The sequence below is a fragment of the Arachis ipaensis genome, chromosome B6 (assembly GCF_059453495.1).
Source record: "Arachis ipaensis isolate K30076 ecotype BB chromosome B6, ASM5945349v1, whole genome shotgun sequence".
Lineage (NCBI taxonomy): Eukaryota > Viridiplantae > Streptophyta > Magnoliopsida > Fabales > Fabaceae > Arachis > Arachis ipaensis.
Genome location: NC_142441.1, coordinates 19,816,506 through 19,888,594, shown reverse-complemented (window position 1 = coordinate 19,888,594; position 72,089 = coordinate 19,816,506). Strand labels below are relative to the sequence as shown.

At 35.6% G+C, this 72,089-nt stretch overlaps 4 protein-coding genes and 1 pseudogene across 4 annotated transcripts; 2 read left to right on the top strand and 3 right to left on the bottom strand.

Moving 5' to 3' along the window:
- Positions 1-8,975: 8,975 nt before the first annotated feature.
- Positions 8,976-13,449, bottom strand: LOC107645687 (cellular apoptosis susceptibility protein, putative / importin-alpha re-exporter). The gene is made up of 2 exons (XM_016349761.3): positions 10,292-13,449; positions 8,976-9,367 (listed from the first exon to the last, which is right to left on the bottom strand). The coding sequence occupies exon 1, from the start codon at positions 13,223-13,225 to the stop codon at positions 10,292-10,294; it is 2,934 nt and encodes a 977-aa protein (XP_016205247.1). The 5' UTR covers positions 13,226-13,449; the 3' UTR covers positions 8,976-9,367.
- Positions 13,450-21,766: 8,317 nt separating this feature from the next.
- LOC148554809 (uncharacterized) lies at positions 21,767-36,609 on the bottom strand (annotated as a pseudogene).
- Positions 36,610-56,358: 19,749 nt separating this feature from the next.
- On the top strand, positions 56,359-58,680 carry LOC107646377 (uncharacterized). Its single transcript, XM_088490507.1, has 5 exons — positions 56,359-56,674; positions 57,259-57,329; positions 57,414-57,647; positions 57,747-58,236; positions 58,337-58,680. Exons 1-5 carry the CDS (start codon positions 56,359-56,361, stop codon positions 58,678-58,680), a joined length of 1,455 nt encoding a protein of 484 aa, XP_088346633.1.
- Positions 58,681-58,737: 57 nt separating this feature from the next.
- On the top strand, positions 58,738-59,160 carry LOC148554808 (uncharacterized). Its single transcript, XM_088490506.1, has one exon. The coding sequence runs from the start codon at positions 58,738-58,740 to the stop codon at positions 59,158-59,160; it is 423 nt and encodes a 140-aa protein (XP_088346632.1).
- A 659-nt stretch (positions 59,161-59,819) lies between these two features.
- Positions 59,820-60,519, bottom strand: LOC148554807 (uncharacterized). Its single transcript, XM_088489673.1, has 2 exons — positions 60,139-60,519; positions 59,820-59,978 (listed from the first exon to the last, which is right to left on the bottom strand). The coding sequence occupies exons 1-2, from the start codon at positions 60,517-60,519 to the stop codon at positions 59,820-59,822; spliced, it is 540 nt and encodes a 179-aa protein (XP_088345799.1).
- Positions 60,520-72,089: the final 11,570 nt, after the last annotated feature.

Below are 72,089 nucleotides of genomic sequence, written 5' to 3'. Positions count from 1 at the left end.
ATAAAATTTTTTAAAGTTAGTTTAAATTTATCAAAATTAAAAAGTTTATTAATATAATTTTATATATCAATTTATTTTTAAATTTAATTCTTATATTTATATCTTTAAAAGTTATTTTATTAAATTCAATTGTTATTATTTGAATTTTTTAAAAATTATTTTTAATTTAATTTATCAAAAACATAGATATTACAAATTTTAAAAAAATATATTTTAAAAAGTTAATTTTTATAAATTACTTCCAACCAAACTTAAAGTTGTTTCTTTTCTCAGTGAATAAGTTATAATGAAATTATTTAGTGTCTATGAAAATTTTGCTTAATTAATTTATGTTTCACTTTATTTTTGGTAATCTTGACAGGGTGTTGAATCAAGCTTGAATCAAAATATTAATTTAGGGAGCAGATACGACTCCTTTAAAAAAGAATAGATTCGACTCCGAAATTACTTAGTGTTTATGTTGAAACAGTAATGTAAGGGACAAAAAAAAACAGCCAGAATTTACCTTATTTAGCATTCATTAATTGTTGCAACAATTAATGAATGCTAAATAAAGTAAATTATGCCTATTTTTGTCTAATTTTTTTTGTTATAAAATATTTCTGGTGTTAAAAATGCAAAATATATAAAATGCTTGAATGTGGCAAATAATAAAGAATTGTAATAAAAAGAAATAAATAAAACAGATGAAAGTTTTAAATAATTGAAAGAGTAAAATCGAAATTAAAAAAAAACAATAAAATATTAAAAACAAAGAAATGAAAAGCACAAAATAAATGAAAATTTTAAATAAATGAAAGCGTAAAAATTGAAATTGAAAGAAAGCAAAATATTTGAAGAAAAGAAATACAAATAAAATGCGTAAAGTAAATAAATGAAAAGAAAACAAATAAATGAAAAGAAACAGAAAAAAAAAAAAACAAAAGAGAATAAAGCGGAGTTTAGACACTCTTATGTACTTGTATTCCGTTAGCTTTCGTTGCGTTGTGGAGATTAGAAATTCTGGTGGAGTTTTAGTGTGATGATCTAGTATTTTTTTATTGAAATTCGAGAACTTTTCTAAGTTTCTCCTATTTATAGACCATGAAGATAGTCTTGTCATGGAAAATCTGCTCTACGATCTCACTTCCTCTTTTTTGTCAGGTCATGATCTTGTTGTGATCATAAAGAATCTTGACTCACAAGTTTTGATACTCGTGTCTTTTTTGGTTTTCAAGTTTTACGTTTTCTTTAACTTGCTTTTCAAATTTTACACTCATATTCTCTATTAAGTTTAAAGGTCGAATAACAAATTTTGATATTCAAGAAAAGATAATAACTGTCTTTCGACTTCGACGTTATTTACACTATCTTTTTTTGACTTCAGTTTATCTGTTCCTGTTTCTATAGCCGAAACACTGTTTCTATAGTTCAAATTATTAATAATCGAAATAGTCCTTTTATAAAAAAAGAAGAAGCTATTTTTTGTACCAACAGTCTAAAAATAAAAATAGAATAAAATAAATTTATTTTTTTATTTTGAATTTTATAAATAAAATTGAAGTAATGTAGAAGATATCTAAGTAGTAAGTAATATTTCTAAGTTGAGTATATTAAATATATCTAAAAAAGACATTCCAATATTCAAAAGTCAATAAGTGTATATTTTAGGTTGTATATTCCATTCAATGAAAAATACCTTCCTTCGAAATTCTAAAGTCTTTTATAGGTAAATTGATAAATGGATTATCATTGTTGTAAATAGTGGGTTACGAAATCACATTTTATAGGTAAATTGATAAATGGATTATCATTGTTGTAAAAAGTGGGTTACGAAATCGAAAGTAATAAAGATAAATAGTCACATTCATCTTTAAAAAGATTATTTATCTTTTAAATTAGTTTTTAAATTTTTTTTTAATCAAATTCGTTTTTTAAATATTTTAAATTAATTGCGTTTGTTTTTTTGTCATTTTTGGTTGATGGTATCAAAATTTGTTAATGTGATATGCTAAGTGATATTACAACACACATATTAGTATTAATTGACTATTAGCACGATAAGTTTATAAAATTAAATCAAATCAAAATCTAATTGAGAAGAGAATTTGAGGCATTGGAATCTCTCAATATGGGATTGATTTGATCTAACTTCGTAAACTTATCATGTTAGCCTCTAATTAGGATTACTAAATGTGTGTTGTGGTGTCACTTAATGTGTCACATCAACAAATTTTGACACCTTTAGCAATGGAAGTGACGAAAGAACTAAAATGACTAACTTAAAATCTTTTAAGGACGAATTTAGTTGAAAACTTTCAAAAACTAATTTAAAAATTGTGTCTTTTTTTGAGACTAATTTGACAATTTACTCAAAATAATAACCAAAATGAGAATGATGATTTTATCAATAATCGAGTTTTAACATAAAATATTCATTTATATTCGAATTGTTAATATCCGAAATTGTATTAAAATCTAAGCAAGATCAAATTGACTATCTAGAGATAATACTCAATTCGGTCACTCAACTTGCACGCGAGTTTCAATTTAGTTCCTGGGATTTTAATTGCTTCTATTTAGTCCTCACACTTTGCGAATGTGACTCATGTTAGTCTTTCAAATAATTTTCGACGCACAAATATTAACAGAACGCTGACGTAGATAGCCGACACTACAAGAAATACGCCAATTACCATCGGATTTACCATCAAATTTAGCATCACGAGTTACCGGCGGCTTTACCGACGGATTTATGGAGGATTTGTGATAGAATTTGTTATGTCAAATAGTTACCAGCGGATTAACTTTTTCGATGGTAAATTCGTGGGTAATACTTGGCGGAAAATGGGAGGAAATATGGGCGAACTTTAGCATCGGATTTACCGTTGGTAAAATCCGATGATAAGCCATTTTAGTTAAATATTACGTTTTAGTAACACACAAGGAGTTCCCGTCGAATTTACGGTAAATTCAACGGTAATCAATCCTAAAATTGAGAGCACTCTCCCCCTTTATTTTGAAAAGCCTCTCTCTCTCTCTCTAAACCCCTCTTCTCCATTTCTCTCTCTACCCATTCCCGCCGCTGCCACTCCAGCCTCGGTCTCTCACTGTAGCTCTGACGAAAACCAGCCAATTCTCCGTCGCTGCACCACATTGCACTGTCCAGCACTGCCGCCGTTGCATCTCCCTCCATCGCTATCAGGTTCTATGCATCTCCCTCTTATATAAATTATAATTTAAAATTTATTTACATGTTAATTTAGGGATTACTAATATGTTAATTTAGGAATTTAGGATTTGATTATTATATGCTAATATAGGGTTTAGGATTAACTTAATGTAGAGGATTTGCATTTTGGTTAGCATATGGTAATTTAGGTTTTATTCATATTTGTTATTAGTTATTATAAAATAGGATTTGATTTGATGATGAAGAAATTAAAATAAATTATATGATTTAGTGTTTGTTTATTTTACAAAGTTAGATTGCTTTGAATATCTATTAAATATTCTTTGCATTTGAGTTCATTAGTAAAAATGATTAAAGTCTCTTAGTGGATGGATTAGGATTTCAACCCTTTTATATTGGTTTGGATGGAATCCTTGAGGGGTGAAGAAATCCGAATTTTAGAGGAGATTCTGTCGAAATTTTTATAAGATTTCGAGTGAAATTGAAAAATTAAAATTATGTTTTCAAAAGTCTTATAATTATGTTTAGGGTTGATAAATATTTGTATTAATTGTGACATGAATTAGTTCCTCCTTAAAATTCTTATTTTAAGTGTTTTGGGTTATTTGTTATAATTATTTGTTATTCAAACATTTCTCATATTTGTTATAGTTATTTGTTATTTCTTGAGTTTCTTCTTATACTATTATTTATGAGTGTTTGTTATGTGATTAATATGTTTACTATATTAAGTGTATTAATATGTTTAGAGTTGGTGAATTTAATTGTGTTTTGATTAGTGTTAGTAATATATTCGAGTGGGTTACGTGGTCGTGGTAGAGGGCGGACTTCCAACGAATCCCCATAGACTATCCAGTCATCACCCGCTACCCTGACTATCCCGTTGACCCCTGTGACGTCACAGGTGGGTCCAGCAGACCAGCAATTCATCATGGTCTCAACCCTGAACTACGTGCCTCATTCTGCTACACCCCCGCAGATCCAGCGACGACAGAACCCGCAATGGGTGATTCCTTCAGTGCCCCCCAGCAAGATGCCCCTCCTCCACCGCCTGTCATCTGGCTAAGAATTTGGCCTGATGGCATGCAGTCGTGAGTACATACAATTTTTTAATCTTACGTTTGTTAATCTTAAGTTTATGTGTTTCTATGTATTTGTTAATGTTATGTTTTTTCTCTTCTAGATTTGCACCAAATCCAATGCTTGTACACAGGAGATCTCTGACGTCATTAAGTCGATGTACGAACACCCGCGTCCAACCTACACAGAGATCCCGAATGAGACCAAAGATCGATGGTTTCAGAAGTAGGCGGTAAGAACCCAATAATGTTGAATTAATTAACTATATTTGAACTGTATTTTATTTCAAATAACTACTGTTGGTGAATCACTTTGTGAAGTTAAAATTCATATGGGATGTGGAGTATAATCTCATGATCAGGAAAGTCTACAATCACCAGGCAGCTAAACGTTTTCAGCAGATGATAAGCAACATTCGTAAGAGGCGCGACTACCTCACGTCGTTGATCTGTCTAGCCATCAAGAAGGATCTGGAGGTCTATTTTAATCATGATGAGGGGTTCAAGCGTCGACTTCTGACAAACGTTGGTAACAGGGCTTCGCTTGGGTCGTCAAAATATACGGGTGGTCGGCAACTTTCATAAAGATAAAGAGCAGGCTAGTAAGAATTTTGTCATTGTTTACTGTTTTAGTAGTTACTTGAATTAGTTGTTTAATTTTTTCATTTATTTTATTGGTTGATATATTAATTTGTAGTCTAAGTCATTGGATCATAAGGTGACACTAGCGAAGACCTTCAAGTATACCTATACTTTGAAGGCTAACAAGGAGAGATTTGCTGACGAGCGGTCAATGGCCCATCATGTGAGTTTAAATTAATCCTAAATTTCAAATTTATTTGGTTTAAAGGCAATTATTTAATTGTTATCCTAATCATGACATGTTTGACACAAGAGGATTACATGCAGAGGTTGGAGGCTGCGATCCAGCAATCTCATCCGCCTAGTGAGAACGATGAAGCCGGCTCCGAGACCTCAGTGGTAGATCCTGACAGAATTTGGTGCAAGATCGCCTTTGAGCCCCACAATAATCGCCGCTTTGGGTTGGGTCGTTCTTCACCAGTGGCCTCCGCTCCTCCACGTTGGCAGCTTCCTCTGCCTCTGTCACCACTCCTGCCGATATCCAGGAAGTTGTCGACTTGAGGGAGGAGGTGCATAAGTTGACATAGGAGATTTACCAGCAAGCGGAGCAGTCTGAGCAGAGGTACAACGACCTTCTTACACGCGTGGGAGGAGCTGTTGCCATCAGCTCAGACCTGACAGAGAAGCTGGAACAACTTGATTGGTTGTGAGAGCAGATTGAGGAGTACAAGCAGCATATGCGCGTTGGAACCAGCGGCGCTGGAGGCAGCGGCACTGCTGGTTCCAGCAACAATACTGCTGGTGGGGCACCAACGTCAGCACCTACTCCGCCGCCTCAGCATGGGTACCACAATGACGACGATTACCGGGATCTTTAGGGGTTTCATTTTTTTGTTTGCCTATTTCATTGTATTCTACTTTTGTGATATTTTATTGTATTCAAACCATTTATTTTTAATAAAATAATTTGTTAATTTCTGCTAATTTTAGATTTTTGCTAACAATTTTGTTAATAAGAGTTTTAATTTGACTACTAATTGTGGCTTAACTATACCAAAATAAAAAATAAAAAATATTATCGTAAGATTTACCGTCGAATAAATCTGACAATAACTTGGCGCCTAAACACGTGAAATGGCAGCAAAGTTATCGTTGGATTAATTCGATGGTAATCATCAAATCAATCTCAACATATCCATTGAAAATACCGATGAAAAATCCGCCGGTAATTAGCATCGGACGAAAAAAATTCGTTGGTAAGTGGTTTCCAGCGATGTTTATACCGTCAACTGCAAAAGGATGGTAAATCCGACGGTACTCAGCGTTTTTCTTGTAGTGCGACATCGTTTTTGTTTTGACACTCAAATAGTCCAAAAAAATATCATAGGTGATATTTATTAGAACTTTTCATCCCAAAGCAAGTAATCCAGCATCGTTTTTGAGCTATTTGAGCACCAAAACCAAAACGACATCATTTTACAAGTTTTAGGGTGGGATTTGGTTGTCTGTGCTTCATTAATATTTCTATACCGGAAATTATTCTATGGACTAATGTGAGTCACATTTATAAAGTTTGGAGACTAAAGAGAGACAATTGAAACTTTAGAGACTAAATTGAGACTCACGTACCAGTTCAAAATCAAATTGAGTATTAACTCATATATATTATCATACTTGAAAAAAGAAGGATGAAGTATTTATAGCCCATGTAAAAGTGGAAACATATGTCAATAATAATGGTAATATTAGAAACCAATTTAGGATATTCTAGTAGTTAAATTACTAATTTGCTTAAATGTTGGAGATTTAAATTCTGTCTTATGTATAGAGTAATTTATTGGCCAATGATAAACTCTTAAATAGAATTTCGATCTACCACAAATTACTCATTGACCTGTGAAACTGAGGGATACCGAAAAAAAAAAAAAAATAGTGATAATAACATATGGATTGCATTTAAGTCTCAATATAATCTCTTGACTTGCACAGCTTAGCGACAATAACTATTTTTTTAGCTGACGACGAACAACCCACTATGCTCAGCATTATTGTTCCTTTTAGTACGCTAGTTGATTAATTCTCCTTAAAAAAACAATTTTCTAGTTTAGACTTTAGAAATTTACGACGAGGATGTAAAAAATCAATCAAGTTAAAGGGCAAATAACGTAAGAACATAATGACAATTGAATTCAACATATTGCCGTTAGTATGAGATTTGTTTCCATTATTGAATGGTGATTATGGGTTTTATTAGAATATTGGGAACCACTTTATTTTTGAGAAAGGGGAGGAAGATATGCATCTATGATCTATTCACTAACACACGCTTATATTTATTGGCTTTCACATCAAATGTGAAGCCCGACAGAATAGAATTTCTATTTTGTTTCTTTCTTGTGTTCTTTCCCATTCCCCTCCTTAATTAAAAGAAAAAAAATTGGTAGGGCGATCCTAGCAAGTTGTTTTTCTTTTGTGTACGGACATTGGTCAAATTGACGTACCTAATTATGAAATTCATAACATAAGGTGCATGTTCATCAAAGTGCGCCAGCATCAATCAATAATCCTCAGATTGGTTCTTCCACTCTTTTAAGTGTTCTTTCTCATTGGAGAAACTTGAATATATGTAGGGGGACCAGAGCAGAATATTAAAAAGGTGTGTAGCCCAAAGGCGTGTGGTGTAGGGGGGTCCTATAAGACAATGAAAACATGATTGTCATCTCAGCTCAGCAACAATAAGATGATGTGGAATGTGGAGTGGGAGAAGGTATTCACATACAACAACCATGATTCACCGCAACAATTATTGTTGTGTCTACTTGTATAATCAAATTATTAAGCTAAAGAATGCTTTAGTGGAAGCCGTTTAGGTTGTCAAGAGAGTTTTGTGGATGTACTTTAATATTAAATATTAATTAATTAATGCTAGCATTATAGCTTAGCTTAGCCCGCAGGCCAGTGGCCTTCTCTCACATAACTTTTTTTTTTTTTAAGTTCCCATCCGTCGCGGATCGGAGCTCCATTTAAGGATTTGTCGTTGGCCAATAGGTTGCTGCATGCATAAGGCGGGATTCGAACCCCGACACTTGCTTTATTACTTAAATGGACTAATGAGTTAACCACTATACCAATCCAACTTGATTTCTCTCACATAACTTCATCTCTGTTTGTTGCCATTTTCTCTCCACTTTTTCTTCTCATATGATTAACTCTTTCCCTTAGTGTTCTTGGTGGATGCCATTTTATTTGTTGAGTTACAACAATCTGATTCAGCCCATTGAACAGGTGAAAAGAAATTAATCTTGAATAGTAATCCATGGTTGCTAGATAGTAGGTACAAAATTTAAAATATTTTCATTGGTACGATGATATATAATATGATAGTTTGACCATATAAATAACATTTAATTTGTTTGTAAAACATACTAATATCATTCACTTATTATGGTTAGAATAGCATTATAAGTATTTTTGAATAAAGAATCGGGATGATTCGTTTTATAAGAGTAAAAGTATATATATATATATATATAGAGAGAGAGAGAGAGAGATGTTACACATATCCTTTATAAATATAGTGAGACTTCGTTCACTAAAGAAATTCCCTAGTTATAATAGTGAAAAAAGTTAGAAATAAATAAAAAGAAACGTATCGCAGAATTCGACCTTCAACAACCTTTTTTCGAGAGGTTGGGGAGCTAGGATGGATTGAGGGGTGGGTGAAGGGTTCACAAACTCCAATTCGAAATTCAAACCATGAAGATGTGGTCCAATCATTCTTACATTTACCGACTTATTACAATCAATACACTGGGAAAGGCAGAAGAGGTGGAAAAAAGAAGTCTTTTTTTTTTTTGGTCAGGAGAAGAACAGGTTTATTAGTCTAATGGGTGGAATAAGTTCTATGATTCTCAACAGACCACAATACCCAAAATAGATGGAACTTATAAAGTTTTAATATTGTCTATTCCACTCGATTCATTTTTAACCAACTACGTAATGCAAACTTTAATGAACCCAGGCCAGTTCACAATTCGGGAAGTGTTGTCGTTGGAACCCCGGAAACGATTGTTGATTCAACAGAAATCGCATTTCACAAATGAGTAAGAGATATCAAAGATGCGTAACGAATTGAAGAATAATTATAAAAATACCTACACAAAATTTGCTTTAACATTAAGGTTTACACAAAAATGACCGCAATAATTTGTCCCAATTTGCTCACATGCAGCAGAACAATATAACTGCAAGAAAAAAAAAAGGGAGCATTCATTGTTGTACACCACAAACCCAAAACACCGATACAGCACATGTTACTACAAGGACATTCTTAATGCTCATGAATTCACCCTAGGACTGTATTAGAAAAAGCCTGGTAGACTACCGCATATGATCATTGGTGCGGCAAAAACGGATGCTGATAAATTCATCAAAACCTATGTAGCAATTTCCCCTAGCTACTCCACAAATATAGCAGTAGACTCTCGGTAACCAGATAGTACTTGCGCACATCATTCCGGCATAGAATAAGATCCTGAGTAGTAGAAGGAATGCATTGTTAGTTAGACCTAGTACTTGTAGAGTTTGTAGTTATTACGACTACTTATCAACCAAATTGGAAACTGAAGAACAAAAAGTACAATAAAGTTGAGGAAAATGATGCGTCACTAGTTGTTACATACAGATTATGACATGTTTTAGTTTATAGCAACAGAAAATGAAGAATGAAAATTATTTACTTATTTTGCAAATTGATACTCACTTAGCCATTACACGGCAACCTGGACTCAACCCCATAGCATAAATGTCAGTTCAAAAATGGTTTTCCACCTTCCATAAAACAAGTGAACAAATAAAAAGCTCCATCCATCCAACACCATTTTGACTTCTATCCATGCGTTCACTTTCAATTAAGAGGGTATAAGACCATCCTGTTTTTATTATTTTGCTTTAGAAATAAATTCTCTACTGCTAGTACAAGAGGTCATGAGAGTTTCCAAGTCATTTGTTTGATCTTTGACCTAACTTTAACTTATGAAAATGAGTTATGTTTTTAACTTTTAAATAAACATCTCCTATATTATTATAGTTTAAGGATTCCCTACACCTATACTGTATCACACTCATTCAAGTAGACTTCAAGATACTACGTTAGAATAACATGTAAATGAGAGTAAATTTTGTCTGAATACCCATCATTCTTACCAACAAAAATTCATGTTATTATGACACAAGTGAACTACCAATATCCACCAAACCAAAGGACAAAGATATCTACTGTAATACACAGACAAAATGAATCAAGAAGAATAACAAATATAACAAGTATCACAAGCATTTCTTTAAACTAAACAATATTAGTCATCAGGGATATTTTTTTTTTAATTCTATTTGCAGAAAATTCACCAAAAGCAAACACCGCATATCATAATAAAGGGAAGGTAACTCAAGTACATACTCAAACTATTGTGAGATTGTAGCTGTTGCAAAGCTGAAGTAGAGCTGCTTGATTTGTTGGATCAACAGTTTCATTTATGACCTTGGGGTACCTCCCAGGAGAAAGTGCAGAAAGTCGAGATATTGAAGCAACAAAAAATTCTCTAGGATCTCTTATATCTTTTAGTGGATCCTCTTCCTTCTTCCCAGCATTGTAAAGACGAACAAATGTGGCAGTATAACCCACATTTTCTGTAATATCTGGCATATCAGGTTCCTCCTCAGCCCTATCTTGTTCTGGTCGTGAGAGAAGAGTGACAATGCTGTCCACCATTTTACCCCATGATTCAGCAGCAGCAGGATCCAACAGGACTGGAGACTCACAAATGAGCCTTGTTGAAGCAACAGCAGTCAACTTGAGCTCAATAGAACCAGTGATTAACTTGAGATTAGGTATCCAGAACTGGCTCAAAATCACATTAAATATATTAGGCTGGACAAGATTCATGGTTTCAACAAGATTTGAGGGCCCGTGTTTTATCAGGAAAAGTGACATGAATATTAAAAGGGACTTGATAAGTTTTACTGTCCGCCTTCGTTGGAGCTCTCTGAAAAGAGCAGCCCAAACATGGGAAATATAAGGCTGTATAACATTATACTCAAGACTCTCAATGACAGTATTGAGCACATAAAATCCTTGCTCAGATGTGCTAGAAGATTGTATAAGTGTATCAAATATGCCAAGAACTTTAGTCAGTCTATCACCTTGATTGATTTCATTTGGTGCCTTTTGAAGGAAGGCCTGGAGTAGACGCACAAGGGCAGGAACATTCGGAGCTCTCTTCCAAGAATCAGGTGACAAAAGGATCTCAAATATCTGCATGTAGATTGGTGGAATTGGAGGCCTGTTTAACTCAACAAGCTGAGCAAGCAATTGGAATGTGTATGGGAAAAACTCAGTTACATCATTGGATAAAATTATTTCAAGCCTAGGGAAAAGGCTCGCCTCAAAGACAGATACAAGAGATGGGTCTCTCTCGCTAGCCCGCTTCACAAGAATAGCAACTGATTCAAAGAGATAATGGTTAAAGATGGGGTTTTTAGGATTTTTGCAAACTTCACCAAGAATAAAAGCTAACCCCTCAATGCAAACTCGAGCAACCTCAGCAGATATATCTGCAACCCCAAGAACCCGCATAATGCATTTCATTACATATTGATTCTCCTCAGACTCTGGTAGCTTCAATGCACTGAAAAGATTGTTCATCAGCATTGGGAAAATCGGATTGATATCTCCGGCTGTATAGCGTGGTCTACTCACCTCATCCTTTACCAACAAGAGTTTTTCAATACAACTTGCAGCATAAGAATGAACAACATTTGACTCTGAAGCAAGAAAACGAACCAAATCTGGGAAAAACTTCAATGCTACTTGCTTTGATATTTGACTGCGGAACATAGTAAAAAATTTGAGTGCACCTGCCTTAAGCATAGGAAACCCATTCACGTCTGGACTCTGCAGCTCAGGGACAATAACGGATTCAAAAAAGCTCTGAACATCAACAAGGTCAGTGGACACATAACTAGTTCCAGCCTTCTTGGTTGCAAGAGAAACTACCAAGTATATAGCACAATCCTTATCCTTCCAATTTTCTGTGGGGTTAGCAGCAAAGGAACTTAATAAATTTTGTATTTGCGCAGAGACAATGCTTCTGACAACATCCCCATAATGTGTGGCAATCCCCTTAAGTAGCTCACAAGCAATCCTCCTCCTGGTATCAAGATCACTACCTTCCATATCTCTCCTAATAAACTCAATGTAATTCATCTCAAACAGTTCCTCGTCATCATCCCTCAATCTTACATTCGGGATCACAATACACTGGCAAATCTGCGGCACAACTCCTTCACTGGCAAACAAGGTGTGATGAACACTGGTGCTAACAGTGGTCAAAAACTTGATTGCAGTGATGGCAAGCTGATCGCGGCTAGACGACTGGGACACATTTCCCAGCAAAGTCCACACAGCAAGAGCAAACTCATTCAAGTATCCTTGGAACTCCTCCTCATTCTTCTCCATATAAAGATTAATGTTCTCACAAACAGCAGCCCTAAGTTCATCAACAACCGCAACACCATCATTGCCACTACCCTCAAGAGCAGGATAACTAGTGGTAAGATATTTCCTAAACTCAGTCATCCACTCCTTCATATGATCCTCGAAAAATTCAGGGAGCTCCTGGAAATTTAAAGAAAAAAATATCCTACAACACAACCTCTGCGACTCAAAGAGGGGTCGCAGGGTCGCAGCATTTCCTCCAGAACTCGCAGCAGCATCAATCAGAGAAGCAGTTTTGAGGAAAATCTCAAGTAAAGGGGCAGCAAAATTATCGAGACAATACTTCAAATCAAGCAAGAGATCATTGGTCTTATACTGAAAACGAAACTTCTTGAAAATAGAATTGGCAGTGCCGAGAATACCGTTAATGGAGGTGTAATCAGAAGCCTGCGAAGCTTTCTGAAGATTGGACACGAGCTCAGGTAGCAGCGCGGGCCACGATTTGGGAAAATCATGCTTCCCGATTACAGCGAGGGCTTCGCTGAGCTGGCTCTGAATCTTCGGTGTGGCGGAGAGCATCAGCGGGACGATTAGGGATTTGATCTGCTCCTTCTCGGGGTCGAGTATTGGGGTGACAGCGGGGGCCCCTCCGTCGTCGGAAGGGGAGGGGGACCACCGACCGCGGAGGTGGTTCTTGAAGTTGACGGCGGCAGCTTGGCGGATCTGTTCATCGATGGAGGACTCAGCAACGAGGCGGAGGACAGCGAGTCCGTAGTTAGGGCGGTTAGAAGCCTCATCAAGTGAGGATTCTGCGTGGCGGCGAGGCTCGGGCGCCGGAGATAGAGTGTGGAGGAAGCACTCCGATAGGAACTGGAGAGTTTGAGGGTTCCACTCCATTAGGGTTTTTGAGCTGGATGAAGAGTGAGGAGTGAATTTGAAGGTGAAAATCAAAAGTGAGAGAGGGAAACCGAGAAAAGAGAGGGACTTTTGAAGACAATCAATAATCTGCTCTCGCTCTCGCTCTCGCTCGCGCTCTCCCTCCCCCACTCACTCGCATCATAACCTAAGTGCCTCTAACTTCCAAAAACAAGAGCAAAAGCGAGACAGAGTGCGCATGCTTTCTTCCATGGTAATGGGTTTTAGGAGGCCCAAATAGTTATTCTTAAATTGCCAGTGTCCGATAGCTGATTGCAGGCCCATTGGGCCCAGTATTCTTTCCTTTATTAGTTGGGATCGTCCTATAGTTACAGCTTCAAATGGATCCATTGCCACTTCCGAAAAGAAAAAGAAAATGGATCCACTGCCCATTGGGTGAATTTAGCGCTTCTCACTTGTCAGTCAGCATATGGAGATTTCATGGAATCATGGGTTAATATATGTGGAGAGTGGAGACTTCACGGATTTCATAAAAAAAAATTGGTTTTTGCAGGCTAAAATATATCTTATTATATAAAAATTCGGTTTTTTAGATAGAATTGACATAGCATATCAAAATATTTTTTAATTTATTTTTTTAATTCATTAAATATAATTTATTACGATAAATTAATTATATTAATTAATTAATTTAATTAAATATTTAAGTATTATATAATTTAAAATTATATAAATTAATTAATTGATTTAATTTTTATGATATGTAAATTTATAGACTAAATAAAATAAGATATTTATTACTTATTTAAATTGAATACAATAAATATAAATTAATTTCGTTAAAAGTTTATTATTTTTTAGTCTTTTTATATATAAAGATGATTGAATAAAATTGTAAAAATAATCTTTAATTATTTTTGTTATTTAAATTTTTTTATTTTTTCTCTTTTGATGTTATTTGGTTTTATGTTAACTTTGTTTATTTAATTATAAAATATATTTAAATTAATTCTATTATATATTAGTCTATTTTTTTTCCATGTATTTTGATTTTTATAATTATTACTAGTCTCGTTATTTTCGTTTTCTTGAATTATTTTTTTTTATGATTTGACAATTAAAAATAAAAAAGTAAAGAGAGGAAAAAAAACGCACAGGCGGAGGCTAGGAGGCTAAAACACACAAATATAAAATTACCGATTTATTCTATATATATATATATATATATTTGAATTTAGCAACCATAATTCTTGCCTCCAATTCGAATATTTTTTTTCTTCTAAACTCATCCTTAGTCTCAATTTCGCATCTCTCTTTTTATAACTCATTTTCTCTACCTCTTAAGTCTGTCATGGCATCGCTCAATTTTGTTCTAAAAAATTATGTTATGTAATTTGTTGAAATATATTTTTATATTTTTTTTTGAAATATTATTCTTTATAATGAATATATTATGAATTGTGTTGAATTACATTGAATTAATTATTTTATGATTATTATATTATGACTTTTTTATTAATTTTTTTAAAAATATTTTAAAGATATCCATAGATAACTGTGTGTATCTACATTCTCTAAGGAGATAATTAAATAGGGACTTGCGACGAAGATAGAGAGGAGATGGAGGGTATTTTTTTTAAACAGGAGTAAAGGATGCAAAAGAAAATCTGCTGATGTGGGTCAAATATTGGTTCAGAATTTTCTCAATAAAGAATTGCTTCGTCAGTAATATAGTTCCAAACCAACAAATAACCTAAATCAAAGTTTAATTTGTTTATCATGAATGCAAACTAATAAAAACCGAGAGTATTAGATCTCGGGTCGTCTCTCAAAGGAATTGCAGTGAGGTGTGCATATTATCGGTTATAAGAAAACAGGGAGTTTTGAAGACAAAAAGGCAAGAAATTAAATTGTAAGAAAGTAAATCTAACAATGAACTAAAGGAAATGTAAATACTAAAAGACACTCATGGCAAGGATTGAGAATCAAGACTTTTTATCTAAGTCTTTAACCACAAACATGGTGATTACCTAGAGTTAATCCTATTTCGTCATCTCCAACATAGGGAGAAAGTCAAATAGGCATAGTCAGTCTTAATCCATAGGTCTTACTTGTTAATGAAAACAAGAACAACTAACAACATTAAATCACCAATCAATATTGTACAACAATTACTCTTGTGTCACTAATCATGATATGATAATTACAATAGCTAACCCAATTAGTCAACCTCTAATGGCGAAATAAGTCAACCGGACTTAATCAATCTCAATCCATAGGTCTTACTCGTTAATGGAAACGAGATTAATTAAAATCTCCAAATTATCAATCAATTCGGACATTAGTAACTCAAGGTCACCTCAATTACTTAATTTCAATTCCAAGAGCGCAAAAATCTACCCTAAAACTAAGAAAAGTGTTTTCACAAATATTTGGAAGGTATAAAAGTAAAACATGGTAAAATTATAATAATAATAAAATCTAAAACTACCAAATGTAAGAAAACAATAACCGTAACTCAATTAAGCATCAAGAAAACATAAAATATCATATTGCATTAAAGAAAACCAAAATTAACAAGAGTTCATGAAACTAAAAGAAACAAAATCAAGAAATTAACAAGTAAAACTAAGAATTAAGATGTTAGAACAATAAAAAGTAAGGAAAACTAAATTAAAACAAGATCATCAAAACTTAAATCTAGGGAGAAATTAAGCTAAAAACTCTAAAATTCTAGAAAGAAGAGAGAGCTTCTCTTCCTAGAAATCTAACCTAAAACATGGCCTAAAACTATCCTAATGCTCTCCCCCTTGATCCTCCTTGAAAATTGCATCAAATACTGCAGGAATGAGTTGGATTGGGTCAAAAAAAGCCTTGAAATCATGTCCCCCATGTTTACTTAAGTAAATCACGTGCTAACAGTCATGCGTATGTGTGAGGAATGTGTACGCACAAATTGGCGAACTTCCAAAACATGCATACGCATGAGGCATGCATACAGGCAATTTGAGATTTATGCGTACCATAAGACATGCGTACGCACGATCCTAAGAATCTCCAAATTTCATTTCTTCAAAAATTCTCTACTTTTGCATACATTTTCTTCACTTCTAAGCGTTAAATCACTCAACAAACACATCAAGACATCGAATGGACTTAAAGTGAATTAAATTTAGCAATTTAAGAGCCTAAAAAGTATGTTTTTAATCATTAAGCATAATTAGAAAGAATTCATACAACTATGCTATTTCAGTGAATAAATACAAAATAAGTTGATAAAATCCACCCAATTTGATCCAAAATTTATCGTAAAATTGTGGTTTACTAACCTTCCCACACTTAAACAATAGCATGTCCTCATGCTAAACATCAAGAAAGACAAGAAAAGGGGTATCAACATTTATTCTATGCAAGTATCTAAATGCAATCTATCTAAATGCATGCAACTACTCTACCTAATACTACCTACCTCTATCTACTTTATTTACTTGGTCAAAATAATTCAATTTCCAAGAAAGCATGTGAACAATCAAGGTTAAAGACAATAGCAACAAATTCAAATCCAACAATTTATTAGAGTCATTGAAAAGAATTGAGAACTTACAAGATAAGAGATAATACTAGGTAAAAACATAGAATTGAGCAATCAAACACCTCATCAGATGTGTATATTCTCTAATCACTCAAGTGTATAGAGTTCATTCACTCAATTTTCTTCTAATCTTACTTTCTAAGATTTGTTTTTCATCTAACAGTCAACAATTATTTAATGTGTGCATACAAGTATCATGAAGACTTTTTCAAAGGTTGTAACAGGGCTAGGGTAAAGGTAAGGATGTATATGGCTAAGTGAGCAAGCTAAAATTTGAATCTTTTGTTAACTTAAACTCTCACCTAACATATAACAACCTATGCAATTCTAATACCACATAACTACCCATTATTTCACTTTTCACATACTCATGCATTCTTTTCAATTTACATTATATGCATTGTTATTATTACTTTTCATTGGGCCTTTATCCCATTTTGATTCTTTTTCTTTCTTTTCTTTTCTCTATTTTTTTTTTAATTTTTTTCAAAGTGAAATATATATACAAGTGTCAATGCATATGATTTACACAATTAATACATGAGTATGTACTCACTTTTTAATATTTTCAATAAAAATATAAAACACACTTTTATCAATCAATGTTCCCAAATTTCTCCACACTTATATATTACACACTCTCACTAGCCTAAGTTAATCAAAGATCTAAATAAATGACATTTATTATTTTTTACTTAAGGCTAGTAATGTGCTGAAATTAAGAACAAATGGGGAATTAATAAGGTTTAAAGTTGGCTAACAAAGGTAGATGAAAGGGTAAGGCTCTAAATGAAACAACGGCCTTAATCATGTAAATGCATATATACACAGAATAATAGACATTGAAGGAATTACCATGTGTTCATAACACGCAGCGGAAGAAAAGAAAGTAATCCTTAAAGATCTATTTTTGTGCTTAAATTTTATTCCAATAATTTAATATATAGATCAGATCTAAATACTTGAGTACGCTAGTAAAAATCTTTTTCTCCTTCGATGGTACGAAGGCGCTATGCGTATCCACACCGAGACCAACCTTTGCTGTCAACTCTTTGACCAATGGATATCTGATCTAAATTGAGAAACCACTTGCAACTCTTTGTACACCATAAAATTCTTCTCCAAGAATTAGGCTCACATACATTTATGTGCGTAGAGGTAAAGGAATAAAACTCTTGTTATTCTCTTCTCATTCTGTGATTCCTCTATTCTTGGCATACACATATATATAGTATGAGATTTGTTAATGATTTTAAATTTGAATCTCAATTCAAATTTGAATCATATCTTGAAATTCTAAATCTGAATCCTTCAAATTTATGAATCATATCATAATTTAATTTGAAACAGAATCAGTTAGGATCTCATCCAAATTTAGAAATAGAATAACTAATTATTCTCAAATCTCATTTAATATTCTCAATTATCATACTATTATTATATTCTTGGTGCTAGTAAAGAATATAATAATATTCTATTTGAATTAATATAATTATTTATTTGATCAAATCAAATTAATAATTAAATAATTCTATAGCAAAGATTAGAACACTCGTTAGTGTGTAACCCATAGGTTAAATACTAAGCGGGTAGTAAATTAGTCATACTAAATTTACTAATCAAGGTTGGCGTCTAGCAACACTCCTCAACGACCCGATAGTATGAAGTAATATATTTTTACTAAGAACTTCAGAAGAACAAAGTATAATTCCTTTCATCTTTCCAGCTCTTGGTTAACCTTTAGAGTATGGTTTAATTGTCAAACTCTAACTTGTTACCATTATAATAATGAACTGTGAATGACCTAAGAAACTCATTTCTTCATTCATTCAATCCCCTTGACCAAGGTTTTATTCATCTCAATCATTATAATCAGAGTTCAAACTCTTTACCGAGAGTTGACGGATTCCTTATTGACTAATCATTAATTCTACAAGTATTTAAATCATACCCAATATCCATTCAACTAGCACCCTAGGGTATTAGGTGTCCGGAATCAAAGTATAATAAATACATTGTTAATTACTATGATAGTCGCAGGTCAAAGGAAACTCTATTACTATGTTCATCTTGAGAATATCCTATTGACAAATATACGGTAATTATAACCATTAGGAATTCCCAAAGTGAGTCAGTTCAATGGTCATATCTCTATATGCACCATCTATATATATAATTTAATAAATGAGATCTATTAATCTTCATCCAATGAAGACCATTATATATATATTGATCTTTCCAGATTATTAATGTCTTTTTTAATAATCCTATGACCAAGAACAATTTAGATTAAATTATAAAAGATTCATCTCTTAATATTGTGATCACTATCACAATGATAAATCTCTAAATTTAATCAAGGACGTTATCATATTAGCATTTTAATATAATAACAATAACAAATTATTTGACACGTGATTGATTGGATTGTAGTCATACTACTTATTTCCAACAGACATAAAGAACCAAACAAGGTAAATATTACAATCATAGAAAGAGAATAACACACAAGATTAAAAATAGTGGTTAATATGATGTAACCACACATTAATTAAGGCTCAAAACTCACAAACTTGTGTGTTCTAACTCAAAAACTATGTTCCACAATATATTTCAAGTAAATTTCAATGAAAAATATCAACTCAAATCAATTGGAATGCCAATGCCCTATATAAAAAGAAATTGTCTTAAAAATTTTATTATTTTGACTAAACTTATTCTACATGTATGTAATGTGATTGGATGAAAAATCAAAATCCTAAGTTCATTTTCTAATTTCAATCAAACCAAATCATTATGTATATAAAAAATTAAACTAGGTTCAATTATTGCATTATTCCATCACAACCAACAACTAAAGACTAAAGGTATATATACATGCCAAAATAAAAGTGCAGCAAACTATAAAGATACTAGTTATGTACAAACCAAACTAATAAAAGTGCAATAAACTAAAATATATCCAAAATATCAAAATACTAACAAAATATCTAAAAAGCATAATAAAAACTAAAACTGAAGTGGTTGGAACAGAATAGATATCACCAAAATTCACCGATCCGATTAGACGACCTTCCCACACTTAAAATAAGCACCATATACTAGAAATAGGATTTTTTTGAATGAAAATTTCAGACGAAATTTATTCCATCTGAATGACTTTTTAATTTCGGACAAATTTGAGACAAAAATTGAATAACTTTTGGTGGAGGCATTGGAATAATATATTCTGTCCCAAATTTGTCTAAATTTTGTCCCAAATTTTGGTGCCAAATTTTTTTTATAGCGCCAAATTTTTCCTACAGATTAACAACACATTTTGGATAAAAACTATAATTCGTCTGTATTTCATCTGAATATGCGCAATAACTTCAGACGGATTTGAGATGCATTTTGAAAAATGTTAATTCTATTCCAAATTTGTCTATAATTAGTCTTAAATGCTTTTACTATAACTAACCCTTCGAAGTAGATAAAATTTTTGCCCACAAATTTGGGATGAAAATAACATCATTTGTAAATTCTGTTTGAAAGTTCATCAATTTTCAAACAGATTTCAAATGTTTATTGAAAAAATTTAAAATTTAGTATAAAAATATTATTTATATTTTAAAAATTAGTCTATGATTTGTCCCAAATATTTTTACTATTCCAAAATAATTTTTTTTTCTAAAATAACCTTAATTATATATAATTTATAAAAAGGTACATTTTTTGTTTGCACCTTTCAATTCCAAAATCTCTTGATCAAAATATGAAATAATCATCATACCAATTAACATCTTATTTATTATTATACATATTTTTAAAAATTGGATTAATAGGTACGTTAGTGCTTATTTATGCAGGCTTTTTTATATAAATAAGTAAATAAAATATATTAATTCCCATAATACGCATGCAGAGAAATCTTTACAAAAATGCGTAGGGCCATTGTTTGCAAAGCACCCGCGAAATGAATTTAGTCGTCATCTCAGGAGGGGCGCACGCGAATTGGAACTGACAGGAGCAGAGCCATGTCTGGCCCACGCCAGCGAAATGGGGGAAGCCATTTTGTGCTTGGCGCCAACGAAATAGGTACTTCTGGTAGGGTTACCACGAAATTTAGCTGGTTTATTTTTAAAATGTATGCTTTTGATTATTTAAATTTTTATTAAGTTAATAATTTATTTTTGTATAATATCAAATATGAAATAAATTACAATCTTAAAATAATTAATTGAATCATTATAGATCAACCATTAAAAAAAGACTAGTAAGTTAATCTATTATTCACCGTAACTCTTTTAATTCAGGTAGTACGTACTCAGTACTAAATAAAAAAAATTAACAAATATACTTATTCAATCCTAAATTTTAGAACTATAAATTTTAGAACTAAATTGACTATATTTTTGTTAGTTTTTTTTCTATCATTGTATATTATATTTGACTTTTTTTTAGTTAAACTTGGGAGCCTCTATCTTTTTTTTTATATACTCTATCTTCTTATTTTTTTATTCTTTTATTTTTATTATATTTAATATTAAATTTCTTATACAAATTGTTATATGCCATCTTATATTTAATTTTGATTTTTTTAGTTACCTCATATTATTTTTTAATTTATTTTTTTAATTATTTACGTTATAATAATTCAAAATGAGGAGTGCTAGGAGCCAGCAGATTTTGTGATTTGTAGCCATCAATTAGCCATCAGTAGTATTTTTAATAGTGTGAAATTACATCTAATAGTGGAGAATTACTCATTTTTCTTTTGATGGTTAAATACTGGCCAAATTTTAATAAAAGTGCTGGCCCCTAAACTTTCTCAATAAATTATATCTAATCTTCTAAAAAAATAGTAAAAATAAAATATAATAAAAAAATCACGTAAAATAAAAAAGTCATATACTTTTTCATAAGATTAAGGTATATCAAAAATTTAAAAAAAATACAAATGAATACATTTCTTAGTGGACTTTTTCATACTATTTATTTTGATCTTCATCCTCATTGTTCTCGTCGTCGTCCTCGTCCTCGTTCTCATCCTCATCCATGTCTTCGTCCTCTTCCCCAAGTGGCTCATCATCATCATCATCATCCTCCTCTTCCTCCTCCTTCTTCATATATTGTACTATTGGTATCCAGTAAATCAACAATAATGTCCATATCATTTGAGATATGATTGTTAGATTAATTTGTGACATCTTCTTGATATGCGAAATCCTCCGTTGTTTCAATCTCAATCTCACCTCTTGCTTTAGTCTTGAATACAAACCACCATTCTGCTTTTTCCCTGGTGTTGCTTATTGGATAAGGTGAAAAATATACTTGAATTACTTTATGTGCAATGATAAATGGATTATATTTACCATATCGTCGATTCTTTCGAATCTGTATGATTCCATACTCTTTGTTTACCTTTGTTCCTTTGCCAATCGTGAGTTCAAACCATTCACATTTAAATAGTACAACTCTTTTTAGTGGTAGCCCAATATACTCAACTTGAATAATTTCATCAAGCTGGCCGTAGAAATCATTTTCATATTCACCATAACCTGTGCCTTTGACACATATTCCATAATTCTGAGTTGCCTTTCCACTCGAGTGAGATCTTGTGTAAAACTTGAAGCCATTGACTTTGTAGATAGGCCAACATTTAATAATTCTCAAAGGACCCCATGCCAAGGAATGAATATTCAAATCTGTCACATTATTTAAAGGATCATAAACCTGTATTAAATAAGAACTAATAAGTTAGAATATAATATGTCATCTACCAAAAAATATGTGTACAATAAGATTATCATATCATGTTGACTTACATAATTTTTAAATCACTTTGCAAAATTCGCTTCAATAAATTGATCAACTTGTTCATCACTTAAAGTAATATGATCTTGGCGTATGAAGTCCACAAAGATCCTATAGTACATGAATTTCAAAGAAATTAAAATTATTAATATAAGAAAATATTATTAATAGTAAGAATATATATAGGAAGATAAATACTCACTCAATATATGGATTAATTTCATCACAGTTTATTAGTATATGATTCATGGCTGCACTGAATTCTTTGTCATCTAAATAATAAGTTTTGCATTCACCAACCAAACAACTAGGCAAATTAAAAATAGATAAAGTTTGCTCAATTGAATCATCACCCTCATCATTTTGCTTTGCATCGATGCTAGTTTGGTTAAAATAGTACTCACAAAAATGAGAAATCTCTTCAATTAGGTATGCTTCAATGATAGATCCTTCAATATGTGCTTTGTTCTTGACCTTTTTCTTAAGATGATGCAGAAATCTGTCATGAAAAAAATTCATAACAAAAATCAAATAACAAACTGTTGACTTAATAAAACAGTAAAAATAAATTTGAGAATAAATATAGAGGTGTGAATAAGGTACCTCTCAAAAGGATACATCCATCTATATTGCACAGGACCACCAAGCAATGCTTCAAATGGCAAATGAATAGGTAGATGTTCCATTGAGTCAAAAACTCTATGAGGAAAAATACGTTCCAATTTGCATAGCACAATTAAAATATTTTCTTCTAGCTTATTGAAAACATCTTTTTGTAACGATGTTGAGCATAAATCTCGAAAGAATTGAATTAACTCTGTTATTGGCTTCCATATCTGCTCTGGCAATGAACTACAAGCAATTGAAAGTAAACATTCCATAAATATATGACAATCATGACTTTTCATTCCATATAACTTGCCCTCCTTCATGTCAACACATCTCCCTAAATTTGAAACATATCCATCAAGCATCCTTAACTCTTTCACCCATTCACATATTGCCCTCTTTTGATGAAGGGTAAATGTGTAGTTTGCTTTGGGTTTTATAATTTTACCTCTACTTTGTTCTGGGAGTTCTAAACTTTTTCGCTTGCAGTATAATGACAGATCCATTCTAGCCTTTGCATTATCTTTAGTCTTCTCTTTGATGTCCATGACAGTATTAAATATATTATCAAATATATTTTTCTCAATATGCATTACATCAAGGTTATGACGGATTAAATTATGACGCCAATAAGGCAAATCCCAAAATATGCTTCTTTTGGTCCAATTATGCGTACTTTCATATCCTTTTATCTCAAGTTGCTCAACATCACTTATCTTATCATAATTCTAAACTATATCCCATATTTGCTCTCCAGTTAATCTTGGCAGAGGTTCTGATCTCTCAATTCTATTCTTATAGAATGCATCTTTATTTCTTCTAAACATGTGATTATCTGGCAAGAATTGTCTGTGGCAGTCAAACCATGATGAATGTTGGTGCGGTATTTTATAACCACACTTACTAACCGGCAAGTGCACCGGGTCGTACCAAGTAATACCTTACGTGACTAAGGGTCGATCCCACGAGGATTGATGGATTAAGCAACAATAGTGTTTGATAGGATTAGTTAGACAAACAAAAGAGTATTTGGATATTCAATTGTGCAGAAATTAAAATAGTAAAGTAAATAAATTGGGAAAAAAATATGGAGAAAATAGTTAAGGTTTCAGAGTTATCTATTTTTCCGGATTAACTTTTCTTACTACTAATTTAATTATGCATGATTTAATTTATGGCAAACTGTATGTGACTAGACCTTAATTCCTTAGACCTTTCTAGTCTCCTCTAAAATTTATTAACTGCCAATTCCTTGGTCAATTAATTCCAATTAGAGGGTGATAATCAATTTCTAGTTTATATGCCACAAAAACTCTAATTACCCAAAAACAAAAGGATTATATGTCACGTATCCTATTAAATCTAGATAATTAAAATTTAGGAGAAATTGTTTTCAAACTGTTGTTCAAATAAGGAGCTTTTCCAAGTTTTACAAGAACTCAAATAGAAAGAGGGTCATACTTCCGTTCCACCCAAATTCATAAAATAAAGAGCGAAAATAATTCTTAAATATAAATCCATACATAAATTAAAATAGAAAAAGTAATAAAATCAATCCATACAAATAGACAGAGCTCCTAACCTTAACAGTGGAGGTTTAGTTACTCATAGAAAAGAGGAAAAATTAGGATTGTCAATTATGTTTCCCTGATGGGATGAGGTGGAATCTCCCCCAAGACCTCCCTAAAAGAAGGAAAGTTTCTCCCTTTTTATAACTAACCTAATAAATTTAAAATCTAATATCTAAAACTAAAAATTAAAATAATATCTTTTCCTAGAATTAAAATTTGAATTAATTTAAATAATCAAATCTTCAATGGATGGATGGGACCACTTGAATTGTCTATGCTGCAGCTTCTAATATGTGTTTTCTGTGCTGGAAACTGGGTCAAAATAGCCCAGAAATCACCCCAGCGTTTTCTGTCAATTCTGCAGATCGCTCATGTGACGCGTCCGCGTCGTCCACGCGTTCATGTCATTTGTGCAGATTCTAGTCCACGCGATCGCGTCAGGCACGCGATCGCGTCATTGCGATTTCCTCCATTCCGCGCGGTCGCGTGAGCCATGTGTCCGCATCGGTATTCGCTGGTCATCTCCTTGGCTTCTTCTCTTTCTCTGCAGAAACTCCATCAAATTCTGCCAAATGCTATCTAAAATAAACAGTATTGTACAAAACTCAAAATGGCATCCATAGTGGCTAAAATATAATTAATTCTTAATTAAACTCAACAAATTAGATGCAAATTCACTAGGAAAAGATAGACAAGATGCTCACACATCACAACACCAAACTTAAACTGTTGCTTGTCCTCAAGCAACCAAAACTAATATAAGCTTAGGATGTGAATTTGCATGAGAATGAGAGTTCGATTAAGCCCATGTCTTCTCTTGTAGTGGGGTTTATAACTGCAATCATGAACAGTTTTGGCATCTCACTTTATCCTTTGAAGTTCATAATGATTGGCATCCATAGGAACTCAGAATTCAGATAGTGTTATTGATTTTCCTAGTTCAGTATGTTGATTCTTGAACACAGCTACTTTATGAGTCTTGGCTGTGACCCTAAGCATTTTGTTTTCCAATATTACCACCGGATATATAAATGCCACAGACACATAACTGGGTGAACCTTTTCAGATTGTGACTCAGCTTTGCTAGAGTCCCCAGTTAGAGGTGCCCAGAGTTCTTAAGCACACTCTTTTTGCTTTGGACCACGACTTTAACCGCTCAGTCTCAAGCTTTTCACTTGACACCTTCACGCCACAAGCACATGGTTAGGGACAGCTTGATTTAGCCGCTTAGTCCAGTATTTTATTCCTTAGGGCCCTCCTATCCATTAATGCTCAAAGTCTTGGATCCTTTTTTACCCTTTGCCTTTTAGTTTAAAGGGTTATTGGCTTTTTCTGCTTGCTTTTTCTTTTTCTTTTTTTTCTTTATTTTATTAATTTTTTTCGCAAGCTTTGTATTTTTCACTGCTTTTTCTTGCTTCAAAAATCAATTTTATGATTTTTCAGATTATCAATAACATTTTTCTTTTTTCATCATTCTTTCAAGAGCCAACAATTTTAACATTCATAAACTTCACTATCAAAAATATGCACTGTTCATGTCATGCATTCAGAATCACAGAAAACACCACCACATTTAAGTAAATAAGATTATTCTTCAATATAGACCCAATTTCTCATGCAATATATCACTCCTGTATTTTTTATTTGAAATTAAGCTCAGTGAGTAATACATGAGACATTTTTTTATTTTTTTTTAGAATTAAAGCAATAGAGAGAACTAAACTAGTCCTAGGATTCTAACTAATAAAGGATCATGCAACAAATAAAGTAAAATAACAGAAAACCGGAACATAACATAGAAAAAGAGGGGAGGAATAAAAAATGAAAGGAACTCAACCACCTTAATTATCCTAGCGGTCGCTTTATTCTTCAGGTTGTGCTCCTTCGCGAAGATGATTCACCTCCCTTTTGTACTAGAAAACCTATAAGCACAGCGTCAACACCAAACTTAAAGGTTTGCTTGTCCTCAAGCAAAGAAGAACTGAAAATAGAAGAGACAAATATTAAAAGGATAAGAGAATAAGAGAGAATGAGGATTGGGAGAGAGAGAAAGAAACTGGGCGGCGCAAGCGACACGTTCGCGTCAATGACGCGATCGCGTACGTCGCGCATCCTTCATAATGACGCATTAGCGTCATGCACGCGTCCGCGTGGATGGCCATGTATGCAATTGACGCGGACGCGTCAGGCACGCGTCCGCGTGACCAAATTTGTGCTTTTAGCACACTTCTTGCCTCAAGCCAGCTTAACTCTCTGTCCAGACACCTTTTACGTCGATTTTTCGGGTCATGCGTCCGCGTGGATGACGCGGTCGGGTGAAGTGGCAAAAATCATGAATAACGCGATCGCGTGAGCCATGCGTCTGCATGGGCTTGTTTGTGCTAGAGGCATCATTCTTGCGCCACTCCTGCGCAACTCTCTGTTCAAATTTATTTTTCACGCACACATGATTGACGCAATCGCGTCGTGTGCCTCTCTTGTTTTTTTTTTTTTTTAGCCTGAGGTGTTCGGTTCCTATGATAAAATAGCTGCATGATCAGAAAATTAGTAAGAACTTAATAAAAATTAACTAAGTAAAAACTACTACTACGAAAAATAACTAAGAATGAAAAAGAACGATCATACCACGGTGGGTTGTCTCCCACCAAGCACTTTTAGTTAAAGTCCTTAAGTTGGACATGTTGTGAGCTTCTTGTTATGGTGGCTTGTGCTTGTACTGATCTAGGAATCTCCACCAATATTTGTAATTCCAATGGCTACCGGGATCCCAAACGAGATGCATAACGCCTTTGAGCAAGTGGAAACAAGTGACAGGGCCCCAAGAGTGTTGATTGTGGGAATGAATTCAGGGTCCCAAACCTTGCTTTTACACCCGTCTTCTTGTGTATCACCATTGTTCCCACCGGGTGGCAAGCAATCTGAATTCTCACAGAGGCATCCAAACAACCTTCTGGACCCATTCAATTGAGATCTACACTATTCCTTGCACTTCGATTTGGAGCATGCAACCATATTGAACCTTGCTTGACAACTCTTACCACTAACCATCTTCCTCTTACTCTTAATGCCACAAAGAGCTCTAAGTTGACCATCCGTCTCCAGTAGCCCATATTCAAGTGGGAAAGTAAGGATTAAGGATATGAATTTTACCCACTTGAATGTTGTATTGGATGGTGATGGCTTTGGAAGAGGTCTTGCAAGCTTTACTCCCTTGTGTTCTTCTTTGAATTTTACCACCTCTTTGCAAGCTTCCTTTATTTCAACATCTTCCTCTTGGTAGCTTTCTTTTAATTCAATCTCTTCTTCATTGCTTACCAAGGGCATGGGAGGTTGTGTATCTTCCTCCTTTGTAGGTGCATCTTCCTCCTTTGTTTTTGCATCTTCCTCTTCTTCTATGTGTGAGGATGGAAAGTTCTCTAGTTCACTGGAGTATGAACTCCTTTGATTGATTTCCTCACTTTCTTCCATAGGATCTTGCATTGTATCTTTTAGAAAGGAATTTGCTTGTTCCTCTTTCTGGTACTTGATAATCGACTGCATATGCTTCTCTATATTTTTGACACTTGTCTTTATATCATGTAAGCATTCTTTTATGAGAAGCTCAAGATCTGATGGTATTTGAGATGAATAAGAAGGAGGTGATGGTTCTTGATAAGTGTAAAAAGAGGATGGTTCTTGGTATGGATAGGGAGATAGTGGCTCTTGATATGGGTAGAAAGATGATGGTTCATAATACGGATAGAGAGGTGGTGGTTCTTGATATGAATATGGAGGTGGTGGCTCTTGATAGTTGGAACATGGAGCACTGAGGTTTCTTTGGTTTTGACCTTGCCAACCAAAATTTGGGTAGTTTCCCCATTCATAAGGATATGAATCACTACTCGGGTGTGAGTAGTAACACATATGATCTCTCTCCATTATTTTTCCTTAGCACAACACACCAAAAAGAATTAAACGCATCATGTGGTAAAAAGAAAAAAGAACAAAATTCTAAAAATTAAAATAAAAAAAATTAAAATAAAACTAACTAGAAAACACCAAACTTAATTTCAGAAATTAAAAAAAAATATTAATACTATTTTATTTAATTATTAAAATTTTTTTTGTTAAAAATAGAAATAAAATAAAACTAATAAATATTGAAAAATAAAACAATGTAAAAAAAAACAGAATGAAAATAAAAGGAAAAAAAATAAAATAAAATAAAAAAGATAAAAAATAAAATAAAAAAAACTGACACGTTTTGAAAACAAAATTCAAATGTTAAATGAAGTAAAAAAAATAAAACGGGGGACGGGGGGTTGCTAACGCAAAACAAGAATTTTTTTATTTTTTATTATTTTTTTTGAAAAATAATAAAACAATATTTAAATAAAATTAAATTTAAAACGCCTAATCTAAACAATCAAATAACTAATAGTTGTTAATCACAGTCAATCCCCGGCAACGGTGCCAAAAACTTGGTGCGGTATTTTATAACTACACTTACTAACCGACAAGTGCACCGGGTTGTACCAAGTAATACCTTACGTGAGTAAGGGTCGATCCCACGAGGATTGATGAATTAAGCAACAATAGTGTTTGATAGGATTAGTTAGACAAACAGAAAAGAGTATTTGGATATTCAATCGTGCAGAAATTAAAATAGTAAAGTAAATAAATTGGGAAGAAAATATGGAGAAAATAGTTAAGGTTTTAGAGTTATCTATTTTTCCGGATTAACTTTTCTTACTACTAATTTAATTATGCATGATTTAATTTATGGCAAACTGTATGTGACTAGACCCTAATTCCTTAGACCTTTCTAATCTCCTCTAAAATTCATTAATTGCCAATTCCTTGGTCAATTAATTCCAATTAGAGGGTGATAATCAATTTCTAGTTTATATGCCACAAAAACTTTAATTACCCAAAAACAAAAGGATTATATGTCACGTATCCCGTTAAATCCAGATAATTAAAATTTAGGAGAAATTGTTTTCAAGCTGTTGTTCAAATAAAGAGCTTTTCCAAGTTTTACAAGAACTCAAATAGAAAGAGGGTCATACTTCCGTTCCACCCAAATTCATAAAATAAAGAGCGAAAACAATTCTTAAATATAAATCCATACATAAATTAAAATAGAAAAAGTAATAAAATCAATCCATACAAATAGACAGAGCTCCTAACCTTAACAGTGGAGGTTTAGTTACTCATAGAAAAGAGGAAAAATTAGGATTGTCAATTATGTTTCCCTGATGGGATGAGGTGGAATCTCCCTCAGGACCTCCCTAAAGGAAGGAAAGTTTCTCCCTTTTTATAACTAACCTAATAAATTTAAAATCTAATATCTAAAACTAAAAATTAAAATAATATCTTTTCCTAGAATTAAAATTTGAATTAATTTAAATAATCAAATCTTCAATGGATGGATGGGGACCACTTGAATTGTCCATGCTGCAGCTTCTAATCTGTGTTTTCTACTGGAAACTGGGTCAAAATAGCCCAGAAATCGCCCCCAGCATTTTCTGTCAATTCTGCAGATTGCTCATGTGACGCGTCCGCGTCGTCCACGCGTTCGCGTCATTTGTGCAGATTCCAGTCCACGCGATCGCGTCATTGCGATTTCCTCCATTCCGTGCGGTCGCGTGAGCCATGCGTCTGCGTCGGTATTCGCTGGTCATCTCCTTGGCTTCTCCTCTTTCTCTGTAGAAACTCCATCAAATTCTGCCAAATACTACCTAAAATAAACAGTATTGTACAAAACTCAAAATAGCATCCATAGTGGCTAAAATATAATTAATTCTTAATTAAACTCAACAAATTAGATGCAAATTCACTAGGAAAAGATAGACAAGATGCTCACGCATCAACTGTCCCCCCCATTTTTTAATTGGAATGCCTTGGTTTGTTCCATACAGTATGGACATGCTAGCTTACCTGCTGTCATCCATCCAAACAACATTCCATATGCAGAAAAATTATTAATAGTCCACAACAAGGCAGCTCGCTGATAGAGTGAAAGAAGATATTGAAAGTGAACAAAGAGGGCCAGTTAGTTAATCAGGTTTATCTAGTTGTTAAGTTTGTTAGGAGGTTAGTTAAGTCTGCTAAGTTGGCACAAGTGGTCTAATTCTTTAGAAGCTTTTAGTGTATATTATATAAGCCTTGTACATCTGTAAGTCTCATTTAGTGTAATGAAATTTCCCACTGTTCAAATCACTCTTCTCTGAACTCTCTCTTTTTTTACTCATCTTCTTTGTTCTCACTCACCAGTCTCTGATTCCTTCATAGTATCAGAGTTGGTCTTCTAATGAAAAACGAAACCCAAGCCATGGCAGATTCAGGAAGCACCCACAGCGCCCACAGCTCAGCACAAACGGCGAGCTCACTAGGATTTGCTCAACCCCGATCTACATGAAGCTCGACAGCGATAACTTTTTGCAGTGGAAGGATCAGATAGAGGCAATGATTGAAGGAAATGAACTCTTGAATCACATCAATGGAGTTTGTCAATTTCTTGAAAATGGCGATATTAATCCAGAATTTCAGAAATGAAAAAGGCAAGATGCTTTGCTTAAATCTTGGCTTCTAGCGGCAAGATGAAACCCTACACTACTCGGATGGTTGGTTTTGTATTCACCTATCAGATCTGAAACAGGTTAGAGACTCACTTTGCCTCTCAAATTAAGGCTAGGATTACACAATTAAGGAACAAATTGAGCAACACTCGAACAAGATCCTCCGTAAATGAGTATGTACTATCAATAAAAGGCACAATTGATGCGTTAGTGTCAGTAGGAGAGACAGTGAGTGAGAGCAACCATGTTAATGCACTTCTTCATGACTTAACCAAAGAGTATGCACCTTTGCTCACCTCACTGCTAACAAGATCGTAAGGTATTACAGTCGGAGAGTTAGAGGCTGTGCTTTTTGCCAATGAAAGCATGTTAGAAAGATTTAGAAAATCTGAGCTGAATCAAGTAGCATATGCACATGTAGCACAATCCAGTTATGCAAATCAAGAAAGCTTGCAAGAAAGCCCTCAGTATCAAGCAAACTGGACTCAGACAAGAAATTTTCGAGGAGTCTTCTGAGGTAGGGGGAGATTCGATAGAGGAGGAAGGCATCCCTCTGGTTTCAGAAATCAGCAGCATTTTATTGGAAAAACAGCAGCAACATGATGATAGGTTGAGAAATCAGAATTATGAAAGAACACAGAGTCAAAACTATGAAAGATCAGACTATGAGAGGCCTTAATGTTAGCTATGCAACAAGATTGGCCACACAGCCAAAACTTGTTGGTACAGGTATGAAGAAGACTTACAGCCGCATGGAAGAAGCACCAACAGATCACACCAACTTGAACAACCAGGGGCTAATTACAGTACTGTGATAGCAAATCCAGCAACTCTCACTGATTCCGTTTGGTATCCGAACTCAGGTGCAACACATCACATGACTCCCGACCCTCATAATGTAGCTGAAAAAGAGAATTATGATGGTGCAGAACAAGTTGGTGTTGGCAATGGAACAGGTTTAAGTATTAATTCTGTTGGAAAAGCCTATTTTAAAACTGAATTGAGCTCTAAACATCTTATTATACAGAAATTGTTGCTAGTACCTGATATAACTAAGAACCTATTAAGTGTGTATCAATTTTGTTGTGACAACAATGTTCTCTTTGAATTTTATTCTCATGGTTGCTGTGTCAAATCCTAGGATTCTAAAGAATTGTTTTTGAATGGAATCGTTGAAAAAGGCATGTATAAGCTGTTGAATTTTCATCCTGTTCAAGCACCTGCTGCACTGCTCAATTTAGTGGAGTCACATTTACAGTCAAATTCAGATCAATTCATGTTGCGGCATTCTCACCTTGGACATGCCTTACATAATATAGTCTCAAAAGTTTTACAGCATTGTAATCTTTCTTTTCCTACAAATATGCCACTTTGTACCTCTTGTTGCATTGGCAAATCTCACTATTTACCCTTCCCTGACTCTCAAACAGTGTATAATGCTCCTTTAGAGCTTGTGTACTCTGACATTTGGGGCCCAGCTCCAATGTCTGATTGCAATGGAAACAATTACTTTGTGAACTTTATTGATGCATATTCCAGATTTACTTGGCTGTATCTAATCAAGAGTAGAGCTCAATTAAAAACAGTTTTTGTGTATTTCCAACATATGGCTGAGCTTCAGCTTAATGCCAAACTTAAGATTTTTCAGAGTGATAATGCTGCAGAGTATGTTAGTTTGTCCTAATTATTGAAAGAACAGGGTGTTATTCACAGGTTTTCATGTCCGCATGTCCACCAGCAGAATGGCACAGCTGAGAGGAAGCATAGGCACGTTGTGGAAATGGGGCTAACCATGCTCGCAGCAGCGTCTATGCCACTCAAGTTCTGGGGAGAGGCCTTCACTACAGCAGTCCAACTGATCAATATCTTCCCAACTCCAGTGCTGAATGGAGTATCCCCAACTGAAAAACTGTTCAACAAGAAGCCATCCTATGAAAACCTCAAGGTCTTTGGTTGCTTGTGTTTCCCTCACCTGAGGCCCTACAACCGAAATAAGCTTGACTTTAGATCCTCACCAATTGTATTTCTTGGTTATGGCACCTCTCACAAGGGCTACAAATGTCTCACAAATTCTGGAAAAGTGATCATTACAAGGCATGTTGTGTTTTATAAAGCCACATTCCCTTTCAAAGATCCTTCCTTCGATTTCTATTCCCTACCCAGTCTCGAATCTTCACCGCTATTCCACAGCCACTGCCATGTATTCCTATTATCCCTCACCAGGCCAAGTAACTCTCCTCACAACCAACCTCAACTTCAACCTTACCCATAACAACAGCCTCACCTACCATCCCCTCTTCAGCCCTAACACAAATCCCTCCAAATTCTACTGTACCTTCTTCTCCTCTGCCTTTTCATAGGGCCCCATCAGATGTCCCGATTCCAATTCCAATCGCTGATTTGGAAATAGTTTTACCTTCTATTCCTGTTGTTAACACTCATCCAATGGTGACTAAAAGCAAGGCAGGTATTGTTAAGCCTCGTGTTTTTGTTGCAAGTTTGGACCCTAGGCCTGTCAAGCAAGCATTAGATGACCCAAAGTGGAAGAGTGCCATGGAGTCTGAATTTGCAGCTCTCCTAAGGAATAATACCTGGTCCCTGGTTCCTCTCCCAACTGGCAGGGAAGCTATTGGGAGCAAGTGGGTGTTTCGCCTCAAGTACAATGCTGATGGCAGTTTACAAAAGCACAAAGCCAGACTTGTTGCTCAGGGTTTCTCCCAAAGACCTGGGTTTGATTTTACAGAGACATATAGCCCTGTTGTCAAGCCAACATCCATCCGAGTTATGCTGACCATCGCACTGGCAAATTCGTGGCCTATACGTCAATTAGACGTGAATAATGCCTTCCTCCATGGGGAATTGCATGAAGATGTTTATATGAGACAGCCACAGGGATTCACTATTGGTGATGGTTCATTGGTGTGCAAGCTTACCAAGGCTCTCTATGGGTTGAAGCAAGCCCCAAGAGCCTGGTATTTCAAGATCTCCACTACTCTTCAAGATCTGGGGTTCACCGCCACCAAGTCTGATGTTTTGGTCTTTGTTCGGCACACTTCATCCTCTCTTGCTTATGTTCTGATTTATGTTGATGATATACTCATTACTGGCAGCTCAAAAGGACATGGGTCCTTTACATGATTTTCTGAGAATTTAGGTCACTAAAACCAGTGATGGAGGACTGCTCATGACACAGAGTAAATATGTCCAAGATCTGCTGCTCAAAGCAGGGATGTCAAGGTGCAAACCGTGCCATACACCCTTGCCCTTCACCTTGAAGATTCAGGCCACAGGGGGAGCTGAGTTTGCAAACCCTCATATGTATCGATCAGTGGTGGGGAGTCTGCAATACCTCACCATTACCAGACCTGAACTAGCTTACAGTGTGAACAAAGTAGCACAGTTTATGCAGCATCCACTAGAGATACACTGAAAGCTGGTCAAACGAATCTTGAGATATGTTGGTGGCACTGCAACCTATGGCTTGAAGCTTGACAAAGCTTCACCCACTTTCTTGCTGACACTAAAAGCCTATTGTGATTCTGACTGGGCAGGGGATCCTAATGATCACAAATCAGTTGGAGGGTTCTGTGTCTATTTGGGCAGGAATTTAATATCATGGTAGTCTAAGAAACAAGGGGCAGTAGCTAGATCCAGCTCAGAGGCTGAGTACAGGACATTAGCAGATTTAGTTGCTGAAATGATCTGGATAAAAGGTTTGTTAAGTGAGCTAAAGTGGAGTGTTCCCGAAGCCCCCATGGCTTATTGCGACAATCAGAGTGCAGTCTTGCTGGCAGCAAATCTCATTCTCCACTCAAAAATGAAACACTTTAAGATTGACTTGCATTTCGTAAGGGATTATGTGACAAGGAATGAGGTTCAGGTAAGTCACATACCAGGCTCAGCTCATATTGCTGACACTCTCACCAAGGCTCTTCTATCAGCAGCGTTTCTTAATCTCAGAGGCAAACTCAAGGTACAGAATTCTGAAGATTCAGCTCCCTTGAGTTTGAGGGGGCATGATAGAGTGAAAGAAGATATTGAAAGTGAACAAAGATGGCCAGTTAGTTAGTCAGATTTATCTAGCTGTTAAGTTTGTTAGGAGGTTAGTTAAGTCTGCTGAGTTGGCACAAGTGGCCTAATTCTTCAGAAGCTTCTAGTGTATGTTATATAAGCCTTGTATAGCTGTAAGTCTCATTCAGTGTAATGAAATTCCCCACTGTTCAAATCACTCTTCTCTGAACTCTCTCTTCTCTTACTCATCTTCTTTGCTCTCACTCACCAGTCTCTGATTCCTTCACTCGCATTACAAAATTTGACTTGGAATAAATATCATAAGTTAAAACACCATCTTCCCATAGTAGTTTTATCTCATCAATCAAGGGCTGCATGTATACATCAATCATAGTTTTGGGATTACGAGGACCAGGGATAATCATGGATAAAAACATGTAAGGAGTTTTCATGCACATAGAAGGAGGCAGGTTATAAGGAGTGACAATTATTGGCCAACATGAATATTGTTTACCAGATTGAGCAAAAGGGGTGAATCCATCAGCACATAATCCTAGTCTGATATTGCGTGGTTCTTGAGAAAATTGTGGATGTTTTCTATCCAAATACTTCCATGCTTTTGAATCCGATAGATGCTCAAGAACTCCTTTAAACTCGTGATCAAAATGCCATCGCATGTGAGATGCTGTGTGCATTGAAGCATAAAGTCTTCTTAAATGAGGTATAAGCGGTAAATAGTGCATTCGTTTCAAAGGTACTTCTTTACCCTTTTTACCTATCTTGTACCTTGGAGAATGACAAAATTTACATTCCTTTCTTGGTATATCATCCTACTTGTAATACAGCATACAACCATTAACGCAACAATCAATTTTATTGCTTTCCATGCCAAATTTTGATACTAGCTTCTTTGCCTCATAAAAATTGGAGACAAGTAAGTTATCCTTAGGAATCACTTCTTTCATAGCTTTCATGAAATCATCAAAGATTTGTTGAGATACATTTCATTTAGCTTTTATACTTAACATTTTAACTACCATTGATAATTCTGAATGACCAACACATCCCTCAAATAATGGGCGCTGAGCAGACTGAAATAAATCATAAAATTTTCTAGCTTCTGCATTCGGATCGGAGACTTCTCCATGTGTTCTTCAAATTGACTCATCAATTCTGGTCCAGCAACATCAACCACCATAGATTCATATGAATTTCTTATTGGTACACTAGCATGCGGAGAAGAACATGTGCCTTCTTGGTTATCATGATCTACATTCAAATGTAATGGACTCTCTCCATGTGAATCCCAACACCAGTATCTTGGCATGAAACTATATTTATATAAATCTAGTGAACCTTCATCCAGAGTTGAGAAAACTTTATTTTTATGTTTGTTGCAAGAACATCTAAGTAGTACACCGCCTTCAAGCACAAGTTGAGATTGTTTTGTAACTGTATCAATAAAATGTCGAACACCATTAATAAATTCCTGTCGTAATCCTCTTCAGTTTGACAAATTTCTATTGTACATTTACTTTCGATGATCTGAAAGTTTCATATCTACATATAAAGTATATTAAAATTTTCATAATCAATAATTTTTTTATATAAATTAATAATAATGTTGACAAGTGTTTAAATAAAGTGGCCGACACTGAACAATTTTTGGGAGTTTCATAAGCATATAAAAATATATGTGCTTGTAATTATACAGGATTACATGATTTTTTGGATTATTTCTTAATATTATTATATATTTTAAGGAGTTTGGTGAACAAATATCTTAAAAATATTGTTAGAAAACACAAAATAAAAGAAATTAAATTATATATATATATATATATATATATATAAATTTCACTTTTGATTTCTTATAGCATTTATAACCAAACAATATAATAATTTTGATCTATGAAAACTTTCATATATGTTCCTTTTGTTTGCAAAATATATAGCTTAGTAATACGTTAGTAAAGCTTTTTGTATGACAATAATATAACTAGCATCACCGTAACATCGAGATGCATATAATTAAATTGTTTTAATAAGTAGAGATTTTTCATAAACCTTTAAATTTAATCTAAAAACTTACTGGTTAAATTAATCATTAAGCTTTTTGAAATAATGTTTAACACATATAGATTTTCAAATACAAACATAAAGCACCTATAAAGTGATGATGAGAAGAAGAAAACGATATAACTAATACGTTATGTATATATGAATCAATTTATCATCGGGATAAAATTTTGTTTAGATACAGATTTATATTTGACATTAGTTTAATGAGAAATGTTAGGGAATTAAGATTTCTATTTAATATAGAAAATACAAAAATTAGATCATAAATAATATTAGTTTATATATAAGATTAAAACAATAAAAAAATGTTGACCACTTAAAAGCTTTTTCTTTTCAATTTTTTAATTAAAATTTAAAAAGTGATCCATCCGTTAACATTTTAAAAAATATGAAAAAATAAATTGTGTCACGCATACAAGAATTATATAAACACTATAAAAAAATTGGAGAAAAAATTACTTATCTAGAAGTCTCTGATATGTGTGTGGAATAATGAGGAACGTAATTGAGAAGTTTTTGGCTTCCCTTTATATAATTGGAGACAGTTATCTTATCTTATTTATCTTATCTATTATTGTAAAAGGAATATTTAATTTCAAATATTGATTTTACTAAATATTTATCTTTAAAGATTATTATATAACGAAGATTTAAAAATATAATTTAATTTAAACATTTTAAAATTAATATTAGATATAATTTTTTAAAATATATATCTTTTAGATAACAATATTTCATAACTTATTGAATATGTTTTCATTGTAATCTTATTCATGTTTAATTTGTTAGTGAAAATTAGATATCATTTTAATTTTAAAATTTGTTATATATAGTTATTTCAAAACCACTTATTTATTTTGCGCCAAAAATTAAAACTTTACTCAAAACCGCCTTTTAGTTCCAGGGGATTTCAGTTTTTGAGTGTCTTCTCCCATGTATCACATCTAGGTTACCTTGTCAAAAATCTAACTTTCTTCAGAACCCTCAATTTTTGTTTCAGGGTCAGTTCTTGATCTCCTCCCTCCTTTTGCGTGCTCCGCCGCTCGTGCTTTGTGCTCCTTCTGCGTGCTCTGCCTCTCCTCTGTGGTCGCCGCTCGTGTTTCGCGCTCGACGCTACAACCCTCACACTCTCAGACCTTCGAACCTCTGGTCTCAGATATCCACCACTCCAGCCTCCAATCTCGCACCTCAGACCACCTCCACCATCGTGACTCGCACTCCAGGTAACAGCTTTCAATCGCGAACAACCGCTCTGCCTCCTGCATGTGGGCACCTTCGCCGGTCTCAGAACTCGCACCCCCGCCAGCCTCAAACACCACACCTAAGGCGACCTCCACCCTCTAGCTTCGCTAGATTGTCCTTGTTTTCTTCTTCTCTTTGTGCGTGCTTTGCCACTGCCAGGTTCTAATTTTTGTGAGTAGTGATTGTTACTCAGCTTTGTTTATTGTTAATTTCCTTTCTTCATTGTTAATTTGATTGTTAATTTGCTTGCTAATTTTTGTGCGTCCTCTGCCAGGTTGAATTGGTTTTTTTTCCTTTATTTATGCATGCTTCCTGATTTTAATGGCAATTTCAATAATGTTTAAAAAGTTTAGCATGATAAATCTTGTATCTATGAAGATTTTATGATTTTGATAAAGGAAAAAGGAGCTAATTAACAACTTTAGTTTATTGTACCAAAATAATGACAAAGACCAAAGTAAAATGCTTCAAATTTAGTATGAACAAAATATTAAAAAATTTAAGAAAAAAAAAAGTGTATTGTACATCACCAAAAAACTTATGTTTAAGCCTTAATTAGTACAGTCCTTTTACCTTTCATCCTTAGAATAATTCTCCTTAATTTTTGGCAGCAAACATTGCAGTCAACATTGATTCTCAAAATCATGCAACAATACTGTTCCAAGGGTTACCTGAAACTGTAGGTCGATCTCGGACGAGATCTTCTATACTGGTCGGAGATGACGTGTCCGGCTGGTGGGTGGCGGCCGGAGCGGTCGTGTCTGACTTGTTGGACTGGCCACACTTCTGATCCTTGGTCACCGGAGGGTGGGGGATACCTGCAAGAGACTTCGATGCTTAAGTTAGCACGAGTATTAAGCAGATTTTTAATAGAATCAGAGTATAAGTTATACCTGGGTGCTCTAGTGTATTTATAGTAGTGTGGGCTGACCTTTCTGATAAGATAAGTTAGTTATCTTATCTTATCTTATCTTATTTTGAGTGAAGTCAGCTTATCTTCAAGGGAACCGCCTTTATCTCTATAGGCTTGGATTGCCTTTGGATTTAGGTCGTGTTCCTTTATTTGGGCCCTTTATTGGGCTTTCCTGTCGATTTGGCCGACCTCTTTGAGAAGAGGTCGGATAGCCTGACTTGAAGAGGTCGGTCGCTTTGTCACTGAACATCTTAGGTCGGATAGCTCGACCCAGGGTGTGAACATTGTCCCTGCTCGAGCTTGGTCTTTCTTTTTGAGGTCAAGTCTTAGACTTCGGTCCTTCTCTGGTGAAGCCGAACTTGAGCATTTGTCGACTTCTTTCTTTTTGTAGAATTTTTTGAATGTGGAACGTTTTCCTCTGAAAGCGCGCGCTTTTATAGTAGCGTTCTATTCTTGGGAACGTGCGAGGGTTTAATACCTTCATTAATTGGTTTTAATTGTCCCGTTCCCTTGGCTTTTATTTTGAAATTTGCTCGCAGAAACGATTTCTCTTCTTCGTAACCTCCCTTACTTTTCTTTCTTTCTGTTTTTTCGCCTAGAGTTCATAGTTTCTCCTTGCGACGCCTGCTTTCTGTGGAAGAGGGGTGATTCTGTATTTCACCTTCCGTTTCCTACTTTTGGCGAGTTTTTCCGTTCGAGGGGTGGCTCTTTCACCTGCCGCTTCTGCTCTTTAGCTTTCTTTTGAGGTTTTCTCCTATTTTTCCAGGTTTGATTTTTCTTCCTTTCTCTTTTTCGTGTCACTTTTTCATGTCTGATTTTGAGAAAGTTTTGATTTTGATTGTAGAAAGTTTGGATCTTTCTGCTTTTGCTGTGCCTGTGTATTCTGGGAGTTTCTTCGCCTTTTTGCATGAACCTTTTTGCCTTTCCTGTTGCTTGATGCTTTTAGGGATTTTGTATATTATCACCGTTTCTGTTTGTGCTTTTGATGATGGTTTTGTTTGATTCTGAAAGAAGGTTGTGCTTTTGAAGATTTCCGCTTGGCGTGTTTGATGTTGGCGATGCTTTTTGCTGATAGACTGTAAAAAGATAGTGGCTTTGATGACTTTTTGTGTTTTGTCTTTCTCCTATGAAATGTTTGTTATTTGAAATCTTCTTTTCTTGTTTGAGAGATGCCAGGATGTAAGCTGTAGATTTTTCCTGAAACCTCGCTTTGCTACTGCCTCCAAAGGATGCCCCAGGACTTTGGTTTGAGTCTTGGGGTTTTCCTTTTCTGTTTGCTCTTCTGTATCATATTAGTCGAGTTGTTTTGCCTCTCATCCAAGATGTTTTTTAGTAATCCAATCTTCTTTTCTTATTGTAGGATTAGTTGGCCTCATGTCTTCTCGCAATAACATTGTAGAGATGTCTTCTAAAGTTTCCGAGGGGATGTCTGATTGGCTGGACTCCCTTGTCTTAATGTGTGTCTCTGTGGTGGATGCTGATTTTTGTGTAGAGCTGAGGAAACGTCATAGGATTTGTGGTAGCAGTGCCCGGGAGAGGGATTATGAGCTTGTAGCGCCCGACTCTGACGAGAGGGTTTGTTTTCCTACTTTGGTCGAGGGGGAGCGTCCCTTCTTTTATGCCTATGAATATTTCTTCAGCCAGTTGGAAATTACTTTTTCTTTTACTGCTTTCGAGACCGATTTGTTGTGGTCGTGTAACATTGTCCCATCCCAGCTTCATCCGAATTCCTGGAGTTTTATCAAGATCTTTCAGCTGCTTTGCCGAGAGCTAGGCGTAACACCTTCTCAGACTCTTTTCCTCTATCTCTTTATTTCTGCCAAGCCTGGAGCTTCTTCCAAAAAGAAGGCTTCCTGGGTTTCTTTTAGGTCTGCCCAGGGACATAAAGTTTTTGCCATGTACGATGAATCTTTTAAGGATTTTAAGAATTATTTCTTTAGAGTCCGTGCTGTTGAGGGGGTCCGCCCCTTTTTTCTTGATGAGAATGACGAGCCTGCTTTCCCTCTAGAGTGGCAGAAGGATGTGAGAATGTCTCGTTATACATGGGAGATGCTTGACGAGGTTGAACGGGCTTTTGTTATTGTTCTTGAAGATTTATGGTGGGAACCACCCCATCTTGATACAAAAAGGTTTTTGAATGACCCGTCCCTGGTTCGAACTGTTTTGGGTACTATCTGACTTGTTTCTGTACTTATTTCTTAGTTTTGCTTCTTCTTTTTATGATTGTAACCCATTACTGTGGTTGATTCTATTTTTTCAAAGATGTCAAAAAATAATGATTCCATGAAGGCAAGGAAGGCTGCTGCTGTTCAAAATATCTCGACCAAGGCGACGGGAGAGGGATCTTCTCAAGTTCAGGTGAAGCCGCCCGTGCCGAGTTCTCCTAGGCCGAGGAAGGTGATTCCCACTCCTCGAGTTCGCCTGGCCGACCCTCCACAGTCTTCCGCTGCTACTTCTGGTGCTCCTCCCAACAAGAAACAAAAAACAATTGAGCCTTTCAACCTTGATGCCCCTGATTTTGACGTGGTCGAGTTCGTAGATCAGCAGATTGGTCCTTATGGTGTCCTCCCTATGGATGATGTATCGCTCCTTCGTCATTTGGATTTTATAACTCGGAGTAGTGTAATAATGGCACATATGGGAGCTGCCATGTACTGAACTGCTCAAAATCTTCCTCTCCATGCCACCAAAGCTTTTATGGAGGAGGCAAAACAGGAGTTCGATCGGATGAAGGGCTTGAAGGAGGAGCTTTAGGTAAAGGTGGCTAAACTGGAGAAGGATCTGAAGAATGAGAAGGCGAGTTCCCTTGCTCTGGCGGCTTCTGTGCGGTTGGCCGAGGACACTGCATTGAGGCATAAAGATAGCTACGTCACATCCTATCGGGAGGGAATGCGTTTGAAGGAGAAGTTGGAGAATGCCCGAGCTGATTACTCTGAGCTCCAGGGTCATCTTGTTGGCATTGTGAATGCTGTTTATGAGAACCTGAAGGAGCAGGTTCGAATTATTGCTCCCGAGGCCGATCTTACTCTTTTTAGCCTGGACAATGTTGTGAGGGATGGTAAGATTGTCCCTGATGACCAGGATGATGACGACGTCGAACCTCCCCCTGTGCCTTCTGCCAAAGTGTCAACTTCCACAGTTCCCCTAGTTGAGGTTGGTTAATCCGTTTCTGATCCGGATTGTCAGATCTTGAATCGGGATGATGGTACCGTGGATGCTGTGCCTATTCAGACTCGCCCTCCTTCTCCCCGTACTGATGCTACCGAGAAGGCTCCCGATCTTTGCTGATTTTTCTTGGATGTTTATGTAGATAGCCCGGCTTGTGGGCTTTTAAAATCTTTATTTTGTAGTTTGAATATTTTGCTGACTGTTGATACTCCTTCTGGTTGCTTGTTTAGTAACTTTTTATTTTGAAAAAATAACAAGTAGCTTTTAAGCTTTTGGGCTTGGCCCTGAGGCTTGTTATAATATCGTATTTTATATCATACTTGTTTGCACTTGTCTTGACATCTTTCTGGGTTTTGAGAATGCTGGAGCCTTGCTGCTCGACCTCTTTGGATTGCTTTGTACTTATTGCTTGTAGCTTGGATCCTTTGAGGTCGTGGATGTGTGGCTCCAACTTGTATTTCGATTTTCTCGCTCTTACTTGTATTTATTTCTAGCAATCCCTAACCAGTTTCTTTACGTTGGTCTTCTTTCCAGTTATTTTTGTAGTCCTCTTTTTTGGACCTTTGTCGGGTCTCTTTCAGGGACTACTTTTATAACTTGTTTGTGGGAGACCGACTTTTTTGCGTCGTCTTTTCCAAATTATTTTTGTAATCCTCTTTCTTAGACCCTTGTCAGGTCTCTTTCAGGGATTACTTTTATAACTTGTTTGTTGTAGGAGACCGATTTCGTCATGTCGATCTCTTCTAAGTTATTTTGTAATCCTCTTTCTTGGACCCTTGTCAGGTCTCTTTCAGGGATGACTTCTATAACTTTATGTTTTGGGCCGACTTTGTCATGTCGGGCCCTTCTAAGTTATTTTTGTAATCCTCTTTCTTGGACCCTTGTCAGATCTCTTTCAGGAATTACTTTTATAACTTGTTTGTTGTAGGAGACCGACTTCGTCATGTCGATCTCTTCTAAGTTATTTTGTAATCCTCTTTCTTGGACCATTGTCAGGTCTCTTTCAGGGATTACTTTTATAACTTGTTTGTTGTAGGAGACCGACTTCGTCATGTCGATCTCTTCTAAGTTATTTTGTAATCCTCTTTCTTGGACCTTATTCAGGTCTCTTTCTGGGATTACTTCTATAACTTTATGTTTTGGATCGACTTTTTCATGTCAGGCCCTTCTAAGTTAAAATAATCCTCTTTAATAGGGTTGGCCAGACCTCTTTCCAGGGTTTACTTATAACTTGGGTTGACTTGGTCCGACTTCTTAACGTCGGCCAGTCTTTTAAGTTATTATTTAGCAATCTATAAGACCTCGTCAGGTTCTTTTTCCGGATCACTTTCGATAACTTCTTGCATTATTCTGCTTTCATCTTTGCCAATTTATAGAAGGTGGTTTCTATCTTTATTTGGTCGACCTTCAGATGAATCGCGCTTTCATCTCTATTGGTCTTTATCGTGATCGTGCTGTGAATCTGTTTTTCACTTTCTGCCGATCTGTTGCTTTATAATCGAACGATGAATGCTTTAGATTAATGCGTCTTGAGAATTTATAGAATATCTAAAATATATTTCATTCAAAGAAAAAGTGCAAATATATACATGCGGGAGTTTTTCATCCCTGTAAGTCGGATAGTTTGTAGGTCTTAGCTTGGTACCTCATTAAAAAACCTTTTCAGGAAAAAGAGTGTACCTTATACCAAGATCCTTTATCATTCCTAACTATAGTACCTTCTTAGGTTGCAGGCGTGCCACGATCTAGAAAGCTCTCGTCCATCGAGTTCGGACAGTCTGTAGTAGCCCTTCCCAAGTACTTCTATAACTCGGTAGGGTCCTTTCCAGTTTGCTGCTAGCTTTCCTTCTCCAGGTCGAGTTGTTCCGATATCATTTCGGATTAGAGTGAGGTCGTTTTCTACGAAACCTCACGGCACTACCTTTTGGTTATATCTCGAAGCCATTCGACGTTTTAATGCTTCTTCCCTGATCCGAGCTCTTTCCTGGACTTCCGGGAGTAGGTCGAGTTCTTCCCTTTGCAGTTGGGAGTTGGCTTCTTCATTGTAGTGTACTAATCTAGGCGACCTTTCCTCAATTTCTACCGGGATCATTGCCTCCACTCCGTATGCTAGTCGGAAGGGTGATTCCTTTGTGGTGGAATGTGGCGTTGTCCGATATGCCCATAGGACTTGTGGGAGTTCCTCAGCCCAAGCTCCTTTTGCATCTTGTAATCTCCGTTTTAACCCGGCCAATATGACTTTGTTGGCAGCTTCAACTTGTCCATTGGCTTGGGGATGTTCGACGGAGGTGAACTGATGCTTTATGTTCAAATTGGCTGCTAATTTTCTGAAGCCTGTATCTGTGAATTGGGTGCCATTGTCTGTGGTGATGGAGTATGGGACCCCGAACCTTGTGATAATGTTTCTATATAAGAATTTTTGACTTCTTTGAGCAGTAGCATTAGCTAGGGGTTCTGCCTCGATCCACTTTGTAAAGTAGTCTACCCCTACTATGAGGAATTTAACTTGTCCCGATCCCTAAGGAAAGGGTCCGAGAAGGTCGAGTCCCCATTTTGCAAATGGCCAAGGTGAGGTTACGCCGATGAGCTCTTCTGGCGGGGCGATGTGAAAGTTGGCATGTTTCTGGCATGGTGGGCATGTCCTTACAAACTCTGTAGCTTCCTTTTGTAGAGTTGGCCAATAAAATCCCGTCCGGAGTACTTTTTTGGTGAGAGCTTGTGCTCTGAGATGATTACCACAAATGCCACTGTGTACTTCCTCTAAAACTTCCCTTGTGTAGGAGGTTGGCACACATTTTAATAGTGGTATTGAAATCCCTCTTTTGTATAGGGTGTTGTTTATGATAGTGTAGTACTGTGCCTCCCGTTTTAATCTCTTTGCCTCCTTTTCATCTGTGGGGAGTGTTTCTGTTTTGAGGTAATTAATTATGGGGTCATCCATCCTTGATCCTGACCTGTTATGGCTAGGACTTTTTCCTCTTCCGAGACTGACGGGTTCTGTAGCATTTCCTGGATGAGGCTTCTATTGTTGCCCCCTGGTTTGGTGCTGGCTAGCTTTGAGAGTGCGTCAGCTCGGGCATTTTTTTCGCGGGGTATATGGTGGATCTTATATTCCCTGAGTTGTCCGAGATGTTCCTGGTCTTATCCAAATACTTTCTCATGGTGGGATCTTTGGCTTGGTAGCTCCCTGTTATTTGTGAGGTAACTATTAGTGAATCGCTGAAGATGTTGAGTCTTTGAGCTCCCACCTCCTTAGCCAGCTTCAAACCAGCTAGTAACGCTTCATATTCTGCCTGGTTGTTTGAGGCCGGGAACCCAAATTTGAGGGAAAGCTCAACTTGTGTTCCTTGGTTGCTTTCTATTATCACACCTGCACCGCTTCCAGTCTTATTCGAGGAACCATCCACGTAGAGATTCCATTCTGTGGGAGTTTCCAGGGTATCTGTGAATTCTGCAATGAAGTCGGCTAAGTACTGTGATTTGATGGCTGTCCGAGCTTCATATTGGAGGTCGAACTCGGATAATTCGACTGCCCATTGTAAAATTCTGCCTGCTAGATCTGTTTTCTACAATATCCCTTTTATGGGCTGGTTGGTCCGAGCCTTAATGGTGTGAGCCTAGAAGTACGGGTGAAGTCGTCGGGATGTCAGTATGAGAGCGTAGGCAAACTTTTCTATTTTTTGGTAGTTCAACTCAGATCCCTGCAGCGCTTTACTGATGAAGAATATAGGTTGTTGCCCTTTGTCGTCTTCTCGAACCAGTGCTGAGGCTACTGCCCGACTTCCTACCGCGAGTTATAATACGAGTGGCTCTTCCTTTCGTGGTCGAGTTAGAATAGGTGGTCGTCCCAGGAAACTTTTGAAATCCTGGAAGGCTTGCTCGCACTCCATTGTCCATTCGAACTTCTTTCCTTTCTTTAAAGTAGCATAGAAGGGGAGAGATCTTATCGCTGATCCTGCTAAGAATCTGGATAAGGCTGCTAATCTCCCGTTGAGTTGTTGCACTTCTTTGACGCAAATTGGGCTCTTCATGTTGAGTATGGCCTGGCATTTATCCGGATTCGCCTCAATTCCTCTTTGTGTGAGCATAAAATCTAAGAATTTGCCAGCTTCTACTGCAAAGGTGCATTTTGCAGGATTGACTCGCATGTCATGCTTCCTAATAGTGTCGAACACTTGGTCCAGGTCAGACAATAATGTCTCTTCACTTTGTGTCTTTATTAACATGTCGTCCACATAGACTTCCATGATTTTTCCGATATGATCTGAAAAGACTTTATTTATTAGCCTTTGATAAGTAGCTCCTGCATTCTTGAGACCAAAAGGCATCACGATGTAGCAGTAATTTGCTTTTGGTGTTAAAAACGAGGTCTTTTCTTGATCTGGTGGATACATGGGGATTTGATTGTATCCGGAATATGCATCCATAAACGAGAGGTATTTATATCCGGATGAGACATCCACCAGAACGTCGATACTTGGGAGTGGATAAGGATCTTTTGGGTAGGCTTTGTTGAGATCGGTGTAGTCGGTGCACATTCGCCACTTCCCATTTGATTTTTTCACCAAGACGACGTTAGCTAGCCATAGTGGGTACTTGACTTCTCTTATGAATTCTACCTCCAGTAGTGCCTGTACCTGTTCTTCCACAGTTTGGATCGTTATGGCCCAAGTTTTCTTCGTCTCTGCTGTACCAGCCGAGATCTTGGATAGACCGCCAACTTGTGACACATTAGCTTGGGGTCTATGCCTGGTATATCTGCGGCTTTCCAGGCGTAGAGATCGACATTATCTCATAGGAACTGTACTAGTAATTCTTTTGTGTCCCCTCTTAGGATCGTGCCAATATTAGTTGTTTTGTCCGATGTGTCTCTGATCTGAACTTTCTCTACTTCACCTTCGGGCTGTGGACGGAGTTCTTCTCGTCTCTGAGCTTCACCAAGCTCAATTGTATGGAACTCTTCTCCTCTGCCTCTGAGGTTTAGACTTTCGTTATAACAGCGGCGTGCCATCTTTTGATCTGCTTTTATTGTAGCTATCCCTTCTGTAGTTGGGAATTTCATGCACATATGTGGAGTTGAGACTATTGCGCCGAGTTGATTCAATGTTGTCCGAACTATTAAGCCGTTGTAAGATGAACTCACGTCGACCACTATGTAGTCTATTTTGAGTGTTCGGGATTGGTTTCCTCTTCCGAACGTTGTGTGTAGCGAGATGTAACCAAGTGGTTGCACTGGGGTGTCTCCCAGTCCGAACAGGCTGTTTGGGTATGCTATAAGCTCCTTTTCTTCTAAACCAAGCTTGTCGAAGGCCATTTTAAATAAGACGTCGGCAGAGCTCCCTTGGTCTATCAGCGTGCGGTGGAGATTTGCGTTTGCTAGTATGATGGTGATGACCATGGGATCGTCGTGTCCTGAGATAATACTGGATGCATCTTCTTTGGTGAACGTAATTGCAGGGATGTCGAGTTCTCCTTCCTTCCCCTCGACATGATATACTTCTTTGAGATATCTTTTGCGAGATGATTTGGAGATTCCTCCTCCTGCAAATCCGCCATGTATCATGTGGACGTGTCTTTCTGGTGTACGAGGTGATCGCTCAGCTCGTCTGACATCTCCATCCCTTCTTCTTTTTCTTTGCTCATCATCTCGGGTGGCCAGAAGCCGATCTAGTTTTTCTTCTCTCACTAATTTTTCTATGACGTTTTTTAAGTCGAAGCATTCATTGGTGGAATGTCCTCGGACTCGATGATATTCACAGTATTCGTTCCGATTTCCTCCTTCTCTCTTGCCTTTGAGTGGTCGAGCTGGGGGTATCTTTTCTGTGTTACAGACTTCTTTGTAAATATCCACAAGGGACACCCAAAGAGGGGTGTAATTATGATACTTTTTGATTTTCTCCCCCGTTCGATCTTCTTTCCTCTTGGATTCTTTATCTTTATCTCGGTAGGCGAAACTGGATCTCGAGGCTTCTCCAAGTCGGGAATTTTCTTCCATGTTGATGTACTTCTCAGCCCGCTCTTGCACCTCATCCAGAGATGTGGGGTATTTCTTTGATATAGATTGGCTAAAGGGTCCTTCTCGTAGGCCGTTGATGAGACCCATGATAGCGGCCTCTGTTGGTAGGCTTTGTATGTCTAGGCATGTTTTGTTGAATCTTTCCATGTAGTTGCGAAGGCTTTCCCGATCTCCTTGCTTGATTCCTAAGAGACTGGGGGCGTGCTTAGCCTTATCTTTTTGGATTGAAAATCTGGCCAGGAACTTTTTGGCTAAGTCGTCAAAGCTTGAGATAGATTTCGGAGGTAGGTTGTCGAACCATCTGATGGCAGTTTTGGTAAGGGTTGTTGGAAAAGCTTTGCAACGAACTGCATCTGAGGCGTCGGTGAGGTACATTCTACTTCTGAAATTGCTGAGGTGATGGTTGGGGTCTGTGGTGCCATCGTACAAAGTCATATCTGGAAGTTTGAAGTCTTTTGGGATTTTGGTCTTCATGATCTCCCTAGTGAATGGATCTTGATCCTTGCGAGATTTGTCCTCAGGGGTGGATCGAGTAGTTTTGGCTTTGAGATCGGCTTCGATTTTTAGAAGTTTATCCTCCAATTTCCGGCGTCGCCTTATCTCTCTTTGTAGATCCTTTCCTGTTTCTCGCTGGTGTTGGGCTTCTTTCTCAAGATGCTTTAAACGATCTTGAAGCGCCTCTAACGGATTTGATAAGTTTTTGTCCCCGTTAGATTCTGGGGTATCTTTCAGTGTATTGCCCGTGTTTTTGTGCAGTGTTCTATCTTCTAGATCTGAGTTGTGGTCGTTGTCATGGTCGTCCGCCATGGTGATGGGATGACTTCCAGGTCCCCGGCAACGGCGCCAATGTTCCGAGGGTTACCTGAAACTGTAGGTCGATCTCGGATGAGATCTTCTGTACTGGTCGGAGATGACGTGTCCGGCTGGTGGGTGGCGGCCGGAGCGGTCGTGTCCGACTTGTTGGACTGGCCACACTTCTGATCCTTGGTCACCAGAGGGTGGGGGGTACCTGCAAGAGACTCCGATGCTTAAGTTAGCACGGGTATTAAGCAGGTTTTTAATAGAATCAGAGTATGAGTTATACCTGGGTGCTCCAGTGTATTTATAGTAGTGTGGGCTGACCTTTCTGATAAGATAAGTTAGTTATCTTATCTTATCTTATCTTATTTTGAGTGAAGTCAGCTTATCTTCAAGGGAACCGCCTTTATCTCTATAGGCTTGGATTGCCTTTGGATTTGGGTCGTGTTCCTTTATTTGGGCCCTTTATTGGGCTTTCCTGTCGATTTGGCCAACCTCTTTGAGAAGAGGTCGGATAGCCTGACCTGAAGAGGTCGGTCGCTTTGTCACTGAACATCTCGGGTCGGATAGCTCGACCCAAGGTGTGAACAAATACTGCAAATATAAAAACAATGACTAAAATTAAAATCTATAAAATTATGCATGAGGAATATGATCGATCAGCTATTGATATACATTTGTGTATGTGAATATAATAGAAAAAAATTTACCTTTTCAGTCATGGGGGTGGAATTGATAGTACCCAGGAGGTTGTTTTATTTTGAATAAGCCAAAAGGCATATAAATAGAAAAGATGTTTTTGGCGATTTTGAGAATATGCATGTTCGTGGACCAATGAAAACTGATATTCATACTATTTCTCTTGTTTCAAACAATAAGATATTATTATATGTTCTTTCATTTTGGAATCTGATTCCTTAATTTGTTGTTGTGTTATGATTTAGTGTGTTCTTTACTTGTAGAAGTTTTTATAAGCAAAAAATAACAAATAATTAATAGGAATTGTAGAAGTGGTGCCTGTGGTCTGGTTTTTAAACATAGTTTCCATGATATTTTATGAAATTTACTATAGTTTTGATATATAAGGATATATTTTTCAGCATATCTCATGTAGATTGTTTTGATATATAATGACAATAAAGTATTTGTGTGTGGTAATGGTAGTGTTTGGGTAAATGAAAGAGTGTGAATGACGATGAAGTGTTTGTGTGTGATCAGATTCCTCTAAAAATAGATATGATGATATGATATATGATTTTAAATTGTTAGCATTCTAACTGTATATCATTTCCTTATTCCTAATTTGAGTTATAATAATCAATACTCAATAGTTTATTGAATTTAGAATGCCAAGTAGGTTGGTGGCTGTACCAGAGGTCTAGTGTCTTTCATTTTGAAAACAAGTTATAATTACTAATCTGGTATCCATAATGGTAGAAAACTATAAAACTTATAAATAGGTCATAATTAATTCATATATAATTTAGTTTGATATTGTAACTTGAAGCCACAGAGGTTCAGATGTGATATGAATGTGATTTGATGACGTTTTGTAAAATATATTTAAAAAATTTAATTATCAAAGTAACAGTAGGAAAAATAAATATGATGCCAAGGAAAAGTTTTCTTACTCTGGTTCTAATGTTGCTATTTAATTGTTGGTTTTGATAATTAAAACTTTATGCTAAAAAAAATGTTGATGAGTTATTTTTGTTGTCTTGATAATTACAAAGGTGTATTTTATTTTGAAAAATTCCCAAAAAGGTGGAAAATATAAATTTTTTTCTGAGTTCTGTGGCTAAATAAGATTTTGTAATTTGTTCTTTTTATGCACTTTCAACCTTATATTATGTTTTATGCTTTTTTTAACTTAATATTGCCTAATTTTAATTTGGTTTGTCCCCCACCATGCTCATTTTGTTAGACACTAATGCAATTCTCAAAGTTTGCCATAAATATTTGTATAGTTTTCAATTTAACACTTCTTACACTTTTTCCCTCCTTCACTTTTATATCTCATGTATGATATGAATAAAATCATAAATCTATATTATTTTTCTTTTTCTGCGATAAAAATACGGATAGGATGTTATCTTAATTTAATTTCGTCTACTCCTTTTAGTTCCTTCGTTTATTAAGCTTTTGTTTGAGTTTGTGGAATCAAAATTAGTGCTCTGGATAAGCTTAATTAATAGAATGAGTACCCTTACTTAAATATGCTATACCTAGATATATGTTAGAGTATCACATTAAAATTGTACCTTCTTTGTTTGAAATAATTAAGATGTTTAAAAATTTAGCATGATAAATATTGTATCCATTAAGATTTTATGATTTTGATAAAGGAAAAAGGAGCTAATTAACGGCTTAATTTGTTGTTTTCTTTATAATCCTTAATTTTGAAGAAATGGTGCCTGTGGTCTAATTTTTTTTATTTTTTTAGTCATATGGTGCGTGTGGTCCTTATACGATCTCAAGATTTATGAACCCCTTCGTAAATTGTTTATGTTTGTTAACCTTTTGATTGTATCCTCTATATGATTTTTTTTTAGGAAAGCGGGAGTCAGTAACAAGCTACACGTACACATACTTTAGTGAAGGCTAAGGCCAATAATTATGCATTCCTATGAAGAAAGGAATAAAAAGGTATTTATGACTGGAATTTTGATGCTAAAATACCTAGTGTTGTATTATGTGATTATTTATGTGATTGAGTTTGGTTTTAGACTATGAATTATAATTGTCTTTGATATTATTGTGATTATGGTTTAATGGTTGAATTTACTTTGATTTTGTCTGTGTTGCGATTGTTGTTTTAGTTGAATTGAGTGCTTGTAAATGAACCATGTTGCTGCCTTCTTGTTAGAATCGGTAAACGAAAAACTAGAAGGAAATTATTGCCTTAGAATGATTTTTAATCTCCTTCAAACTTTTATAAACCTCATAAAGAGAAAATCATTAGACTTTTTACTGCTTCATACATTTTTATTATTTTCCTTTTAACTCTTATCTACGATTTTATATTAACTATTATTTTTTATCACTTTTATTTTTCTTTTTCATTCACATGAGATAGTATACCAGTGTCTTTAACTAGTAGATAGTTACTACTAAGTAATAGCATAAATAAGTGATAAATTAATTACTAGTATTTTCTGTTTTCACCTATCACACAATCTGCCATTTTCACACATATAGTATTATCCTTGCTATGAACTTTTTAAAATGCTCATGTGTACATATATATTAGTAGTTTAGTACTAAAGTATAGTAACACTTTATTTTACATCCTAATTGATTATTTTGGCAGCTAAGTATTATTTTACATTGTTATTATTTTAATTCTTTCGATGATGTACATGTTACTGAAATTTAAATACAATGTGTTACTAATATTATAAATTTTTGTTGTTTTAGATGGCAGGTTCTAAAAAAGATAAAAAACACTTGTCAATTAAAGTACAAAAATCTATTAATAAGTAGGTGATTAGTACACACAAAACTAAGTTTTCACATCCTAAACCTACAAAATCACGAGCTCTAGTTCCTTCACATGTATCCAAAAAGCCTTCAGTATTACCACCCTCTTCTTCACAGCCACCACAAAAATTCAAGAGAAATTTACTATCATCCCATGCCGATCATTACACCATCACCATCACCATCACCATCACCAGCTGAATCACCATACTGTTCACCTATCCAACCTCAAATCATTTGATAATGCTCCTAATAATGAACGAAATTTACATCATTCTCACTCATCGGATGAAAATCATCAAGATGAATCTCTTACTCAAGAAGGTGAACCTGTCACTCAAGAAGGGCTCCTGAAAATAGTGCCTTTTGGCAAAGAGTAAGTACAACAATCACTTTTTGTATTTTAACGTTCTCTCTATATTATTTTTATTGTGAATACATGTGTAATTACTCATTATTTGATCTTCTTATAGGTTTAATCCATGTACTGCTGTTTGTCATGTAACAGCTGCCATTAAAAGCAAATTTTCAGAATTCTGCCCTGCATGGGGACATGCCAGTGATCAAATGCGAGATTTGTGGTTTACTGAATTTAAGGTAAGTATTTATTATCATTTTTTTGTTATTTTGATATTATACATAGTGGGTAATTCAATGTATATGTTTGTTTTCTTCTATAGAAAAATTGTATATGGAAACCTCAACATAATGCAAGAATTCGTCAAATTTTTTAGATTAAAGAGAGTGCTCGATTAAGAGGATTGATGAATCAGGAGAGACTCAATTATTCAAAAAACCCTAACTATGTACCAAAATATATTCCTGAACCCGTTTGGCATCAACTATTACATTATTGGGCTACAGATCCGCATTTTAAGAACTGGTCAGCAGCAAATACTGTGAATCGAGCACCAAATATTGGAAGTTCCATGCACACTGGTGGTTCCATATTTATGGGTGAACATGCACGCAGAATGGTAAGATAAAAATAGTTTAATTTTAGTCTTGTTCTTATTATGTGCAATGTTTTCTTATTCTTTTTTCTTTCCTATCGATTAAAACTATTATATTATAGGAAAAAGCTACGGGAGTAAAACCTTCTCTAGAGGAGGTTTATACTAAATGCCACACCAAAAAGGATAAAAGTTGGATTGATGAAAGATCTGAGAAAGTCATTGTATGTGATGCTAGTTTGTTCTTCTTCTTTTGTCGTTTTCAAAAATAATTTTCACTATATGTTAGTATTTGTTCATGGCATATTTAATTGTGATTAAAATGAATTGGTTTTGTAGGGTGAATTTAAAAAGTGAAAGACAGAACTTTCTCAAGTAGCTTTATCCTTGGATAATGAGGGAGATGTTGAGGCATCTAAGGAAAGCTTAGATATACCAGATGATTACACTATTTGGAACGAAGTTGTGACAAAGGAAAAAAAGAAAGATGCTTTTGGTTTAGGTTCTTTTGGTTTAGATCTCTCTTCAAAGTTAGATTCCAGAAATTGCTCAGAGACATCCAAAGACAATCTAAATATTGAGCAAGAACTTCACATGTGGAAAGAAAAGGCAAAGGAGAAAGAAATGATCAATGAAGAGCAAAAGGTTAAGTTGAATGATGCTAAGCATAAGTTAAAAGAATAAGGACGTCAACTAAAAGCTCAACAAAAAAGAATTGGTTCTACTGAAAAGACACTTCATGCTTTGTATAAAAAGTTGAATCTCCCACTTCCTTCAATTTTGTCTGTTCTTGCGGATGATGAGCCTGGGACAGGCTCTAGTAATGATGAGGATGATAACATGAGTGATTGATGTATGGAGTATATGATTTTTCTGATTTAAATTAAGGAATTTTTAGGTGAATTAGTTAGTACATTTGATTTTATTCATGATATTTGACATTTTAAAAGGTTTTTTTTGTTTTAGTTTAATTATTTTTTTTATTTTAGTTTGATTACATTTATAGACAAGTATTTTAATAATAAATATTTTTTTAACTCTTTTATGGTAATTGGCTTTTTCATGACTTTATTATGTGTTTATAATTTCGATGATGTAATATGAAAAAAATGATTATGATGGTCTTAATATAGAAAGAAAATCGAATACAATTTATTTTCTAAAATATTTATATATTAAATAGCAAATTATTCTATATAAAAATTGTTTGAAATATTATATTAAATTTGTAGAAAATTTGTGCGAAAAATATTTTATTGTTTTGTATGAAATTTGTTTCAAATACGTAAATTCTTTTAAATTAAATTTGTCTGAAATTTAATTGAAAAGAAATATTTTATTTGTCTAAAATTTGTTCAAAAAAAAATTTATTATATTTGACTAAATTCGTTAGAAATTTGTCTGAAATAAAAAATATTTTTTGTTTGAAATTTGTCTAAAATGAAATATCTTTACGTTTAAAATTTGTCTGAAATACATTGTCTTTATGTGGCTCAATTTTATCGAAATGGAACCTATATGTGTGCTTTTCTTGGATATGGAAGCATGGGGGACTAGACGTATATGTGGGACAGCTTTTTGGCAGTTTCAGGATGAAGAACTCGGACCGTGCATTTTCTTTAGTTACAAATTTTGCATATCAAATCGCACGGTCTGAATTGTATGCTAATGAGAAATAAAATTTGGGGTGCTCTAAATCGGACCCTCCATGTTACCTTAGGTTGGTTTTTTAATATGCAATGGTACTACAAGTCGCATGGTCCGAGTTCCATGCTTAGAATTTGAACTGAACTCGGACCCTCCATTTTGAGTGCGGATGAAAATTTTTTTGATGAACTGCGAGAAGAAATCGCATGGTCCGGTTTCATTTGTTAATATTTTTTTGAATGATGTTAACCTAGTCGAAGGGTGTGAGTTCATTAAGGTGGTCTATATAAAAGCGTGAAGTGAACTGATAGCTTACTTGAGTCTTCTTCCCCAACTTGAACGGCTGCGTCTTCTGCTTCTTCTTTCTCGTTTCTTTATTACTTCCTGTTTTAAACTTGAAAATCTAGTAGCTAAAGCTATGATTTTTTTGTTTGTGATTGAGAGAAATGAGTGACAGAGTGTTACTAAAAGTGTATTATTTCGGTAAAATTTTACTATAAACGTCTGAAGGAGTAAAATTTATTTGTGAAAATTCGCTAGATGTTATTTCTTTTATCATCTCATTTGAGGAGCTCAAAGGTGTGATCTGTGAAAAGATTGATTCTGAGAGGGCAAGAAAGATATCATGTGTTCTATACAGATATCCCATACAGGTGTTTGGTGGATTCGTCCAGTTTCAAACCAAATATGTGACGGACGAAGCGAGCATGCAAGAGATGTTTTCAATATATATTGAAAATCGGGCTCAGATCTCATTTATCGAGTTGTATGTTGAGTTTGAACAATCTGAGGCCGACCAGAATATTCTACGGGAAGATTATAATAGTGACAGTGAAGAAGAGTTCAAAAGTAACTACGAGTTTGTTGGTCCAGATGGAGATGAAGATCAAGGTGATGGAACTACGACTCCAGATGTGACAGAGGTGGCAAATGCACTCGCAAACGAAGTGCCGTTTGAGGAGCCATCATTCATGCGAGTTTTGGACTTGGAAGCCATGCATGTTCCGGAGTTTCCGGAATATATGACTGCAGGTACGTAATACGTCGTATTAGGTTTTTTTTAGTCAGTTATTGATTTAGTTATGAATTAATTAGTATTTATTTACCATTATTTAATCATGCGTTGATGTTATAGTTCTCAGCATCGAACCGGTGGTCGAGCGGTTCAGGTGACTGAGTCACTGGTTCAACCGCTGGGTTAGTGGAAAAAATCGGTTGACCCGGTCCTATGTAAAAAAATAAAAAATAGCACTGTTATATATATACTATAAGTACTTATTAGGTAATAATAAAATTCTGTCGAATATGATTAGTAAATATTACGTGAGTTTCTAATTATCATTCGCAGTTGATCGATCCATTCTACGGTTCAAACCTAGTGAACCGGACCGGTTAGGTTCCGGTTCATTTGGTTTGACGGTCGAACTGGCCGGTCCGATTCGGTTTTTATCTTTTCTGCCAATTGTTCCTTTTTTTAATTAGAGTGACATAATAACATGTTGTCAGATTTGGATTTATATCATACCAAAGGCAGTTACTGTAGATTTACCCTTATTATCGGTTTTGAAATATCTGTGTCTTTATTTGATTTTTCCTATGGTGGTTGTCAATTGCAGAGATTCCTATTGTCGCAGATGGTGAATTTGTCATTGGTATGGAGTTTAGTTCCAGGGAAGCTGTTATTAAGGCGATAAAAAATATACCATACGACGAAGCGTAGACTACCGGGTGTATGAGTCTGAGCCGTTGACATTTTATGCCGTGTATGCAGTATGGGTCAGGATGTGATTGGCTTATCAGGGTTAGCATGATCAGCAGGAAGTACTGTTGGGTTATAAGGAGGTATAATGGTAGTCACACCTGTACCAGAGCCACCATTTCACAGGATCATTCGAAGCTGGATTCTATCACAATTGCAGAAGCGATAAAGCCATTGGTTGAGGCTAATCCCTCCTTAAAGGTAAAGTCGGTTATAGCGGAAGTGCAATCGAAGTTCAACTACACCGTAAGTTATCGGAAAGCATGGTTGGCTAAGCAAAGGGCAGTAGAAAAAATATTTGGAGGTTGGAAAGCATCGTTTGAAGCGTTGTTTATATGGTTTGAGGCCATGTGTCATAAAGAGCCATCAGCTGTTGTCCATTTTGAGACTATGCCTGCATATCAAGGCGATGACTTGGTGGGTGATATTCGAGTATTTTGGAGTTATTACCCCTGTCTTAGGGCATTCAGACATTGTAAGCCAATTGTCCAAGTGGATGGGACTCACTTGTACGGAAAGTATAAGGGTTGTCTACTAGTGGCAGTTTCACAGGATGGCAACAACAATATCGTCCCAATTGCGTTTGCTATTGTGGAGGGAGAAACTTCTGATGCATGGCACTTTTTCCTTCGTAACCTTCGTCAACATGTTGTCACTCGGGATGGTGTGGGTCTAATATCCGACCGACACGAATCCATCAATGTAGCTGTGGAACGTAGTAACGGAGCTTGGTCACCTCTTAGAGCTTTTCATATGTTTTGCATCAGGCATATAAAGTCGAATTTTCTGCGAAAATTCAAGGCACCGTACCTCCAAAAATTGGTCGTCAACATTGGTAACCATTTACTAAATTTAAGTAAGTTATTAATAGAAATAACCTCCAGCATTTGTTTTGACATCTTTTATTTTTCTTTTTTTATGTTGCTATCTTCCAGAATATTCGAGAACGGTTCGGGAGTACGAAGTGCGTTACCAGCGATTACGGGAATGGGGCGAAGCGTATACAAACTGGTTAAACCGAATTCCTCGCGAACAGTACGCATTGACATTTGATGGTGGATACCAATGGGGTCACATGACGACGAATCTAGTGGAATGCATCAATTCCGTGTTGAAGGGTGCACGCAATCTTCCCATTACTGCTCTTGTGAAGGCAACATTCTATAGGCTAAACGAGTTGTTCACTCGAAAAAGAGCGGAGGCAGAAGCGCGGATTAATTATGGCCATGTGTTCTCTGATGTCGTGACCTTGAAGTTGCATGCAAACCAACTTGCATAAGGAAACATTCAGGTCAGTTGCCTTGACCGGCAGAATGAGGTATTTGAGGTGCGTGAGATGCCAAGCGAACTGGAGTTTGCAGTCGATCTACGTGGCCTTCGATGTGACTGTGGTGAGTTCCAATTGGACCGGATCCCCTGCAGACATGTGTTCGCATGTTGTGCCAACCAGCGATTGGATTGGAAACTATATGTGCATGATGTGTATAAGATTGACCAAGTTCGGCGGGTGTACCGAGCAAGGTTTAGGCCACTAGGTAATCCTACGACATGGCCTACTTACAACGGTCCTCGGTTCGTACCGAATCCGTACCTGAGACGCATCACGAAAGGTCACCCAAGGATAACCCGCTTCTTGAATGAGATGGACACGCGAATGTTATGTCGTCCTAGGCGATGTAGGCTATGTGGAGCCGAGGGATATAGTCGTAGCAGATGCCGTCAGTCAGCTGGTGCAAATGTCGACGGAGATGCTCAATAGGTTCACAGTCTCAGATTTCATATGATATGTGTAGCATTATATAGTATGGCATGATTTGTCCATTTGATTTAACTTGACCTGATATATGTAACATTGTATAAAATCACTCGAAATCTCATATTTATGTAACATTGTATAACATTTTTATCTTGCTTTTATGTTAAAATAGTTTTAATAATTTATTAAGCAGTTTATATCTATTATATTAATATCTACTACAAGTTTATATTTATTATATTAATGAAAATCATCACAGCTTGGTGATGGTGGAAGACCGGTTTTCAACCTTATGCGGTCCAAATTTCTGACCGGACCGGTAGATGGTCCGGTTCATCGGTTCTCTAGTTAAACTAGCCGGTCCGATCTGGTTTTTACAACACTAAATATAAGATACCTATAGCATGTTATAATATGATCTCAATTGTCCAATTGAGGTATATTGACATGATATCTGTAGCAATATACTCAGATTTTATGAAACATTAATACGTAGTCCAGATCAATAATACCTTAATAAGGTCATTAATTTATAAATACTCTAAACATACAATAGAAATCTTAGCATAGTCCAGCTCATTAATACATAATATCAAACAGATACAAAGTACTCTAAAAATAGTCCACATGATTAATTCTTAAATAAATACATTACACCACAACTACTTTCTTATTGCGCACTTTACATCCTTCACAAAGTTCTTGCATTTCTTCGCCGCCTTTTTGAAGACAGATGGAGTGTAGCGATTAGTGCTACGACGTGGTGGATCAATCATCAGATTGTAACATTTGACTTTGTCATCCAGAGTGCGTTCCTGACCTATATACAATTTATAAAAAACAAATAAATGTAGCACATAAGGTAATCAAACCAACATAGATACCACATATCATTCAGGAAAAACCAAACAGAGATGCCATTTATGAACAAAAAATAAATAACTAATTGAACATGTAAAGTAAAATACACAACATAATATCATCATTACGAGATTCTTCATCCTCATCGAACTCCTCTATTTCATCCTCCTCATCATCGTCCTCGTCATCCGGGTCATCTACTAGATACGCATCGGTCTCTTTCTCGAGTGTGTTAGCATTTTTATCAATGAGTCCCATGGAAACACAGTTAGGATTCTGACTATTAAGAACTCCGCATCCACCGTCAGTCCTACTAGAGTCAACTGATACGAACCCCCCAGAAGCAACCGATGAGGTATGGCCCGGATACCTCGCATCCAACGAATACCTGCCTGCCATGAACTCGGGCTGATGTCCATATTGTGATAGTTCTGCATCTGCAGCCATGAACCCAAGCAACTGGCTAAAAGAACCTCCTTCTCCTGTTTCAAACTGTGACATACCCCAATATTGTTGACTTATTGGAAATGATGGGGGAAACTGTGTCTGAGGTACATACTAGTTTGGGGACTGAGGTTGTTCTTCTGGAATCGGGTTTGGAGGTAATATATGCGGCGAATGTGGCTCTTGTTCTTCATTGTCATCATCCATATCCTGACTACCCTCATCGGTATCCTGATTACCCTCATCCATATCCTGATCATCCTCATCCATATCCTGATTACCTTCATCATTCTCTTGACCCACAAGATTCGACAAGTTCAAGTGGTCCCCAGATTTTGATCGGTACCAATACATGTAACAATCTAATGGATGCTGTGAAGGCATGGGAAGCTCAGATAGAACGTAGTTATACCTGTTTGACCAATGCATCACCCAAATTGAATGACTCGGTGCCGTGGCCCAGTTAAGATTCTTGGGACCAGTCAGGACTTTTCCATGCGCCTTGTCCAGATTCCGCTCCTGATTAGGTACTCCTTGAACAAAACTAAACTGTCACCTAAAACTATCGGTAGCATGCCACTCGATACATTCAAATGATACCAAAGGAACTGTAGCACTCCAGACAACCGACTGCATGTAGATTTCAGCAGGAATGATGTTCGGATCCACGCAATCCACAACATAAGCAACCCAAACAAACTGGGAAAAATAAACGAACCTCATGATTACAACCCACAATACCAATAACAATAACAATGATTCATAAATATGTCTCAGACCTTAAACCCGAAACTAATACTTCTTTAATTAAAACACACCTGCCCTTCCTGAAGTTCATCAAATGCCTTCCTAAAGTGAGCTAGAGTCAGATATCTATATCGTCGGTCACCACGATCCCAGTTACGCCACCTAATATGATATATTCAATTAGCTCAACTAGCTCAACTAAATCTTAAATATCAAGATACGGGTACATTGTAACAAATTATTACCTGTTTGCTAGCGAAAAACTGCGGGGTTCCCTAGGTAGCGGCGATAGATATGGCAGCTGGATCCAAGCCCAACTGAGTAAAAGTGTTAGTGGACCATCTATTTCCTTGCAGTTAAAACGAGATGCCCTGCATAACGCCCTGTAGAGGTGTGCTAGGCATGCCGCTCCCCAACTATACTGTCCAATACTAACAAAATCACGTAGCAAGGATAGAAATTTCCAGTGCACACCTGTCCCAGACTTATCCCCAAACAAGATCTTCCCGATCAGCAACATAATATGGCACCTCACATACCTCTGTATACTGATATCATCAGTCAACTCTAAATTTTCTTTTAGATCCCACAGCCAGGTAAGTTTTATGCAGCTACCTCTACAGTCCGACTTACGCGGTGCAACTCCAAATTGAATCAAACACTCCGCCTCCAACGCTTCAAAACTACTCATTGTCATCCCTGTGACTAGAAGACCATCTGTGGGAAGACCAAGAATTAGAGCCACATCTTCAAGAGTCACGGCACATTTCACCAATGGGAAGGTGAAACGTATGTGTTTCAGGGTGCCAACATTCGATCAGAGCATTCACCAATGCTTTCTGACACTGCACTACCCCAATCTAAGATTCATGATAAAAACCGGTAAGTCGTAAATGGTCCTCCACCCTATCGTTGTACTGATCCGGAGGAATTGGGTGATTACAAGTCAACATTCTTAACTTCTACAAAAAAGATAACAAATTATAGTCAGCTCATTAACAATTACTATATGACTATCATAAATCATTTTACTGAATCCTTTTAAAAGTAATTATTCTAACTTCTAAAATTAATTATTAATCCTTAATTTTATTCATAACTAACAACTAATGAAAATAATTACCAATACAAATATTCCTAATCAAAATTCTTAACTTACAACATCTACCATAATATCTAATATTAATTACTGATTTGCTATCATTGAAATATTTTTTCCTCAACTATCAAAAAATATTACTAACCAGTATATGCCAAACCTTCATTTTCCAACAACGGTAAGAACAATTAACATGCTAATAATGATGATTACAATTAACAAAATTTAAATATCCTCGTAACAAAACCTAACGTGCTTTCATAAAAATAATCCCACTAATCATTCCGTAAGTACTAACAATTTCTCACAATAACAATAACATTTAACTTCATCCACAACCGTTATAGTAAAGAATTTTAAAAATTTTTTAAAAAGTTTACACATTCTTTCCAGTTATAATTATAATAAAATTTAATAAAAAACTAAAAAAAATTAAATTCTCTGTAAAAAAATCACTACCGTTTCTGTTCTGTTCTGTTTACATTTTTAAAATAAAAAACTAGCAAGCATAATAATAACAAATTTCCTAATAATAATATTTATAATTAAAAATTAGAAAAAAATTTCCAGAAAAATTTCAAAAAAACCTAACAAATATGGAGATATCCTAATAATCATTCTATTTATATTTCTAACTTGCATTTCTAACAATATTCATAATAATTAAATTTTTAATAATAATAACTATAAATATAAAAAATATAAAAAATTTAAAAATTTTAAAAATAACACTTACATAATCAGAATGACTGAGATAATGAATAATATGAAGCTCAGATCGATCAACATCTTTAATTTTTTTTTTGGCATGGTTTTCTTTCTTCTAGCAAGTAGCTTTCAGAACCGAGAAAGGAAGAAGAAGAAGATGGGAGTGAGGTTGAAAGTGAAAGGTGAGAATGAGTTCATTCGGATGGTGAGAGTAGGTAACTTGGTCTTCGTTTGGTTTCAGGGCACCGCTTGTCCTAGACGCCCCAGTGCGACGCGTGTCCAGGGAAGAGTAAATCGGACCGTGCGTTTGGTTAACCGGAAATCGGACGGTCCGTGTGGTTACTGCAACTCGAAGGGTCCGAGTTGTTCCTCCTACGCAACTCGCAGGGTCCGATTAGTTCGCCCACTGACACCACAAAAATGTTAAGCACACCCCTCTCCCATAACAGAGTCCAGCACCTATCATGCATCCATATGTAAATTAAAAAGCGTCTTTATGTTGGCTATTCTATCTAAAATTCGTCTAAAATACATCATAATAGTTAGAAATCTAACAGATAAATGCCTATTCGAAATCTGTCACAAAATCGTCTGAAAAAAATTTCGAACGAAATTTTACACAAAATGTAAATTAGCAACAAGGCTTTTTGGGACAAAAAAAAATTTGTCCCAATTTTGTTTGAAAGAAAAATTTTGTCCCTAATTTGTTCGAAATTTATTTCAATTTCGTCTCAAAATTCGTCCGAAAAAGCCCTATTTCTAGTAGTGGCGTCCTCGGTGCTCATGAAATCACGCAGAGTAGGAGTCCTCGTCATCTCCACCTTCAATTGGTGGAACCTGCTCCTCCTCCTCGCTGTGCTCTGAGAGTGTGTCCAACTCCTCTATTGTCTTGTCCCAAGCCGGGTGCTGGTGTTTAATGTTCTCATAGCATTGCTTGGAGCAATGCTCCAAACGAACTATGTCCTCAATGAGCCAGTGCACCAAATGATAGAATGACTATGATGATGATGATGGTGCTGCTAGTGCTGGTGGCAGCTCTACTAGTGCTGATGGCTCTACTGGTGCCATTGATGCTAAGGGACCTGCCTCTGAAGCGGATAGTTGTGTGTATCTACATTCTCTAAGGGGATAATTAAATAGGGACTTGCGACAAAGATAGAGAGGGAATTGAGGGTATTTTTTTAAAACATGAGTAAAGGATAGGAAAGAAAGTCTGTTGATGCAGGCCAAACATCAGTTCAGAGTTTTCTCAATAAAGAATTGCCTCGTCAATAGTATAGTTCAAAACCAACAAATAACCGGAATGAAAGTTTATTTTGTTTTTCATGAATGCAAACTAATAAAAACCGAAAGTATTAGATCTCGGGTCGTCTTTCAAAAGAATCGCAGTGAGGTATGCATATTATCGGTTATGAGAAAATGGGGGAGGGGTTTAAAGACAAAAAGGCAAGAAATTAAATTGTAAGAAAGGAAATCTAATAACTAAAGGAAATGTAAATGCCAAAAGACATTCATGGTAAGGATTGAGAATCAAGACATCGAATTTAACAATAGAACATTAAGGGACAGTCATGCGTATGCTCCACTTTTGTCCTTTAAGTAAATCACGTGCTAATAGTCATGCGTATGCATGATCCTAAGAATCTCCAAATTTCATTTCTTCATGAATTCTCCACTTTTGCATACTTTTTCTTCACTTATTCAAGTCATCGTTGCCTTCTAAGCCTTAAATCACTCAACAAACCCATCAAGACATCGAATAGAGATAAAGTGAATTAAATTTAGCAATTTAAGAGCCTAAAAAGTATGTTTTTAATCATTAAGCATAATTAGGAAGAATTCATAAAACTATGTTATTTCAGTGAATAAATACAAAATAAGTTGATAAAATTCACCCAATTCGATCCAAAGTTTATCTTAAAATTGTGGTTTATCAACCTTCCACACTTAAACAATAGCATGTCCTCATGTTAAACATCAAGAAAGACAAAAAAGGGGGTATCAACATTCATTCCATCCAAGTATCTAAATGCAATCTATCTGAATATATGCAACTACTCTACCTAATACTACCTACCTCTATCTACTTTATTTACTTTTATCTACTTGGTCAAAATAATTCAATTTCCAAGAAAGCATGTAAATAATCAAGGCTAAAGACAATAGCAACCAATTCAAATCCAACAATTTATTAGAGTCATTGAAAAGAATTGATAACTTGCAAGATAAGAGATAATACTAGATGAAAACATAGAATTGAGTAATCGAGCACCTCATTAGATGTGTATATTCTCTAATCGCTCAAGTATATAGGGTTCATTCACTCAATTCTCTTCTAATCTTACTTTCTAAGATTTGTTTTTCATTTAACAGTTAACAATTATTCAATGTATACATACAAGTATCATGAGGACTTTTTCAAAGGTTGTAACATGGCTAGGGTAAAGGTAAAAATGTATATGGCTAAGTGAGCTAGCTAGAATTTGAATCTTTGATCAACTTAAATACTCACCTAACATATAAAAACCTATGCAATTCTAATACCACCTAGCTACCCATTATTTCACTTTTCACAAACTCATGCATTCTTTTTAATTTACATCCCATATGCATTGTTATTAGTACTTTTCATTAGGGCCTTTATCCTATTTTTATTCTTTTTATTTCTTTTTTTTCTTTTTATTTTATTTTTTTTATTTTCTTTCAAAGTGAAATATATATACAAGTGTCGATGCATATGGTTTACATAATTAATACATGAGTATGTACTCACTTTTCAATATTTTCAATAAAAACACAAAACACACTTTTATCAACCAATAGTCCAATATTCCCAAATTTCTTCACACTTAGATATTACACACTCTCACTAGCCTAAGATAATCAAAGATCCAAATAAAGGACATTTATTATTTTTCACTTAAGGCTAGTAATGTGCTGAAACTAAGAACAAAAGGGGAACTAATAAGGTTCAAAGTTGGCTAACAAATTTAGATGAAAGAGTAAGGCTATATGGGTAAGTGAGCTAAATGAAACAACGACCTTAATCATATAAATGCATATATACACAGAATAATGGACATAAAGAACTAAACAAGGCAAATATTACAATTATAGAAAGAGAATAACACACAAGAATAAAAATAGTAGTTAATATGATGTAACCACATATTAAGGCTCAAAACTCATAAGCTTATGTGTTCTAGTTCAAAAACTATGTTCCACAATATATTTCAAGCAAGTTTCAATGAAAAATATCAACTCAAATCAATCGAAATGCCAATGCCCTATATAAAAAGAAATTGTCTTAGAAATTTCATTATTTTGACTAAACTTATTCTACATATATGTAATGTGATTGGATGAAAAATAAAAAATCCTAAGTTCATTTCTTAATTTCAATCAAACTAAATCATTATGTATATAGAAAATTAAACTAGGTTCAATTATCGCATTATCCAATCACAACCAACAACTAAAGACTAAAGGTATATATACATGCCAAAATAAAAGTGCAGCAAACTATAAAGATACTATTTATGTTGCAATAAAACCAGAAAGAAACAGAGAAAGGAAGAAGAGAATGAGACCAGCATGTATCCTGGTTCAGTTTCTAGGTGCCATGAGACCTACATCCAGTCTCCACCACAACCATGGTGAAATTTCCATTATAATCAATCAAATTACAAACACCAATACTAATGAATTACAACCTAATCCATCTAGTATTTTCCACTAAACTTTCTACCCCAACGCCTAGCTACCCAAGTACTGTCCCAACTTGGAAGGGAAACCCACAGATTCAATCTACCACCAAGTGCTATTCCAACTTGGCAAGGGGAACTAAATCTTAGTTTAACAAAACCAGATTACACAGAAATATTTTTCTGGCTGTTTCATGCATCTCTCTTGCCTCTTCTCTCATGGCTTTCTCAACTCACTTTCATAAGCCTTTTTTCAATTACAGAAAGATGAAATTAGATAGCCATAGCAAATAAAATCTAAAATGAAGCACAAATTGAAGAAAAAGAATTCAGCTTAAGAATGTTGAGATGATGCTATTGCGTCACTCTCTTTTTCTTGTCTTTCAATGGTGAAGTGAGACCAGTTTTATAGGATGAAGCTTGCCCTTCAAATTTTAGCATTGCCTCTTCCAATCCCTTTCTTGATTCTGCCCGTTCAAACTATCTCTATTGGCATACAATGCTTTTTTATTCTGCTCTATTAACTCTGCTTGTTTGAGGAGTTGCTCCACCAACTCTGCTATCATTGGATTTGCTATCTTCCTTGGCATGCACAACATTTCCATTTCGTGCCTTACCAACGGCTGTCTATACCTCTGCATTTTTATTTTGATCTTCCAAACTTTGCTAGTGATCTTCTGCATTTTGATATTGTTTTGTCCTTGTGTCATTATTGCTTTTCTAGAGCCACAACAGTGCCCTAATAGTGTCAAATGTACTTCTTGCTTTTTTCACTTTATTCCAACCATGAGCATTTGGTTCTCTCTCTCTTAGCTCATAGGTTCTGATTTATTTCTTCATAAACATATAATGGGCTAAAGCTTTGGAGTTGTAATACTTGAAGTTGCTGAAGCAACATGTAAATAGGTCTGTATCACTTAACACACACATTAAACAAACTTGGGTTTAAACCCAAAGAATGGTTGTCATCATTTATGTAAAACCCAAAATCAAACTTAACTCAACAATCTCTCCCTTGATGATAAACATGATAAAAGAGGATGAATAAAATTAAAATTTAATTTAAAGATGGAGTAAGAACACTTTTCTTTGATGATCATCCGAAATTTATAGTGCTCCCCCTTAATGTAGCATTTCTCCCCCTTAATCATGGCTTACTTTTGAAATCAAGATATCTTAAAGGAACCAATGAGACCAATACCAAAGCAATACAACACAGCAACAATAGTATGAAACATATGATCATTTAACACAAGCACCATCATGAAAAAGATGTAGTAGTAGATTAACAAAGAACACATAATGCCTATCATGCAAATATTATTTCAAGAGATAACAACATAGCATAAGCATTAAACATCAAAGGCTTTAAATATCTCTTTTCCTTTATTTTCTTTTCTTTTCTTTTCTTTTCTTCCCCTTTTGTCATTAAGGAGGGAAAAATTAGAAAACTTGCATAAGAATGTTAGATTCATAGCAGTAGCAGCCACAAGTAGCAATCAAAATGAAGTAAGTAAACTGTTTACATCTATCCAATACAAGCAAAAGAAAACAAGTCTAAGAAAGTTGCTAAACAAAATTAGAGAAAGGTTGAAAGTGTCTAGATCAGAGATGAAATAATTTAGGCATCAGAGATGGAGTTGTTCGAGACTTCATCATCCTCATTTTCAGAGATAATGGAATCAGCTTCAATGTCTTCAGCAAAGTTCTAAAGGATGCAAATGCGATATTTGGTCTTATTGAGAGCAGATTCAGCCATACAGTCAGCCTTTTTTTTAACCCCAAAGTTAATAAGAAAACAGACAAGTTTACAAACTCTTGAAACATACCTTTCACAATTCCAGTTAAAGTCTTGATCTTGGCAGAAATAGATTTAGGAACCAATGTTAATGAGGTGAAGCAATTTTTGAATGAACACATCCATGCATATGCCTTAACAAAATATAAATAAATGAAATGGAGATTTTAGAAAACATAAACAATATGTCACAAAATGAAAAGCACTAAAAAGAGTCATACTTATAGAACACTGGTCAGATTCAGAATGTGAAGAGTGGGGTGAAAGAATGAAGAGAAAAGTGTGTGAAATGATGCATGAAGTGGTGAATTGATATAGACCTAAAGTAGTGCAAAGGTCTCAGCTTGAAATTGAGTTGAAAAATAAAAATTAAAAAAAACATTGAATTTCACCGCTGTAACCAAATGAACCAAGTTTTCAGAAGATGAAAAAGTTAATTGTTGAAAACAAAAAATAATTCTGAGTTCAAAGGAAAAACAATTGTTTTAAATTCCAAGTTTAAAGTAGGTCCAACACTTTTGGACACAAGTGACCTAATCATAAGGTAGACAAGCAAATACCCTAGGCCCACCAAATTTGAGAAGCCTCCAACAAGTTCATATAGCAACAAATTAAATTAATGAAGCCACTCATCATCTGTCCAGAATAGTCTCATCTCGACCTGTGAGACAAAAATACTGAACCAGAACATTAGCAAGATTAAAGAACATTAGATGAATCAATAATGTTCAGTGCTGTTCTCAATTTACAGAACCTCTCTTCTATCAAAGGTTTAGTGAAAATATCAGCTAGTTGATCTTCTGATTTCATAAACTGAATATCTAAATTCCCATTTTGCATATGTTCTCTTATGGAATGAAATCTAACTTCAATGTGCTTAGTTCTTGAGTGCAACACAGGATTCTTTGCAATATTTATGGCACTCAAATTGTCACAAAATAGAGGAATATTAGATGCATTCAGTTTGTAATAAGCTAATTGAGTTTTCAACCATAATAATTGAGAGCAACATGAAGAGGCTACAATGTACTCAGCTTCAGCAGTGGACAGTGCCATTGTTTCTTGTTTCTTGCTTGACTATACATTGAGTGATTTGCCAAGAAAGCAACACATGCCATTGGTGCTTCTTCTATCAACTCTATCCCCAGCAAAATCTGCATCATAATAACCCACTAATTAAAAGGAATCAGTTTTGGGATACCATATACCATAATTAATGGTACTGAGCACATAACGAATGATTCTTTTCACAGTTGATAAGTGGGATTCCTTGGGCTTTGATTGAAATCTTGAGCATATACCAACACTTTGAATGACATTAGGCCTTGAGGAAGTAAGAAACATTAAGGAACCAATCATTCTCCTATATCTTGTCTCATCCACATCTCTAGCATGTTCATCTTTGTCTAACATGATGTTGGGATGCATGAGAGTTCCCATTGGCTTGGCACATTTTAGCCCAAATTTCTTGACAAGTTTCTTGGCATATTTTTCTTGACAAACAAAAATACCCCCTGTAGTTTGCTTAATTTGCAATCCGAGAAAGAAAGTGAGCTCTCCCATCATACTTATGTCAAATTCACTCGTCATAAGGTTAGCAAAATCTGCACACAATGTCTCATTAGCAGAACTAAAAATGATATCATCAACATATACTTGTACAAGAATAAAATTATCATTAGAGTTTCTAATAAATAGAGTGGTATCAGTGGCTCCCATTTGAAAATTATTTTTCAACAAAAATGAGCTAAGTCTCTCATACCAATCTCTAAGAGCTTGTCTCAAACCATATAAGGCTTTAGCTAGTTTGAAAATATAATTTGGAAAGTTTTTTTTTTTCAAATTCAGGTGGTTGAGCTATATAAACCTCTCTATCTATTATTCTATTTAGAAAAGCACACTTTACGTCCATTTGGAATAACTTGAAACCACAATGAGCCGCATAGGCTAAGAGTAATCTGATGGCTTCCATTCGAGTTACGAGAGCAAATGATTCATCAAAATCAATACCCTTTTCTTGATCATAGGCTTGAGCAACTAATCTTGCTATGTTTCGAATAATGGTTCCATCTTCTCCCAATTTATTTCTGAAAATATATTTTGTACCCATGACTTTCTTTCCATTTAAATGAGGCACAAGGTTCCAGACTTAATTATTGTCAAACTACTGTAATTCCTCCTTCATAGCTAACACCCAAGAAGGATCAGCAAGTACTTCTTGGATATTTTGGGGTTCAATCTTTGAGATAAGAGCTATATTGTTGGATTCAACTCTTTTCAAAGATGACCTAGTTATCATTCCTTTGGAGGGATCACCAATTATGAATTTCTCTGGATAATTTTTTAGAAACTTCCATTCTCTTGGACTTTTAGTTTAGGTTGAAGTTTCAGATTCATCTTGATTCACAATTGACTCTGTATCAGGATTTTCTGCCGCGACAGGAGATAATTCCAAATTGTCTCCTGCAGAATTGAGATTTCCGTTTCTTGCAGGTGCAGTTTCTTGAGAACTTGAGAGATGTTGATCTGTCTCATCATTCTTTGTCAATTCATCTTCAAAACCTGGACTATCATCAATACAAACACTAGAAATAATGTTAGACACACAAAATTTGACATACATAGTCTCCTTAACGGTCTTAGAGTTCTTGTTATATACCCTATATGCCTTGCTATTTGTGGAATAACCAAGAAAAATACCTTCATGTGTTTTAGGATCAAATTTTCTCAAATTTTCTTTTATATTTAGTATAAAACACTTGCAACCAAACACACGAAAGTAATTGAGTTTAGGAGGATGTCATTTCCAAAGTTCATATGGTGTTTTTTTCAAAAACTTTCTTATGAGTGTTCGATTTATAACATAACAAGCTGTATTTACAGCCTCAGCTAGGGGTGTTCAAAACCGATCCAAACCAAACAAAACTGATCAACCGAGTTGAAAAACCGAAAACCAAATAAACCAAAAATCGAAAAAACCGAAAAAATGATTTTTTGCTGTTTTTTGCGGTTCGGTTCGTTTTCGGTTTTGTTAGTGAAAACCCTAACCAAACCGAACCGAACCGGTTTATTTAAAAACCCTAATATAAATAAGCAAAACCCCCTTCCCCTTAGATGACCTAGCCGCCATTCACCGTATAAAGCCCCTATTCCCTAACTCTCTCCACTCCCCATTCTCTACACTCTCTTCCCACCGTTCACAAAGTCGCCGTCCTCTCAGCCCCTGGAATCGCGAACAGCACCTTCGCAGCGGCCCTTCCTCGTCGCGGTTCCATCTTCTTGGCGCGGTCCTCCCTCAGCCCCTCCCTTCCTCGGCGCGGCTCTTTTTCTCCCTCCGTTCGTCGTCTTCAATGCACTGCAGCCGCCGTCTCCTCTACGCCGTGTCTCTCTAGCCTCCTTGCACCAGGAGCTTTTGTCTTCCTCCACGCACTGGAGCCACCGTCTCCTCTCCGCACAAGCAGGCGCCGTCGTCGTCCATGACATTGCCTCCAAGTTAGGTATTCAATTTCTGTTTTTATTATTCTGTTGGTGATTTTATTTTGTTGTACTTCTGCCTCTGTTTTTCTATGAT

Excerpts from the sequence above, each read along its gene's own strand:
- LOC107645687 (XM_016349761.3), bottom strand. The coding sequence starts at position 13,225 with ATGGAGTGGAACCCTCAAACTCTCCAGTTCCTATCGGAGTGCTTCCTC.
- LOC107646377 (XM_088490507.1), top strand. The coding sequence starts at position 56,359 with ATGTTTTCAATATATATTGAAAATCGGGCTCAGATCTCATTTATCGAG. Across the intron at positions 57,330-57,413 it reads CCAGGGAAGCTGTTATTAAG|TATGGGTCAGGATGTGATTG; the intron begins GCGATAAAAAAT and ends CCGTGTATGCAG. Across the intron at positions 58,237-58,336 it reads AAAATTGGTCGTCAACATTG|AATATTCGAGAACGGTTCGG; the intron begins GTAACCATTTAC and ends GCTATCTTCCAG.
- LOC148554808 (XM_088490506.1), top strand. The coding sequence starts at position 58,738 with ATGCCAAGCGAACTGGAGTTTGCAGTCGATCTACGTGGCCTTCGATGT.
- LOC148554807 (XM_088489673.1), bottom strand. The coding sequence starts at position 60,519 with ATGTCACAGTTTGAAACAGGAGAAGGAGGTTCTTTTAGCCAGTTGCTT. Across the intron at positions 59,979-60,138 it reads ATGAAGAATCTCGTAATGAT|GGTCAGGAACGCACTCTGGA; the intron begins GATATTATGTTG and ends AAATTGTATATA.